Here is a 72,089-nt window from a genome sequence, read left to right as displayed (position 1 = left end):
TTACGAGTACATATATAGATTTCGATTGAACAAATTCTTCTGTCAACGATTTGCTGATGGATATAATTATGCCCATACAGAAGGAACCTCTAAACAATAATAGACAAGTACCATTATTATATCGAATATCGCCTTTATGTAAACTATTGCCCACATTCCGATTTTACGCTTTGGGTACAATGTTGGTATTAGTAAGTTACTACATAGTAGTAAATCTAAATCTGCTGCAATAATATATAATAATATACGAATAAAATATAATATTTTTGCAACACAATCAAACATAGGTGAGGTCTCGAATAGGATCGGTGTTTTCACTGAATGTGCAAACTGCAAGGTGTCTGTGATACCAATTTACTTTTTATGAATCTTGTGGCTAGATGACCAGGGTTGTCGGTGACCCAGTGCTCTGTAAACGGCTGGATCACTTGGCGTTGCGTAGAGATGTCACTTCATTGTGTGTCTTCTACCGCATTTATCACGGGGAGTGTTCCGGAGCTGTTTAACCTGATTCCTGCCGCCGAATTCCATCTTCGCACGACAAGCCACAAGTTAGGTTATCATCCCCACCATGTGGATGTGTTTTTTTTTTTTATGGAATAGGACAAACGAGCGTACGGGTCACCTGGTGTTAAGTGATCACTGCCGCCCACATTCTCTTGCAACACCAGAGGAATCACAAGAGCGTTGCCGGCCTTTAAGAGCGTTGGCGGTCCTCTACAGTGCGGTTTACAAGGAGTTTTCTTCCACGCACTACAAAGCTGTGGAATGAACTTCATTGTGCGATGTTTCCGGGACAATACGACATGGGTACAGGCAACGCTCGTTTGTTCTCCTATTCCATAAAAAAAAAACACATCCACATGTACGCTCGTCTACCCTATTCCTTAAAAAAAAGGCAAATCCGAGTATCTGAGTAAAGATAGCAGCGGTTTGAGTGAGACTGAATGATAAGCGTCCCAGAACTTTAAGTCTCATGATATTTTATCACTTTCCAAAACAATGCTTTTATACTTTTTGTTGTCTTTCAATGTTAACTGATTTCTTAACATCTGTGTGTTATAGTTAATTATTTTATATTATCTGTATTAGCGTTTTTGTCAATCTTACTTTGTTATCTCAAGCATTTTCTAAGGTTGTTGAGAATTTGTAGTTTTGTGTTACAGATTCTGTTTTCAAGCCATCCAGATACCATCTATTGGATAACGAAAATAAAACTTTGAGTCTTGAAGACGTAAAGGACGAACTAAGCGTTATACTAATAACAGGTTTTGAGACCAGTGCCAACATGATTTTATTCATTTTGATATTAGTGGGGAGCAATCCGCGTGTACAGAGAAAAATTTTCGCTGAGTATGTAGTCTTAATTTCTTTATTATTAATTAAAGTTTTTATTTCATCTGTCTTGATTTTTTTGTGGGTCTAATTTAGTAACTCAAATACCCAAAATTTACCAAACCCAACTATTTTCTAGCTTTTAATACAATTTCTTATTTTGTCATTTATTTTATTTAATTAAACTCTTGCAATATATTAGCTTTTATTTTGTTCATTCTACGTTGGTTTAAAAATAGCAGAAAAATTGTTCCATTTCGTATTATCAAGCTTCGCTAAGAAAAATTCACATCTGATTAACTAAACATTTGTTGTCACTATTGTTGTACCTTGACTAATGTTTTAGACTAGAAGAAGTTTTCGGAGATTCCGATAGAGACGTCACTAAAGCTGATTTACATTGATGCAGTATTAAAAGAAACATCTCGTTACTGGCCTGTTGTTCCGCTCATAGGCCGAGTTACTACGGAAGATATTCAACTCAGTGAGTATCATAATGATAAAAAGGTATAAAAGGCACTGATTTTCTCAAAATTGATTCCTTAAGAATTCTTTTTGATGTCATTAAATATAAAGATTTTGCACAAATACGTAAGTCCCACTAAAAGTTTTGAGTAACTTTAAAAAAACAACATGTTATAACAAAAACAATATGTTTATTGCTTTTCAAAATAATCTCCTTTACATTTTAAACATTTTTTCATGCGATCTAACCATTTTTTAAAACAGGAGGACCACAGATCTAAAGGCATGTTTTCTACGTGCTGATTGAACGCTATCACTGCCTCTTCAGAATTGGTAAAAGTGAAACCCCTTATCAAATCTTTGATTCTGGGGAATATACGGAAATCCCAGGGTGCTAGGTCGGGTCTATGTGAAGGATGTGTGACGAGTTGTACGAGCTGTACGAAGCTTAAAATGACTTAGTTTTAGATGTAGGAGAACGCGGCTTTTTGGTCGTCTTTCGCGAACTTTTTTTAACACCCTGGGTAAACAAATAGTAGAATACAACTCGGCATTAACACTCTTTTTATCTTCAAGTGGAATTGTGCAGATGGGACCCATAGCTGAGAAAAAAAATGCGATCATTTTTTACAAACGTTTCTCGCCTGCCTCACTTTTCTTGGCCTGTTCTCATTTTCAAACACCCATTCACAATATATCGACGTTTCGTCTGCTGTGACAATGGCACATTCTCGCGAAGAGAGACTACTTTTAAAATCATAAAAAAACATCGCTCTAAAATCTTTTCGACTTAATTAAATTTGCGTTGCGTACGTAGAACTTTGACGTGTGATAAAAACAATTGACAAATGATTACCCGCCAATTGTTTTTTTTTATTACTAAGAAGGTTGCAACGTTTAAAAAAAATTTATAACAATCGAAATTCAAATAGTCCGATGAGCTAGAAGTGCAACACTTTTAGTGTGCCCCATGTTAACAATTGCTATATTTGAAGTCTACCAAGATATTAATGGAAAAGTATATATCCATTGTAAAATTGTTTATTTTATCTTTAATTTCATCTTATTTACAGCCTTTGTTCTTGCAACTTAATTAATACATACAGATGTTGAATTTGCAGTAGTTGAATGAGAATTAATACATAGAAATGATTGCAAAATTAGCCCTATGATTGTAAGACTGAAGTGACAGTGTGAATATAGTTCCACGGACAGATGGCCGTTGGTTCAGTAAAGTCTTCGATTAGCGACCACGTACTGGAAGATGTAATGTTAGTAGGACTACACACAAGATGGACCGATGATCTGGTCAAGATTGCCAGACTACTAGTTATCTCATTTATTCTATAAAAATGTAATGGAACTAGCCAGCTACAAAACATACAGTAAAAGAGGTTTGTTTTTATTTCATACTCGAACAATATACACTTCATCCCCGAGATAATTTGATATGTTGCAGTGAAGGTTTTGATAAGATCTACAAAAGATAAAATAACTTTGTTCAGAAATTCATTAAAAAATATAAACTGAAAATCACAACACTTTTATCACGCTCATATAAATAACATATACTTACCAGTAAAAATGTAAAAATAAATAGCTAAGTATCCACAAAGTCGTTGTCTTGCAAGAGGATTAAAAAACTTATGTCAAAAAAATTTAAATCAAATCAAAATCACTTTATTCATGTAGGTCGAAGAAATGTTAAACTCTTTATTTTTTTACTTTTTTTTATGAATAGGAGGACAAACGAGCATACGGGTCACCTGGTGTTAAGTGATCACCGCCGCCCACATTCTCTTGCAACACCAGAGGAATCACAAGAGCGTTGCCGGCCTTTAAGGAAGGTGTACGCGCTTTTTTTGAAGGTACCCATGTCGTATCGTCCCGGAAACACCGCACAAGGAAGCTCATCACAGCGTTGTAGTACTAGGAAGAAAGCTCCTTGAAAACCGCACTGTGGAGGACCGCCACACATCCAGATGGTGGGGATGATATCCTAACTTGTGGCGTGTCGTCGAAGGTGGAATTCGGCGGCAGGAATCAGGTTAAACAGCTCTTCGGAACACTCCCCGTGATAAATGCGGTAGAAGACACACAATGAAGCGACGTCTCTACGCAACGCCAAGTAATCCAGCCGTTCGCAGAGCACTGGGTCCCCGACAATTCGAGCTGCTCTGTGTTGCACGCGGTCAAATGGATCAAGCTGATACTGGGGTGCGCCAGACCAGAGATGACAGCAATACTCCATGTGTGGCCGGACCTGCGCTTTGTAGAGCGTTAGAATGTGGGCCGGCTTGAAGTATTGCCGTGCTCTATTGATGACGCCCAGCTTCTTCGAAGCCGATTTGGCTTTGCCCTCCAGATGGCCACGAAATTGGCAATCGCTCGAGATTTCGAGACCCAGTATTCCGATACTAGGCGAGGCTTTGAGGGAAGTGTTACCACTATTTACCACCACTTCGGAAAATGTTGAGTTTTAATGAGAAGAAGTGGCAAGAAACTCATTGCCACTTTTATAAATCAACATTTACAGCTTCATCATTTTACAAATATTTTCAATTACAATATATTTAAACTGATGCAAAAAAACACCGGAAATAAATAAAGGAAATTTGCGAGCATTTTATTAGCAATTATAAAAAATAATTTTAATTTTTAAAACATGGAGTAGAGTTTCTGGTAACAGGATCATCCAGCCACCACATATAGGGCCCGTTATCACGAGCATGACACATGGGCCAGCCATTGCCACCCTCGACCATTTTCTAGGGAAGGGAAAGACCCGTCTCACATCAAATACCTCACACACAAAAAATCTGTGAGGTACATAAGACTTTAAATTTACCAAATATACCACAACCCTAAAATGTCATCTCAAAATTTAAAATAATTGGGTTCATTAGAAAAATGAGAAATTCAGACATTAAGACTAAAACAATATGGAAGATAATCAACACCGATACCCAAACAAATTAAAAAACAAGTTAAAAAAAGTATGTTTAAAAAAAATATTAACTGTACAACACTTTGTAGCACAGCTAAAATAAAAGCAGAAAGAGAAGGCGAAGTAATAAAAATTCAAAGAGGTGTTCGTGAAGGAGATCCGTTGTCACCAAAGTTGTTCACTGCGGTTCTGGAGAACGTTTTCCGTCAACAAAATTGGGAAAAAAGAGGATTGTCAATTAACGGAGACAACGTAACACATTTAAGATATTTTGCAGGTGACTTGATAATCTTTTCACCATCAAAAAACGATCTTCAAGTAATGCTAAGAGAACTAGACGAAGAAAGCCGGAAGGTAGGATTGGTTAAGAACATTGAGAAGACTAAAGCTATGACAAACGATATAAAACACCCAATTACTATTAAGAACAACACCATTGAATATGTTAATGAATACGTTTATCTAGGTCAAATAATCTCGCCATCAGACCTCACTTAAAAGAAAATAGAAAGACGAATAGGCTATGCTTGGAAAAGGTACTGGAGTCTAAAAGAAGTGATGAAAAACAGTGAAATAAGCATGACCATCAAAAGGAAACTTTTCAACACCTGCATCCTCCCTGTCCTTAGTTTCCTTATTAGGAAACTTAAATGGAAGTGGACGGGGCATACTATAAGAGGACGAGAGAAATGGTGTAAAACCATAATGAACTGGTATCCGAGAGACAGAAAAAGAAACCGAGGTACACCATTTAGGAGATAGGTAGACGAGATTAAAGCAGTTGGTGGTAGTACATGGACTAGAACAGCTGAAAACAGGAGTCAGTGGAGGCAGTTGGAGAAGGCCTATGTCTATAATAGACAAACAGACAAAACCCATAATTATTCAACTAATAAAAAAAAATGTATACATATAATTTATGAAGGAAAATACTGTCAGATTTAAATAATAATAATGCATGTAAAATAGTCTGAATAAAGGCTATTTTATTTATTTATTTATTTTATTATTTCCTCACATGGTTTTAGGACAGGACTGAACTTCAAACGATTCACCATTATGAATGGGTATCTAGGAATTATTGTAAGGGTTTCATGTGTTTTGGATTCAAAAATGGGAATAGAAATAAGGGGAATTTCTTTTACAAAAATTAACCTATCACCATTAAAATACGTGTTTAGTATAATTAGTAGTGTTGTGTTTAGTAGAATTATGTTCTAACTTCATAAAATTTTCTATACTAGCTGGATAAATTAATTTAAAATGCTTCTCTATTTTTATAAATATATCTTATAATTCTGTTGAATTAATGATTGAATGATGCAAGTTATGAAGTTTACTAAAAGCTGTAGCAGTTTCTACTTCTTGAATAATATCAAATATTGTTCGAAAGTTATTTAGAATACTTTAAAATTTTATACATTAATAGAATATTGTAACTAATTTTATTTGTCATATCCGATGCTAACCCGTTGCTTTGTGACTTAAGAAGTTCAACATTTCAATTGAGACCTTCTGAAACATTGACAAGTTTAGTAAAAGCTTTTTGCATTAATGAGACTCGTTGTTTCACAGAATGTTCTTCAATTTTTAATTTGCTTATTTCGAAATTTCCTAGTTCTAGTATTTTTCATAAAAATATTATCACCTATTTTAATCTCAGGGGCTTCTTCACCCTGTTTCTTATTTCTAACTTTAATTTTATCCTTTTCTAATTTTTCCGCGACATCCTCATATAATACCTCTAATATTTTCCTATGATCTTCTAAAAGTTTTTTATTAAATTCCATTCCCAGTCAATATCAAATACATTTCCTGAATTAGAATGTCGAAAAACTAATTCAAAGGGGGCAAAATCGGTTGCCGTATGAATACTACTATTATATGCCATGATGGCATATGTCATTACGGAACATGCATCTAAATCGGTTCTATCATATGTAGCTAATCTATAAATTTCATTAATTGTTGATTGAAAACGTTCTACAATTGCCATGGAACTTGGATTGTTGGGTGTCCTAATATACAATTCTATTTTATATAAATTTAGTAACTCTTTTATTAGCTCATTATTAAACTCTGTACCAGAGTCACTGTTTATCTTTTTTGGTATGCCATACATGCTAAAATATTTAATTAGTGCCCTAACTACTTCGGGTGTGCTATGATTTGGAATATTAATTGCCTGTCCTAATTTACTAAATGCATCTACTAGGGTTAAATAATATGCCTTCTTTAAACAAAAGATCGATGAATATTTCTTGAAAAGGTGAGTTCTGATTTTGCGTTAATTGAATAAGTGGCGAGACAGTACTTCACTAAAAGCCACCGCCTGCAACTTTATAAGGCGCAAATTCGGCCTCAAATGAAGTACTGGGCTTCTCACCTCTGGGCGGGTGGTCCCCAGTACCAGCTTCTTCCATTTGACCGCATACAACGAAGAGCGGCTCGAATCATCGACGATCAAGTCATCCCCGATCAGCTTGATTCTTTATCATTGCGTAGAGATGTGGGTTCTCTCTGAATCTTCTACCGCATTTATCACGGGGAGTGCTCAGAGGAGCTGTTCGGGTTGATTCCAGCGGCCGAATTCCACCAGAGGACATTACGTGCAAAGTACCATCCGCATCACGTAGACGTCTGGCATTCCACAACCGCGCGTCGTGTTCGAAATTTCTTGCCTCGCACAGCCACTTTGTGGAATCAACTAATGGTGGCGGTCTTCCCGAACAGATATGACTTAAGGACCTTCAAGAAAAAAGCATACTCCCACCTTAAGGGCCGGCAACGCATTTCCTGACACACCTGTTGTTGCGTCCATGGGCGGTTGCCTCACCTCTCCCCATCCCGTGAGCCTCTGGCCCGTTTGCCCTCATATAAAAAAGGAGACATTATTAATTATGTGAATGAGAAAACTCAAGAAAAGATTTCTTTAGTAAAAATTAATTTGAAAAGGCAACAAGATTACAACTCCTATAAACTTTTCGTGAATTAATGTATAATAGATACGTTCTTAGATAACAAGTCGGCATCAGGCGTAGCGTTTCGGCGTTTTGTTAATTTTCACAAGAGGAAAAATAGCAAAAAACAATGAGGTGCTGATAAATCATAAAAGGAATAATTGTATTAGATATTATATTAAAACACTGATATTAAAGAGTCATCAGAGAAGAGAGAGATCAGATCAGATCAAGAGAGAATCAGTTTTAACTGCAAGTCGCTTAAGAGATCAATACATGGTATAATATTACTAAGCGAAATAGCTGATGTGATTGCATTACAGGAAACGTGGTTATTGCCCTATGAATTGCCCCTACTAGGTACATTAAGTGACAATTTTGGATACACAGGCACTTCGGCAGTAGACACTTCAGCAGAAGACCAAAATTGGATATGTATTGACACAAACTTATGTACCAATAATACATATACATTTCATAGTGACGCTCATGGTTGCAACAGGTGGTTAGACCATTGTATCATCACTGAATCAGCGAGAACTACAGTTATGAATGTATATGTACAATATGACGTGTATTGGTGGGTTCATTATCCCTTAGTTGTGCAATGTAATTTGAACAATATTAAATCTAAAGTAGCTGATGTAACATCAAGCGTCGTTAGCAATAGAGTTAAATGGGGTCTTAGAAACAACGATCAAATAAATCAATATCATGCATTGTGTGATGCTGAATTTAAAACAATCGGAATACTCCCAGAACTGATTAGTTGTTGCGATAAGTACTGTAATACTAGAAGTCATCAAGCTATTCTTGATAATATGTATGCTGAAATAGTAAAAACATTATCATACAGATCATATAAGAATAGAATTTTCGAAAAATCTAACCACTTTATTGGGTGGAATAAGTATGTTAAGGGGCCTCACAAAGAGGTGCGATTAAAATATCAAACGTGGGTTCTTGAAGGACGTCCCCCAAACGGTAACATATATGATGAGATGACAGAAGCTAAAAAAATTATAATTCCGAATTAAAATGGTGTCAGGATACGCAGGATCAGTTTAAAATGAACTAACTTGCTTCTAATCAGGCTACCAAAGATTTAAAAAAAATTTGGAATACTACAAAGAGCCTCAATGTTAAACCGACCTTCCCTGTATATATTGGTGATGCAAATGAGCATAATGACATTGCTAATAATTTTAAAAACCATTTTTGTATACGATCACCCCTGCATTCCCATCTGTACAAGGTGAGCGATGCTGAGGTCTTGGATACGCATGAAAACATAAAAATACCGGCCAAGTGCATTTCGGATATAATTTCAAAAATGCAAAATCTCCTGGGTATGACAGTCTCAGCATCGAGCACTTTAAGTGTGCACTAGTTCATCTTCCGCGTGTTCTCTCTCTGTTTTACACTTTGTCTATAGGTCATTAATATTTACCGGAAGCATTAATGCGAACTATTGTCATCTCTGTTGTGAAGAATAAAACAGGTGACACTTCTGACATGAGCACCGTCCTATATCCCTTGCTACAACCGTGGCTAAGATACTTGACAGCTTGCTTAATAAGCAACTTGGTAATTCGTTTTAGAACCGGTACGTCAACGGAAAGTGCTATATTAACGTTACAGCATACTGTTGGGTACTATACCAATAGGAAAACCTCAGTGTTTGCCTGCTTTCCTAACTTGTCTAGGGCGTTTGACCTGGTGTCATATCCAGTACTGTGGGACAAGATGAGAAGTGCAGGAGTGCCAGAACAGTTCACTGCCCTAATCAAGTATTGGTATACCAATCAAAAAAATCAGCTTAGGTGGATGGATGCTCTATCAGAAGAATATCGATTAATATAAATAAGGCCTCACTTGGAGTAGTTTTGGAGCACCCCTGGGCGGGTGCTCCCCTGTATCAGCTTCTTCCATTTGACTGGATACAACGAAAAATTTTTAACAAAAAAACAACCAACTTCAAAAACAGTATTTCAAAATAATAAATATAATTTGCACTAAAAAGTATAAAAATAATTGCGTATTTTTATACAATCTAAATAATTAATCTAATTCTAGTTACGATTATTGTTATTTATGGAATCGGTGTCCTTCCGCCGCGACTCGCTCTCGCCTCTCGCCTCCTCACAACTCAAGCACATCCCACCTATAACTGTTTGTAGTTACAAACCTATCTTGGATGACACAGACTCCAAAAATTACAATAATCGTAACTAGAATTAGATTGTTTAAAAATACGCAATTATTTTATACTCTCACCAAACTATCTTTGAAGTATATCCTTTCCAATAAAAAAAGAATTTTCGAAATCGGTTGGCGCGATATTGCTATTCGTATTATTATTCGTAAATTTATCATCCACTTTACTATACGTATCTATAGCAAATTTAAGACTTTTATGGTTTTCTCATGGATGCTATTATCAGATTTGGACCAAATTACAATGGGGCCACACGAGAAGCACCAGCTTTCAAATAAAAAAAAGAATTATCATTTCGGTTCACCCAGTCGAAAGTTTTGAGGTAACAAACATAAAAAAAAGAATATACCGACGAAATGAGAACCCCCTCCTTTTTTGAAGTCGGTTAAAAAGCGGGTCGAATCATCGACGATAAAGCCATCTCCAATCGGCTTGATTCTTTGGCCTTGCGAAGAGATGTATCTCTCTGTATCTTCTATCGCATTTAACGCATGGGGTTCTCAGAAGAGCTGTTAGGGTTGATACCAGTGGCCGAATTCCATCACCGGTCATTACGTCGCAATAGTAAATACCACCCGTATCACGTTGCCGTCTGGCATTCCACAACCGCGCGTTTTGCAAGAATTTTTTTGATTTCATTTTGCCTTGCACACCCACTTTGTGGTATCAATTACTGACTGCTGTTTCCCCGCACCGATACGACCACAATACGAATACCTGAGGGCCTACAAGAAAACAGCATACTTAAAAGGCCGGCAACGCATCTCTTGATACCTGGTGTTGCGGGTGTCCATGGGCGGTTGCCACACCACTATCATCACGGGAGCCTCTTGGCCGTTTGCCCTCTCTTATATAAAAAATGTAGTATCATTTTCCATTTACACAAGTATGACACATTTAAATACAAAGAGAAACGTAGTCAGCCTTGACCTTAAATAGAAATTCATCGAAACGTCTCGATACTAAAGAATGTTTAATTGACGGAATAATTAATGTTAAAGGTATATAGACGCGTTGTCATTGTTATAATCTTCTTAGAATATAGTTTATAAATTTTAAAATGTATTTGGAATATAAAATTAATACTGGTAGAAATTGCAGCCAGAATATCTTATGCTGATCATACGGGCGCTTATCCTCATACCAACCGGACTTATGAATAAGAGACAGTCATTAAGATAAGGTAAATATTTTCAATTACCCTGAAGATAGTGGGTCTTCTTGTAAATCTTAATTGATAAGACGTCCCCGATATTCCTATGCAAGTGGCTTAGTATTGATTTGTTAAATATTAAGATCACACCGTTTCATCTGCATCCCGTGTATGTTCTTAGTCAGATAAAGGTTTGGAAGGCGGTGTGGCGCATAACTAACTTCGTTATACAAATTTTTTTAGTTAAATTCTTCCTGTTTTATAATGGTCGGGGTTAAAGGCCAAATATTTGATTTCTCTGTACCATTTCATCATAATAACATTAGATCTTAATTATATATCTGTCTTATTATTTCTTAAGAAGATGATGATCTGTCAAAATTTAATTGGAATATTGTGAGTATTCTTAATATTGTACTAACCAAGTAGGTATTAGGTACAGATCAAAGTCCAGACAAACCATTATATTAACGTAACATAATATAAACTTGTAATAAAACCTCTTTTCCTGCACTATTAATATCGGGCTTGTTTTGATGATATTAAAAGGTGTACACTTCATAAAAAATTACAAATTATTAAATTGTCGTTTACAGCTATTTTCATTTGCTATTTTTTCTGTCAAAATAAATGAACCTGATGAAGGAATTCCATACATTTAAAAAAAATTATTATAATAAAGGAAAAAACGTTTAGTATTGCAGTGTTAAGTAGAGAGTAGTAAGAGTAGCACAATCCGGGAATTATAGCGTCGAAGATGCACCTCGTTCTGGTCGCCCTATTACAGATAAATGGGCGAAGCTTTTGAAAAAGTGGAAGAAGATAAGCATATCAATAACCAAAGCCCTAGGAATTGACCACAAAACAGTTATGAGGAATTTGATAAAAGTTAGGTACGCAAATTGTGGTTTCGTGCCAATTAAAGCACCACCTCGATCTCCTCCCGTAGGTGTCGTAAGAGAGGACAAGGGATACAAAGTACGGAGGATGGGCAGCAGCATCTTTCCAAAAGCAAAACACAACCCCCATTTAATGGTTGTGGAGATCTTTGAGTGAGGCCTGTGTCCAGCAGTGGACGTCTTCCCGCTGATATGATGAAAATAATGAAACGCAAATGACTTCGATGTTGGGTGCCACTCTTCACCTTTTGAGTTTACTGAAAGAAAGTTGTTTAACTGTGGACTCGCGTGCGATTATTTATTTAGATGTAAAGAAAAATAAATGTTCTTGAAGAGTTATTAAGTGATGAAAAGTGAATCGCGCACGACATGAAAGGTTGTGGTCCAAGGTCGGTCAAGCTTCACAGACTGAGGCGAAACCCGGGCTACCTAGCAATAAACTGATGCTGTGTGGATTCAAATTCAAATATTTTTATTCTAAATAGGAATAAAAATCACTAATTGGTCGTCAAAAGACAAACACCCATCGGAAATACTATTTTCAGACCTTACTAACACCTGAGAACAACGGGCGCAAGATACTCGGCAGCATTTTTTTTCTAAAGTTAGTTACAATAATTATTATATGTAGTATCGCACAATAAAATTTATAATTAAATAGCATAAGAGCGTTTGCTTCATTCCCAGTCTGTGGTATCAAAGAAAATCATTTGTTATAGTTACCAACAAACGTTTTATAACAATTCTTTTGTACTTGGTATGATGGGATAGGAAGGGATTGTTCATTAGCAGCACTTACCGCCTTGCAGACCCATCAATTTGGATCTCTAATACCAATAGCATGAGTTTGAAGCAAGAAATTGTTTAAAATAAAGGATGGGGTCTTTTATCACAATAACGCTAGTAAGCCTTTTGCCCGGGGATGTTAATGCGTCCACTATATATCCCAGACCTTGTAGCTTCAGATTTCCACCAGTTTCGTTCTCCGAAAGTCACCCTGGTAAACTTAAATAGAGAACTACCAAACGATGAAGCTTGGTGTTGATACTTAGGCGTTATTTTGCAGAAATCCATAGTTATCCAAATGTTGTGAGCCTTCTTGAATGTAAATTCCGCTAAGATTCGAGTGAGGCATCCTCAGGAGATGTTGACTCCCGAAATTCCTGCACGAGACTGATGACTGACTGAGCGAATTTGCGATTATTAATAATACTGATTATCGTATTTTTTTGATAAGAAGTCCAAACCTTGTTAATTGCCAAGCTGGTCCGGTTGTCCCCTATTCAAATAGCATTGACTTAAGTTTACTTGAGTTATGTGCATAATATTATCAATACGTCTGAATAATTATGTAGCAATGTTTTATTTTGTAGAATGTATTAGCGCGGGTGATTTAGTTATTGTTGAAACTTTTTTGGCCCTACACTTAAAACTTGAAACAATTATTACATTTCAATAATTAATTATTAAGTGTATTACCGCACTACAGGCGTTGCGCAAGACAGCATAACGATGTTTTTTTGGTTACTGATACTGTTAGTTACGATTTTGTTTTACTGGTTTACAAGAATTTATATAAACCCGGGCAATTTTCCTAATTTTCCTGGTAAACTTCCAGTTATTGGCCATTTGCATAAATTACCAGGCAGCACCAAAGGTATGTACTTAATTTATTTAATTGAAAATCATTTAATTTTGAACTATTTGGACCAGCAGGTTATCTAAGAAGCGCATACATCTTTCTAAAGGCTGCCTATACTCCTGTGAATCCACTGCACGCGAATGTGCTCACCTAACATCAGGTGAATCGTTTCTCCAAATTTACCATGAAAACAATAGGAGAGATGATTTCCAATTTTAAAATCTTTTGAAAAATAATTTCGTTTTTCAATTACTATAAGAAGAACTTAAATTATTAACCGACTTCAATAAAAGGAGGAAATTGTGCTTCAAAATTATATTTGATCTTTGATACTTAATAATCTCTTTTTAAGTAACTGAGGAAACTTCTCTTTCTGTATATAAACATCGTTTTAGTTTTCCGTCAGAAAATCAAACATTTGTATTGTTTGTTAAAATGGAAGAGATTAGATAAACTGCGAATCGACCAAAGAAAAAAATCAAAATAATTGTGATTGATCTTGTGATGAAGCCTAGTAGGTAGGATGTGATCTGAACAATTTAATAAAATATGCATATTTTTGCTACGTGGTAATCCAAGATTTTAATGGAACAGTGTCTGTAACTTTGTTGAACGTAATATTCACTTTATTTTTTTAACATAAATAATTGTACATGTAAAAACCAACATACGTGTAATATGTATTTTTGCAAACAAATTTGAATGGAATTATCATCTTTCTGAGATAAGCATTCATAAACACACACACACAAATTAATTTATTATTTTCCAGAGCTTTGGGATCTTGTCAGACAAATTGCGGATGCAGGTCTTAAAACTGGGAATGTCATCTTGTTTTATTTCGGATTCTTCCCGGTATATGGTAATATTTAATTATCAATTTTATATAATTTTATGGATTTTTGTTCCCACATAACAACCGTTAACATTTCCCCCGTTGGTTATGTGGGAATCACGTCTACGTGCCTACCCACTAAACACCACCAGAGGTTGGCTTTGGGCAAGTGCCCTCTAAACCTTCATCAAAGGCAACCTTCTCTTGGGGAGAGAGAGGCGCAAGCGGCACTACCTATGGAGTATCCGTTGGGATAAAGATAAACATAAAATTAAAATCGTGTGCGACAGTTGCTTGCGTGATTTAGAATTGAGATGAAAATATACAACGCCATGAACCGAAATCTCGAGGAAGAGTTATTTATGTTTTTAAATCTTCTAAATGTTTGTAAACATTTTCCATCTGTGTAGGAGCAGTCAAAAGATCTAACAATTTCTAACATTTGTTAGCATATGCTAGTGTTTGTAAACGTTTTATGACAGCAGTGTGGGAGCACCATACATAGTCGGGCGTAAGCCTGTTAACGGAATTTAAAGGTCTATACATTCCCTATGAATTTTAAAAATCCTTCCTTAGTGGATGTCTTCGTCATAAGAGATTTGTCTCACGTGTGCGAAATTTTAAGTTTCTAGTCCAAAGCGTTTGGCCCGTGCGTTTATTGTAATTACCTAAACGTTTACAAAACACATACAAAAATATTTTCTATTCGGTACTTTAAAAGGCATTTATTTTCTCAAAATTGATTCCTTTAGAATTTTTTTTGATGTCTTTTTTTATACTACTACCGCTTCGGAAACAAATGGCGCTCTGAGAGAGAAGAAGCGGCGCAAAAAACTCTCCCAGCATTCTTTTTTTTGCGCTCTTTTCAATAAAAATATACAATATTGTACAGTCATTTCTATCGCTATAAAATAATCACAATTAGAGTGGTATTAGCAACGGTTTGCAGGTTCAATCCCCGAACGATGAGAAACGAATTCTTCCAATTGATTATATTAATGTTATTTTCCGGAGGCCTACACCCCCCCTCCCAAATACAAATGGCAGCACAGACTAAAAAGAGACTACTCCAGGACGGTACCAGGCTATGCAGCCCTGGAGAATCCGTCCCTGGGCGGCCACAATTAGGGCCTGTAACTAACAGTGGTTGCCCAGGCTGCCCCGCGTGTTCTGGAGGGGGCAAATCTGCGCTGACTCGGGGCAAACAGAGGAGGAGGCTCAAACCACCATCCTCCACACTCGCTGTGGACTTTTGTAACATCAGGGGGCTTCGATCAAATTTAAATGCCGTCCACTTTCATCTGGAGACGGCGAAGCCGGCCCTGCTCTTTTTAACCGAGACACAGATATTCTCCCTGGCTGATTCATCTTACCTTTCCTACCCGGGGTATAATTTAGAACACTCCTTTATACCACGGGCTGGCGTGTGCGTTTACGTCAGGGAGGATGTCTGTTCTAAACGCCTGAGTTTTCTTGAAGGACAGGACCTATCCATCATCTGGCTGCGTGTAGACTGCGATGACCATCTGCGAATCTATGCATGCCTGTATAGGTCCCATAGCGGACCGGCTCCTCGAACACATCCAAATGGCTACAGATTCCGTGTTGGAGCAGATCCCCACTGCAGAGATAGTGTTTCTTGGCGATTTTAACGCCCACCACGCCGAATGGCTAGGCTCACGTACCACCGATCATGCAGGGAGATCTGTTCACGACTTCGCCTTGGCATATGGTCTGACGCAATTGGTTATTGCACCAACGCGAATCCCAGATGTGCAAGATCATACACCTTCACTGTTGGACCTTCTGTTGACCTCACATCCGGACGGCTACCTAGTTTCCGTTGACCCTCCTCTGGGATCGTCGGACCACTGCCTGATCCGGAGCACCGTGCCGATCACGCGCCTAACACGGCCCCGCTTCTTAGGCTGTCGGCACTATAGGTCAGCAGAGTGGGACTAGATGCGGTGCTTTTTTGCATCCTACCCGTGGAGGCAGATCTGTTTTTCGCTGGGAGATCCAGATGCCGCTGCTGACGCTGTTGCTGATGTGGTACTGCAAGGTATGGAACTCTTCATTCCATCCTCCTCTGTGCCTATCGGTGGCAGGTCCGAACCATGGTTTGACCGCTTCTGCAAAATGGCCTCTCGCCGAAAGCAGGAGTGCTATCAGGCTTGGGTCAATGCGGTGGTATCTAAGGATGTGAATTCCAGCGAACTTAAAAAACACTTCAATCATGCCTCCAGGTCCTTCAAAAGAGTTATTGGCAGAATTGGTGAGAGACTTGCACGCCTTCCCTCGGGAACTCGTGCGTTCTGGTCGCTCGCCAAGGCTGTCCAAGGAAACTTCTGCCAGCCACCCATTCCGCCACTGCACAGGGATGATGACTCACTGGCCCATGACGCGAAAGAGAAAGCTGATCTCCTGGGCTCCCTCTTCGCGTCCAACTCGACTCTGGATGACCAAGGTGCACCACCACCGCATATTCCGCGGTGCGATTCATATAAGCCGGAGCTAAAAATCCGGCATGGTGCCGTGCTTAAGACGCTTCTCACCTTGGACATTCAGAAATCGAGCGGGCCCGATGGCATTCCCCCGATAGTGCTGAGGACATATGCTCCGTAACTGGCGCCGGTCCTTACCCGTCTTTTCCGGCTTTAGTGCACCCGATCCCTAAGAAAGGTGTACGCTCAGATCCGTCCAACTACCGACCTACAGAGGGGCACCAGCTGATCAGCGACTGAGTACGGTTTCCGTTAGGGTCGCTCAGCTGGTGATCTTCTGACATACCTCACCCATAAATGGGCGCAAGCGGTTGAGTCGAAGAGAGAGGCGTTGGCGGTGAGTTTGGACATAGCGAAGGCCTTCGATTGGGTGTGGCATAAAGCGCTTATAGCGAAACTGCCATCCTACTGGCTTCCCGAGAAGTTGTGCAAATGGGTCACTAGCTTTTTGGCTTATCGGAGCATCAAGGTTGTTATCAACGGTGCATGCTCCGACTTAAAAACCATAAACGCTGGTGTCCTGCAAGGCTGCGTGCTATCCCCTACGCTGTTTCTTCTGCATATCAATGATATGCTGCAAATCAGCAATATTCATTGCTATGCAGACGACAGCACATGGTATGCTTCCTACACTGGCCGTGCCAACATATCCCGGGTTAGCGTCGACGAGAACCGGAACAAACTTGTGTCTGAAATCGAGACTATGCTTTGCAAAGTCTCGGAATGTGGCCGACATAATTTAGTCCAATTCAACCCCAAGAAGACACAAGTTTGTGCGTTCACCACTAAAAAGTCTCCCTTTGTCGTATCACCTCGATTCGAGATCACTCCTTTAACTGCCACAGCCTGTATCAGCATACTTGGCGTCGTAATATCGAGCGACGTTCAGTTCCGTGGTCACTTGGAAGAGAAGGCCAAACTAGCCTCTATAAAGCTTGGTGTACTCAGTAAGGCGAGACAGTACTTCACTAAAAGCCACCGTCTGCAACTTTATATGGCGCAAATTCGGCCTCACATGGAGTACTGTTCTCACCTCTGGGCGGGTGCTCCCCAGTACCAGCTTCTTCCATTTGACCGCATACAACAAAGAGCGGCTCGAATCATCGACGATCAAGTCATCTCCGATCGGCTTGATTCTCTAGCATTGCGTAGAGATGTGGGTTCTCTCTGCATCTTCTACCGCATTTATCACTGCTCAGAGGAGCTGTTCGGGTTGATTCCAGCGGCCGAATTCCACCATCGGGCAACGGTACGTGCAAAGTACCATCCGCATCACGTAGACGTCTGGCATTCCACAACCGCGCGTTTTGTTCGAAATTTCTTTCCTCGCAGAGCCACTTTGTGGAATCAATTACCGGCAGCGGTCTTCCCGAACAGATACGACTTAGGGACCTTCAAGAAAAAAGCATACTCCTTACTCCCACCTTAAAGGCCGGCAACGCATTTCTTGACACACCTGTTGTTGCGGATGTCCATGGGTGGTTGCCTCACCTTTCCGCATCCCGTGAGCCTCTTGCCCGTTTGCCCCCTCTCATATAAAAAAAAATAAGTGCTTATTTTCAGTTTTGTTACTAAACTTATTTTTGTCAGTGAAACAATTGAAATGAAATAAAACATCAATAAACAATACATCAGTATAAATCTTAGTTAAATCAGTAAACCCGTTTGTCAGATTAGAGTGAACATAGAAACAGACAAACAGCCAATTTTTTTATTATATTTGATAGCAATTATTCTTTCTAAAACTATAACTCTACGCTTCGTAAGTGGCTACATCAATGACATTATGTCGTATAAAATAAATTTAGGAATAAATATTATTCTGAGCTGTTTTATTTAAAAAAAACGATTGGTAGATATTGCTTCCTTCAAAAACTTTTTGAAAATGATCGGAACTAGCATGCACTCTGAAAACTTATCGAAAACTAACTGTATAATATTAAATGCTAGCACGAAGAAAATTTGTTTTGCTATCTATACCCAAAAAAAACATTTCTGTACATCATTCAGTATTTCCATAATTATGATATGGTGACAAACTCTCTTTTGGTACTTGGGCACGTAGTGGAGTCGCTTCAACATAAAAACTTTGTTTCTATTTTGAGAACATAATATAAGGATGAGTAAGTTTATTGTGCCCATACATTAGTAAAGTGAACCCAATACGAAAGAGCGCTGTCCACATTTGAATGAATTATAAAAAAATAAGAGATTTTTTGGCAAAATTTTGTGGCTAGATACCTCAAGGGGCACTAGATGATCAGCGATTGTTTCGTCAAGATCAATCAGCTGGTAGTCTTCTTGTATGTCACACTCAAAGACGAGCGGAAGCAGTTATATTGAAGGGCCTCTCCCTTAAGGGTTAGAAGTTAGTCTAAGCATAGCGAAAGACTTTAATTGTGTAAAAGTGTATCATAAATTGCCGTTAGCGAAGCTGTGGGCATCACAAGCAGTTACGTAAATGGGACTCCTAGCTTTTGGTCCGATCGGAGCAACAATTTGTTGTCGACGGCGCATGTTCCAACTTAAAACCCATAAACGCTAATGACCAAAAATATAGCTGCTGCCTCAGCAACTCTTAAAAATAATGGGATGAATGAGGCCTTTACTGTATCCTTGAAAAAGGATGCAAAAAAGTTTCATGATGATCGTGTTGAGTAGATAAGGCGTGACAGGGTCACAAACAAACATTCGTATTTATTAAACAAATATTTGTAAGAATTATTCAAAAATGTCGTAAAGGTAAAAGTTTACCAACCAGTTAAGCCAACTAGTTATATTTTGTTCATAAGATGTTTATATATTATGTTAAAATAAAGTTTCCTTTACAGTAATAACTGATCCTGATGACTGCTATAAGGTAGCGATTGAAACTTTACATAAGCCAGGAATAATGAAGAGATATTCGAGGGACATGCTTGGGAATGGGTTGCTGGTGGGACCGGGTTAGTTGTTCACATTAGTACATATGAATCACGGACGAGTAATAAAATAAGGACTCCTCGCCGCGATAATAATAATAATAATAATCTTTATTTGCATATGAATAAGGTCAGTTTTACAATCGGTCTTATTTTATTTAGATTACGTTTCTTTTATTACAATAATAGATTTATATTAGTAAAATTTTGTTTAAGCTGTAATAGAGCTAATTCTATAGTGTCAAGTTTATTTAACAGACCCGCTATGTTTTGATGTAGTATGCTTAGTTTACTTTTACTATATTTTTTCGCGAAAAAATTATTTCTTGTCACTTGTTATCTTGAAATAGTACGGGATTGTTCCCTTTTTTGCCGTATTTCCTTATTGTATAACATGTTTTGTGGTGATGAAGCTATCCTGTCATTAATTAATTTTGAATCGATTTTGTCAAATTATTTTTTGAAAAAATATAGAATTATACCTTTTCCATTCTGCGTATATTTTTCAATAGTTTGGTTCTTTGATTTTTTTTAGCTTTTTCATATTTTGGCAGATAAATTGTTTTTCGTAGTCATCAGAGTCAATTTTTATGTTTAATTTTTTAGTCATCCCCTTGGATACTCTTGCGATGTCGCTGTCCTATTTATTTTTATATATTTAATGTTTTTAAAAGTTCTAATTAATGAGTATATTGTATCATTTATTTTATTTTCCTGAAGATAGTTGTTGTTTAAGGTTTGGAATATATATACACCGAATTTTTGTAACTTGTTTAGAGCTATCGACATGTTCTGTAATAATAAATAGGGGATTTTGTCGTCCAATCCTACAGATATAACTACCTTATTGCCTAAATTAAGCTCATTACATAAGATTTCGCTGTATGATAACACTTCCGAACTCATCGCGTTAGGCTTAACAATAGCACAGATATTGTAAATGTCATTCCATTTATTTTTCCTCGTATAAGTAAGGGCCGAGGGAAGTCCTTTCACCTGTTGATCTCCTAAGATAAACAATGAACGATTGTTGTTTATAGTGACGTCACCTGACACTTTTTTTTCATACCTTCGGTCGATGTCGCTACGTTTTTGTTCTCAGATTTGTGTCGGGCTTGACCTTGTTTTGTACATTCCTTCGTTTGATCTCTTAAAAAAGTCACAGTTGAGTTGTTTTTCGTACATACTTGGATAGGCGTGCTCGTCCGATTGAGTCGTGGAGAACTCTCCGAATTATTTTCTTGAGCCGGAGCTGATTGTCGATTGATTATATCACATTTATCTGTATTCAATGATTCAATTCCGGTCTTCATTAATACTTTTATTTTTTGTTCGTACTTAATAATTATTTTGATTTGTTCTTCTTTTTCTGACTCTAGTGTTTGGATCGTTTCGTAAGCGATGCTTAATTCGTTTTGCAATTTCTCTATTTTATGTTTTATGCTCAGGAACTTGTTGATTGTTAACACTACTTGCCTGGCTTATTAAACTTATGTTTGTGAGACTTGACTGTTCACTGTCTAAACATTCCATAAAGTCATTAGTTAAGTTTCGATTCTTTCTTTATTTTTTCTATAAGTTATATTATCGAAACTCATTTATAAATTCCAGTAGATTCGCAAAAAAAAAAGTCTAACTAAATTAAAATCTGTTGGGATTTGAACTCATGCCTAAAAAGTTACGCGCTTACTTCGATCGTTCGTCGCTACCCTATATTAACAAGTGAAGCACCTTTATGCTAGTGTGTGCAGTTACGGGGGATACCAGATAACACAAATTATGTCCCGTTATTAGTCATAGTATTATATAGCCACATTACTTTTAACTCTGATTTTTTAATTTTTGTTGGTCAGTTTGTTTCCTAATATAAAAATAAATATCGCAGGTATAGTATGAGTAAATAAATAAATCACATAAAAAAAGTAACAACTTGAAAGTAAGGATTGGGGAGTTGATTCCTGTGTCCATTTCTTGTTTGTAGTATCTTTGTTTTAACTGATATAAAATTGTCGTACATATTTTACGTAACATTTCTTATTTTAAGAATACCTACACAAAATTCATTCTTAAATTCGTTTGACAAATAAACGTGGTATCGATATTTTTATTATATCAACGGATCGATTATTGCGACATAAACTGATCCGTCACAGACGATGGCAGATGTTATAATGGCGGCTGATCGGCTTATATTAGTGTAAGTGTGTGCGTGGGACTATGTATTTAGACGTTTACTGGCTTGTTTTGATACTTCATTGTTATGTTAGGTGACACGGAGTCCTTATTTTTTACTCATACTAATTTATATATTAATTTATATATAATATAATTTATATATAATAAAAATATTGTTTGTATAATTATTAAATTCAAAACAAAACAGCCTTAGCCCCGTCTATATTATATAATATTATCTATCGTGTTCATTACCGCTTCAGAATTTTTATATCTGTATTTATATGATCTTTCTTTAATTTAATTAACAATATAAGCGTAAGCTATGTACTTTGCATACCAAATGACTCTACTACACTACCAACAAATTCCATCATTATTCAATTTATTATTGAATATATTGATAACGATCAAATTAAATATATACAAGATACAAAATAAGTTTATTTCTCCTAATATGTAGTAAGGGTAATTAAAATAGTTCACCAATAATTATGACAGGAGATAGGAACTCAATCTATCGTGGGTGCACATCAGATTGGTCCCAAGAAGTTTTTCTGTGTGTGAGGTGTGTGTAAATAATATGTTTGATGTTTGCGTGTAGGATGATTATATGATATGAACCTATAATATTCCTATATTTATTATATAACAAATGTTTAATTTCGTCATTTATTTTAATGTTATTATTTGTTTCTTGCAAGAATAATTACTTAGTCTAGCCATAAATATTGTTACAATTAAAAATAAAAAATATTTACATTTGAATTTGGAATCTGTAATTTTCATGTGGTTTTGTTTTCTCATTTTGGCGCCAATACATTGACAATATTTAATGATATTACAATGGGGTTGGGTGATAAATAGAACCGAATCGCTGTCATTGCATTACACAAAGGATGTATGGAGCTTAATGCAATTTTTAAAACTCTCCATACATTTGGTATTAGTAAAATGTTTGTGTACCGGGCTATTATTAGGTGCAAAGAGACCTCCTCTGTTTGTGACAGAAACAGATCTGACAATCTGGAAGTATTCGTACGAAAAAAGTGGTCATAGCAGAAAGGGAAAGAATTGGAAGGAAAAAAAAGAAATTGTAATTTTATCTCGGGAGATGAAGATAGCACCTAGAACCATGTTGCGTATTTTAAAAGATGACTTAGGACTTGCAGCCTATAAGATATGTACTGGTCATTTCTTAACTGACAATTTAAAAAAGAATAGGGTGGTAAAATCGAAACAACTACTGAAGCGGCACGCAAAGGGAGGTCACAGAAAAATTTTGTTCAAGGATGAGATTTTTTTACAATTCAGCAAGATTTTAACAAACAAAATCACTCGAGGAAGATTCCTAATTAGTCGACGGAGTCTAACGTGGGTACTATCCGACTTCAGTGATGGTTTGGTGGGGTATTAGCTATGAAGGAGTGACTGAGCCACACTTTTGTGAAAACATCGGCGCAAATGTATCAAGTTAAGGTTAAAAAGATTCTTGAGAAGGTACCTAGGTAACACTGAAAATGTTTAGAAAATGAAAAACGGCTTAATGTAGAAAGTTGCCAATAACTTGTTTTTTATTCGTTCCTCTCTACAGATCTTCGCATTCGATGGAACCACTGAGAAAAGCAGTGGGCCCATTCTCCTTAGGGGTCTCTTCTATGGTATTTTCGTACGCTTTCACCGCATCTTCAGGGCTCGTATACCTCGAATTTTGTCTATACTTCTTGGGAATAAATAAAAGTCGCAGGGCGCCAGGTCAGGACTGTATGGCGGATCACTCGTTATCTCGACAGCTGCTATAGTCAAACATTCAACATTCCGTTTTGCGGAGTGCGCTGAAGCATTGTCGTGGTGAAGGACGATCCTGCTTCGAGGGCGCTGCTGTCGAATTTTTTCCAAGACAACAGGCAAACAGCGATTGACACATTAGTCTGCAGTAACTGTCCTTCCATCTTTTAGCACAACTGTCGCGCAATGACCTTTCCGACCAAAGAACTAGGTAATCATATTTTTTCCTTGACTTCTTCCTTTCTTTATCTTAGTTGGCCGATCCTCGCTCCACCCACTGAGCTGATTGATTGTCTTTTGGTTTCGGGTTTGTTGCAATATATCCCCAGCTTTCATAACCTGTGACGATGTCAAATACAGCATTTGAGTTACCGCCGTTGAACTTATTTAACATTTAGCGACACCAGTCCATGCGAAGGTGTTTCTCGTCGTCGGCTCTTAACCGACGACCAGAAACACCTTCGCATTCCTCTTCGGATTCCCCATACTTTTATGGGGAATCCATCTGATACAAAGCTTCCTGACGCGTTCAAAATTTTTTGAACTTGACTCATACCAATGCCAAGGCTTGCCCATATGTGCTGATAGGTCACTTTCTTATCTTCCTCTCATCATGCGTCCGCGTCGCACAGCACTGATGTTATCTTCAGTAGTTCGCTGTTAAAGGATGTCCCTCACGCGGATCATCATTGAAATTGCTACGTCCACGCGTAAACTGGTTAAACCAATTGTAAATAGTGGCACGAAAAGGGGCTTCATTAAGAAATGCTAACTGCATCTAGCTATTATAGTTTTGTTGTTGAGTAAGCCCACAACGAAAGTCATAATAAATCATTGACCGAACACTTTCACACGTTAGGTTCTTTTTCACGTGTAACAAGAGTTTTTGATTTGCCGCCAATTCACAAAAACAAATGACAAATGAATGCAATATACTACATTAGGTTACCAAATAGTTCTAAAATTGAAATTCAATAAAAGTTTTCATTAGCAATGTTTCTAACTGGCCAGTTCTAAACATTTTCAGTGTTACCCACGTAGTGGAGCCCCTTAAAAACACCATGTCCAATAACCAAGAATGGTCCTTCCAGCAAGACTTGGCGCCGGGTCATAAAGCTCGATCTACGCAGTCTTGGTTGGAAACGAACGTTTCAGACATCATCAAAGCTGAAGACTGGCCGTCGTCTAGTCCCGATATCAGTTATTCATATTATCATGTAGGTCGCGTAAATGACACTTATGAATGTCAAAAAAATATTTTTCTTATTGAATCTACCGCTACTTCATAAAGGGTTGAGCTAATGAGAAGAAGTAGCAAGAAACTCATTGCCATAATAAACGCCATGATAATTTGGAATTCCTAAAACAATCCGTACAATTGGCAGTGAAGAATTTTCATATGGAAAGAGTGCATCCTTCTATTGATAACTGGCCTCAACGTTTAAAGGATTGTATTGCAGCCAATAGACTACTTCGAATAAGCTTTTTACATTTTAAATTGTTTTATATTAAATTTTTATGTATGAAACTAACACACAAAAAATAATAAATGTGATTTGCAAAAAAAAAAATTCTTTGTTTCAGAATTTATGGGAAGACTATGTATATGCTTTATTAATTAAATTTAATCTACCGATTTCTTTATTAAATAAAGTTGGATGCTTAATGCTTTGGCAGCAGTAGTAGTACTTTGTTACGTAGGCAGTCCCAAAACTAGGTTTTTAACATACTTTACAGTGCCGGTGGCGTCTTTGTTCGTTCCCTTTTTCTTTGTGATGTGTTAAAATTGATTTAAGAATAAACAATGTTATATTAAAAGATTTTATATTACGATTTGTAAGTAACTTATAAATATTTTAAATCTAAGTAATTTCTTGGCAGTATCTGTTTGGAAGAAACATAGAAAATTAATAAACCCTTCATTCAACCAACAAGTTTTAGATGGATTTATGAATCATTTTAATGATCAAAGTAGAATACTTGTTAAAGAATTAGAAAATGCAGTTGGAAATACACCAAAAGATCACAGATCAGCACTCGAGAGGAAAGCATTAAGAACTATTTGTGGTAATTGTTATACTTACATATTTAATTCTACCAATTGTTACTTAATTAAAAGTTCCATTCAATAAACACTTCTTGGTAATCAGAAACAATTTATTTTTATATTATATATTACAAAGTAGTTAACTTGTAAGATATACTTCTCTAAAGTGACAATTCAAAATATTATTTTAACCATAAAGTAAATAAAAAAAAGTATTAAGTTGTTGTTATGTTATTTCATTAGGAACTGCAATTGGAGTGCACATAACTGGAAATGAAATATATAGTAAACAGGTTCTAGAATCCTTTAAAGAAACTCTTTTATTAATTACAATAAGATTTACAAGATTTCACTACTACTTCAATTGGATTTACAAGAGAACGAAGTTATGGAAAGATACGGAGCAATTAATAAAATTTTCGCACGACTTTACTGAAAGGGTAAGTTTTTAGGGAGGTATTTAAAAACAATAACATGTGAAATTGTTTATATAATATATTTTATATGAAAAAATAAAAGATAATATAGTAAGATAATAGGTATGATAGGCCAGTACTTAAGTGAATTTTAATATTGGCTAATTGTTAAACATAGTAGTGTTTATGTAACTCATGGTTTTAACTCAACTTTATTAAATATGAAAATACGCGACGAGACGAGCAGGATGTTCAAATGATGGTAGTTGATACGCCCTACCCATTACAATGCAGTGCCGCTCCGGATTCTTGAAAAGCCCAAAAACTCTGAGGGGCACTACAATTGCGCTCGTCACCTTTTGTTGTCTCATTTGCCCAGTAATTTCACTAGTTATGGCGCCCTTCAGACCGAAACACAGTAATGTTAACACATTAGTGCTTCACGGCAGAAATAGACGCCGTTTTGGTACCCATCAACTAGCCGGCATCCTGCGCAAAGGAGCCTCCCACTGGTGAATGAACTTAAGCCGAAAGATCGACGGGTCCTGACTATATACCTCCATATATATAAAATGAATTGTCGACTGGTGTTAGCGGAGCCACTTCTCCATATTTAAAAGAAATTTTTCATCCCGAGTGCTGGAAGGTTAGTCGTGTAGTTCCGATACCCTAAAGTGGGGGTAGCAGTAGAGTGAATATGTATCTATACTTATATTAGCAAAGTCAGGAGTTAGTTTTGAGTCAGTACTTCAAATGTGCATCTTAGCACACGTACAATCTTACTTGACAGATGCTCAACATGGGTTTACAGCGCAACGAAACACTACAACCAAGCTACTAACCAACATGGTAGATAATATTCCGGTAGTTGGTGATGGCGGGCAGGTCGATGCAACCTACTTTGATTAAAAAAAAAATTGATCTAGTAAACAATGATGTGCTGAAAAATGTTAGCAGGATTTTGATTCACCCCTCAACTACATGGCTGATACACAGCAGTATGTAAATTATGCTGGATATGCATCAAAAGTTTATTTTACCAGATCCTCTGTAATTCAAGGCAGTAATCTGGGACCATTAGAGTTTCTTCTGATTATTATTGATCTTCCTAAGATAGTTCAGTATGCCAAACGCTTGCTCTTCGCCGATGATCTTAAACTATCATTACCATTAAAAGAAAATAATGACTGTGAGAAATTAAAAAGTGACATCGACAGGGTTGTAGCCTGGAGTTAAAACAATTTGATGCAGTTAGCACCTCAAAATGTTAAGTTATTACTTTCTCCGAAGCTCGTAACGCTACGTTGCTTCACTACGACGTAGACAGGGAGCAGATGGCCAGGGTATCTGAAGTAAATGGATCTTGGAGTGAGTCTCAATGCCAACTTGAAGGTTCTGGGGTTTATATTGCGTATGGTTTATAGTTTTTCGAATATTAAGGCTTTTATTAATGTATATAACGCTTCGGTCTTCTTCTTCTTCTTATGTTGAGGGTCACCTCAAATATGGGCATCCCAAAACCCGCAACCATGATAGCTCAATCGGTAGCCTCGTGCAGGCTGTCGGGCATGCAGGGCACCCAGTCATATGCGCAATGGTCTGTCTCGGATGGCCGCAGATTCACTCCGTATCATGTCCAGAGATGAAACACGAGCTCGCTAAGTTAGCCCTAGATTTCCCCACTCCTGCTCTGAGGCGGTTGAGCGACTTCCAGATAGGCCAGCTAAGGTTGTATCCTTCGGCTAGTCTTTCCTTCACGCTGAAGTTAGGGCTTGAGGTGCTTAACCGTGATCTCCACATAGTAATACATGTAGCTTCAGCGGACTGGCTGAGATGCTGCACTGAGTGTAAGAAGCTATTTCTGGAGCGTTGCCTAGGGTGGGCCGGTTTATGATTGAATAGAGGGGTCCCATCTGTCCTGTGTCTGTTTTGTTCTTTCTACCGAGCTGGAGACCGCTCTTCGCACTTAAGGGGGGGCTATTCTTGCCAGCTGGTACTGTTTTTCGGTAGGTGTTGGCTTCTTACAACCTGGTTTACGACAGGACTCATTCAGAGCTACGTCAATCAACTTTTTTGTTACCTTTCAATCTGGCAAAAGGTGTAATCAGTCGTGATTTCGTAAGGCTTTTTGATCATTGCGCTGATGTTTACGGTACATAAGCAGCCGATAGGTCCACGAAAGTTGCACCCGTAATTTTCCCCCTCTCGAAACCATACTCAATATGTTGAGTCAGGTTGAGAATTTGCGACGAGCAAGACTTGCCTGGGCGAAGGCTTGATTGTTCGGGTATAATAGTTTTTTCGATGTGTGTTCGCGCACCCTCTCGGGATATTCTTGCGGGACACATCTTTTACCATGTCTATGAAGATGTTATAATTCTGTGGGGTGGCATCTATTGTGGAGATTCTGTCTATTGTGGTTGAGAACTTCTCCCAATGCGCCTTATTGAAGTTGAAGCGCCGCCGGAAAGGGACTGTAATGCGTTGGACCACGACACTAACTTCACAGGAGATAAATCTATGCTGGGTGTGAGGAATCGGTTTTGCAACTCATTTTTGGCACTGAGAACTATTGTTTGCACTAACAAAGATTAAGTCTGGGTTGTATGCCCATTTCCATCTTCCACTATTGAAAGACGTGGGCAATTTTGGATCGTGAACCAGTGCAAGATTGCTGGCCTCGCTCCATTCTTCAACACCCTCTCCATTACTATCTGTTGCACTGTAGCCCCATGAGACGCTATGGCTGTTAAAGTCTTCAATAATTATGCTGGTACTTGTGTTGCTGAAGTTGATTGGGGCTGTGAAAAGGAAAGAGTGGCTGGGAGATATATCTGTCAGATAGGCAGACTTTACATGCTGGATTGTATGTAGATTGCGCTGCCGTACTTGTGTTATGGTCGCTTGATGATGTTTGGTATTTCTGGCCGCGGATCATCTGGGCCTCGATGCGTCTCTTGTACGCATACTTCGTCTTGTTTATTTACATTGCACAGCTCAGCAAGTAAAGTTGCTTTCTCTGACGAGAAGCCCTCGATGTTAATAGAGAGCACTGTCAAGGCAGGCTCTAATAAGGGTCGTTTACAGCAAGCTTGGTTCTCCGAGTTGGCCATTGTGGTGAAAAGATTAGTCAGCCTACTTATTTTGTTTGTGTAGTACTGCCTCCAGGGACGCCGGGTGCTTGTGATTGGTATAAAACTATGCACCACGCGGGAAGAATCTTTTCATGTCAACGCTTTCGTTAGAAGCCAGTTAGAATATAGCACTGTTATCTGGGCGCCTCATGAAGCCAAATATAGTCTAATATGAGAGAGTATACAAAATAAATTTACACAGTACCTGTACAAACAAGAGAAAACAACATAATAATAATATTATAAATAATTTTATTTCAGGCTACAAGTCCCATACCATAAATACCTTATAATCTAACATACATATTTATAAAACTTAATTCTTCGTCACCTTTTCGCGGCGAGGGGAGGCGCAGGTCCGGTAGCACCCGGCGGTCGTCGTCGTCCGCGATACTTCCGAGGCACGACCCCCTTTGGCTACAGCTTCACGTCTATTTCACGTCACGTTCTATCGGGACGCAGACCACAAAAGATTTAAAAATCTTTTGTGGTTTCTCTACGCGTGACTGACGCGTGACCAACTTTCCGACCTGGGGGTCCGGTTGGGACCGGAACCTTGTCTTCTCCACCAAGTACTTTGATCAATGTTGGAGGCCTTGGTGGTGTAGTGAAAGCGAGAGTCGTAAATAAACGTCGTTGGGGGACGCAGGAGCTGTTTCTTTCCAACTAGAGCAAGAGCCCGTGGACACCATACCTGCGTTATTTTATAAAAGCTGAAAGTTTGTCAGCGCATGCTCCCAACAAAGGTAAGAGCGATGGATCATTATGGAGTTTGGGTTACAGTGGCATTAGCAGGTAAACGGTACTTAAAGTGTGTAAAATACCGATCTAAATACATCAAATAATAAAGTGTGATTTTTTGGTATTACCTTCAGAATATTATTAAAAATCACGTTCTTCATTGCCAGACACTTAATATCGTGGCAACCCGTTGCCAGACACCCTTAATTTTCTTGAAATTAAAATCGACAAATCAAAATTTACTATTAGATCTATTTACATCGGTATTTTACATATCTTTAGTACCGTTTACCTGCCAAAGCCACTGTAACCCAAACTCCATAATGGTCCATCGTTCTTACCTGTGTTGGGAGCATGCGCTGACAAACTTTCAGCTTTTATAAAATAACGTAGGTCTGGGGTCCACGGGCTCTTAGACCATACCGTTGCTCTGCCACATTGATTACGACAAGGAGGCCTCCTCTTTTTCTGCTCCACCTCAATGAAGCGAAGCCATCCTTGTCAGTTGCCCCTTAGACACAGTTCTATAAGTGGGTTCGTTGCGAGCGTGCCCGCTTCCACCGTTCGCAGTCCGTCCTCAGCACTATCCGCGTTCTGGGATGCTGGCTGGTAAACACAAAGAATAGCTGTGTTTGTTGGATGCATACGCTTTACCCGACTAGACCTCAGAAAATAATTATCTGCTTAAAATAGATAACTGATGGCAGATAAGCGCATAAAAAAAGATTTAGATCAAATAAATTAGACTTATGAATTTCAAAGCTGTACATTTTATCAACAATTAAAGCTTCATCGTTTTTTTTAATCACATTCTATGTAATGTGATGCAACAACTATTATTAATAAGAAAATAACTTTACGTTACTTCTTCATGCAGATGCTGCAGACGAAGAAGAATGAAATTGCAAACACCCCTCGAGATAAAGATAAATACTTAGGTATGTCTGTCTATCGTTGACCGCGGCTTGGTTAATTGTTGTATAATGTTCGAAGTGGCAATACTTTTTATCAAGGCAAATATAAAAATAATAAAGATATTTAAGAATAGTTTCCGATTAACAATTAAGCACTATATTAAAAAAAAATCTATAACAACGTTTAGAATTTTGTACATGATATTATGTCTCGGCCTTTTTTCTGTTCTTTAAATAGATATTTTAATACACATATAACAGGTATTTAAACTGCTTATTCAAAAGAATTTTTTCTGCTTCGTCATATGTATATTTCTAATATTTTTAAATCTCAAAAATTAACGAAGACTTATTTGCTCAATTTTGTGTTACAGATTCCCTTTATAAACCATTCATATACCATCTGTTGGAAAACGAAAACAAAAAATTGAGCCTTGAAGACATAAGAGATGAAATTAAAGTTATGATAATGACAGGTTATGAAACTAGTAACACTGTGATCTTATTTGTTTTGCTATTAGTTGGGACCTACCCGCATGTACAGCAAAAAATATTTGAAGAGTATGTAGTCCTGTTGATTCTTATTGCCTTCTATTAAAATCCCTTAATTTAATTTAAAATGGATTTGTGTAAGTATAATAAGAAAATAATAAGAAAAATATTAAGTACTGAGTACATTAATTAATATACAGCTGCTTTGCCGCTCACCTAAAAATTATTAAAAGTCAAAGTCAAATAAACTTTCGTCATAATTAATATTTAAAATACTGAATCTACCAAATTATGAAAAAAATGGAGCTCGTGAGAACAACATAGAAGAAACTCTACTCTTTCAAATCAAATACATATAATAAAATAGTAACTGGTGGCTGTCTGTACATGGAAGATAAATAAGAAATACTATTACAGGGGCACAACATAAACGCAATATAACCCAATATAATTATTTTTTGAATTTTTGTCTGTTTGTGCACGCTAACATCAGTAACGGCTTAGCCGATTCGAATGCAGTTTTCACTATTGGATTGCAGTTTGCTCCATAGGACTTACTATATGTTTAATTTCAATCGGTTCATAAATTAACAAGTAATACGTCAAGTTAGTTGAATTGTCTGAAAGTGTGATATGAAGGTATGACGCAATCATTATTAAAGTATTTAATACAATGAGAAGTGAGTGACAAGCTCGTTTGCTGAAAGGTCGTAGCGCTAACGGAATTTAAGCAACTCCGGTCGTGGTTCCAACTAATACTCTTTTCAATTCCGTCATCCTCGAGGGCAAAACGTCGGCTCATCAAACTTAGCCCCACAAAAAAAAATTTTTTCTATTTTTGAATTTTCAATATCGCATATCGTTAGTTCGTAGTTTGTTCTTAATTGTTCGCTATAAATAATTGTTTGTTCTTTTGTTGTTTATTTAAAAACAATTAATTGAAAACCCTTTAGTTAGCCCCCGCCCCCTGTTAATGGGGGGAAACGCCTACTATTTGGTAATGGCACTCGTTGTTTTAACTGTTCTAACATAACCTAACCTAACCAATTTTAATGAATTGCATTTTTTTTAAATAAATCAATCGAGAACAAACAAATGTTTATAGAGAACAATCAAGAACAAATTGCGAACTAACGCTGTAATAAAAAAAAAATAAAAAAAAAAAAAACTGGGAGGCTAACTTTCGTGAGCTCAAAACGTCACAAGCATGGTATTAACGTGGTCGCTAACTATGGGCCTAATGAGGAAGTTCATTATCGCTCTGCGGGCAATGGAGGGGGCTATGCTCGGAGTTACCGACATAGCTTAGGTGGTTGTGAAACTGAAGTGCGCAGGGCATATACCTGGATGGACAGATGGCCGTTGGGGCAGTTAAGTCTTCAAATGGCGACCACGTACCGGAATACGTAGTGTTGGTAAGTCCCCCATGGGACGGACTATCTGGTCAAGATCGCCGGAATAGGTTGGATGAGGGCAGCACAGCACCGAGCGTTATGGCAATCTTTGGGAGGCCTTTGTCCAGCAGTGGACGTCTTCCGGCTGAAATGATTTATTTATTTATTTAATGGATCACCAACATAAGAAACAGTAGTTACAGTTTTAGTAATTACATTGCATTAACTTATAAAATTTAACTTTTCCTACAATTAAAGGTAATCAGCATGCTTTGTGTTACAAAAATTATTAGTAAGGATAAATCTAGAAAAATATTGATTAAATTTAGTAAATTACGAGCTTTTTATATTAATTACAAATCTGTGAATGCAATATTTCAACCAATTTATTATATAAGTCTACGTAAGTATTCCATTCTGAGGCTGTAGATAGATTACACTTAATGAGCTTTAATTTAAAGTTGTTAAGACTATCAAAATTAATGTCATATTTGAACTATAGATGTCGTGGTATTCTGGCAGAAAATTTAAATATAGGTTACAGAGCTGGACAATCAATGCCGCCGTTTATTAACCTATGGAGAAATAACATGTCGAGATGAGATCGCTGTGATTTACAGATCGTATTATGTCATTGATGAAGAGATTGAGAAATAGAGGCCCCAGAATGGAGCCCTGGGGTATACCAGAAGACGCAACAAATGGTTGAGATTCTTTTCCATCCATTACTAGTCGCGCCCATCGATTAAAAAGGTAGGGAGCACACCATTCAAGGAGGTTATCAGTTATTCCGAATCTATGTAATTTCCCAATGAGAATGTCGGTCTATACTGACTTTTGTCGGTCTATACTGACTTTTCAAACACCTTTGAAAAGTCAGTATAGACCGCGTCTATATGTATGTTTTGATCTTCGGCTAATTTCAATTCGGAAATAAAAGAAGTAACATTTGTATTAGTCGATCTCTTAGCCATAAACCCTTGTTGTTTAGTGGTATTATATTTTTTTTGAATAAATAACGTTATGCACCAGTGATTCAAATACTTTGGATATTGAAGATAGGATAGAGATTGGGCGGTAATTAGTTATTTGGTCTTTCTGTCCGTTTTTGTTTATAGGGACTACTCTTGCTTCCTTTCAGACATCTGGGAATGTTCCAGACAGCAGGGATTCATTAAACAAATATGCGAGGGGAAAGCCTAGCATATTAGCACAGTATATTATCTGGACCTTAAGCTTCTTTGCGACTTATTCAGGTGTGAATTCGAAATATCCTATGACGTCCAGTGGTTCATTCCATGATTCTGGAATTTTATGTGGTTATTGTTATCGCAAAAATCTTTTTCATATACTGAAGAGAAATGCATTCCAAACATGTCTGGTATATCGTTTAGATTTGATGATACTTTGTAGTTTAGGGTCATAGTGTCTGGATACCTCGAACTAATCTTTCTCATGTTTTTAATGTGTGTCCAAAATTTTAGCGGATTCTTCATAACTTCATTTTCGAGTCCTTTGGTGTATTTGACACAACAGTCCTTTATCAGCCTTTTGCAATCCTCTCTTAGGTATTCATATTCTATTTTGTCCAGAGATTTTTTATTTCATAGTTTTGTTAAATAAGCTTCAATAATAAAATCCATGATGCGCAATTCTCTTTAGAACCGGTACGTCAACGGAAAGTGCTATATTAACGTTAAAGCTTACTGTTGGGTACTATACCAATACGAAAACCTCAGTTTTTGCCTGCTTTCTTGACTTGTCTAGGGAGTTTGACCTGGTGTCATATCCAGTACTGTGGGACAAGATCAGAAGTGCAGGAGTGCCAGAACAGTTCACTGCCCTTTTTTTTTTTTTTTTTATGGAATAGGAGGACAAACGAGCGTACGGGTCACCTGGTGTTAAGTGATCACCGCCGCCCACATTCTCTTGCAACACCAGAGGAATCACAAGAGCGTTGCCGGCCTTTAAGGAAGGTGTACGCGCTTTTTTTGAAGGTACCCATGTCGTATCGTCCCCGAAACACCGCACAAGGAAGCTCATTCCATAGCTTTGTAGTACGAGGGAGAAAGCTTCTTGAAAACCGCACTGTGGAGGACCGCCACACATCCAGATGGTGGGGATGATATCCTAACTTGTGGCGTGTCGTGCGATGGTGAAATTCGGCGGCAGGAATCAGGTTAAACAGCTCTTCGGAACACTCCCCGTGATAAATGCGGTAGAAGACACACAATGAAGCGACGTCTCTACGCAATGCCAAGTGATCCAGCCGTTCACAGAGCACTGAGTCCCGGACAATTCGAGCTGCTCTACGTTGCACGCGGTCAAATGGATCGAGCAGATACTGGGGTGCACCAGACCAGAGATGACAGCAATACTCCATGTGTGGCCGGACCTGCGCCTTGTAGAGCGCTAGAATGTGGGCCGGCTTGAAGTATTGCCGTGCTCTATTGATGACGCCCAGCTTCTTCGAAGCCAATTTGGTTTTGCCCTCCAGATGGCCACGGAATTGGCAATCGCTCGAGATTTCGAGACCCAGTATTCCGATACTAGGCGCGGCTTTAAGAGAAGTGTTCTCGAAGAGCGGTGATACGACAAATGGGGTTTTTTTAGTGGTAAACGCGCAAACTTGAGTCTTCTGGGGGTTAAATTGGACAAGGTTCAATTTACCCCATTCCGCGACCTTCTCGAGAGAGGACTCGATAGAAGACACAAGTTTCTCCCGGCACTGGTCGACGATTTCCCGAGAGAGACCTGCATGGCCCGTGTATACGGCATCACCAGTGCTGTCATCTGCATAGCAATGCATGTTGGAGGTGTCCAACATATCATTGATATGCAGAAGAAACAGCGTAGGAGATAGCACACAGCCTTGGGGCACTCCAGCATTCACGGGCTAATCAAGTGCCCTAATCAAGTATTGGTATACCAATCAAAAAAATCAGCTTAGGTGAATGGATGCTCTGTCAGAAGAATATCGATTAGAATGTGGTGTTAGACAGGGAGGTTAAACGTCTCCTTTACTCTTCAATCTTTATATAAATCACTTGATTGAGGTACTGAGCTGCACACACGTTGGATGCCACATAGATGAAACCTGTTGTAATAATCTTAGTTTCGCAGATGATATGGTACTGCTTACTCCCTCAATCGGAGGACTTAGGAAGCTTATTTCCATTTGCGAGATATATGCAGCGGCTCACGGCTTAAAATATAACTCAAAGAGTGAAGTTATGGTATTTCGAACTCCAAAACACAATTCACGAAATTATTCTTGCTCATTTCTCGCAAATAAAAAGCTAAAGTGTGTTGATAAGTTAAAATACTTAGGTCACATCATTTCGAATGACCTAAGAGATGACTATGACATAGAATGGGAGCGTAGAGCGCTATCAGTGAGGAGTAATATGCTCGCCCGCAGGTTTGCACGAAGCACAAATAATATTAAAGCGTTTTTTTCCAAAGCATTCTGCCAGTCTTTTTACTCGAGCAGCTTGTGGGTGTCATATTCGCGCGGGGCTTATAGCGTTCTACGTGTCACATATAATAATGCATTTAGGAGGCTGTTGGGGCTACCATGACGTTGTAGAGCTTCTCGAATGATTGCTGAGGCATCTGTGGATGGTTTCCATTCCATAATGCGCAAAAAATCAGTTTCCATGTTGCAGCGTCTACGTGTTAGCAGTAACAGCATCCTAAAAATGATTGCTGCCAGAGCTAACTGTTCCTTCCAGAAACACTGGGTACAGTTAGCTCTAGGTTTATAAATATATTTCACTAATAATACAAACGTGGCGGAATTAACACTCAGGAAAACTTAAATCAATTGTATAATTATGGATTTCCGCAATATTAACGTAATAAGCTAATACATTTACTAATATATATGGAGATCTCTCTGAATTATAAATAAATTAATAAAAAAAATATTTTTTTGCTTTAGCAGATATATTAAGTGCTGAGAAAACCAGACAGGCTAAGAACAATTTCAAGATTTAAAAACGACTTAAATTCATCACTCCATTGTACAGATTCTAAGTATTTATTAATTGCTTTATATTCGGCTTTATATAAATTATGTCGACGGGTGAGTGGTATGGTATTTCTTTTCGTTTTAACTTTTAATAAGATGTCAAGATGAGGATGACTTATCAACATTTCTGACAGGGTGCAGACATTCAGAAACTTGTAGACGTTACTAGATAGTACCAATTCAAGAATTTTATGTTATGTCATCGAGCATAAAAAAGTCTACAAATTTGCTAAGTAGTTGACGTACCTCAGCTGCATTAGAATTCAATAATCTTACATTCTGATAGTAATTTTTAATGTTATCAGTTGACAAACAAATTGGTAAGGGTAATTAGTGTATGTATGTAATAATAAATATGTAATTAATTAAGACAAAGATTAACTAAAATTTAAACAATTAGCTATACGTAATTATTATTATTAGTAAGAATTACTATTTAGGTTATTAAATTGAGATAATGATTAGGTTCTAGGTTAGTTTGGTTAGATCTTCAGCACTTTTTCTGATGTTTCGGTTTTACGCATGAAAATCCTTCCTGTCTTTACCCAGACAAACTTTTAACCAAGCTCCTTTGCTTTATTACGGGACACTGCGTGGAGGACTTTTTGTGATGGTTAGAGGTGTTCAACAACGAATACGGGTTTTTTTGTACTACTGATACCAAGGTGAGATGTGTTAAGCTTTTCAATTGCGTTGCTTGCTTTTTTATTAAATCTGAGTGTCGCTGCAAGAAAATCGTCTCTAATTCTAGGAAAACTGAATTTTACAATTACGGATCTAAGAGGGGGCTCCCACTGTTTATTTTAGCAACTTTTGTGCATAGATGGATGTCCGCCTCGTTTAACTTATAATTCGTAACAGAAGCAAGTTGCTTAGCAATAGTAATTAGGTTCTCAGATTTGCGCTCGGGAATGTTCTGAATTTCTAGATTACTGGCTCGAGAGTGCTGTTCCATGGGAGTGATCCTTGAGTTAAGGTCTGTTTTCAATTGTATTCAAGGAATCTGATACTCGTTTAAAACTGTCTAGTTCTTTGGTTTGTACTTTAAATTGTTTTAATATGTTCGTTTTAAAATTGTCTGATATAGTTTGGAGTTCTTCGCGGATAATTCGTCAAACACTCTCTATTGATATTTCGGACGTATTTTTTTGTACTATTTGTCCTTCTCTCTATATTATTAAATGATGGTGATTGGATATTTACGGCTGATCGAAGTGGTGTGTTGGTATTATCCGATTTTGGCTGCTTACTATGACAACCTGGGCATATCCACTTTGACTTAAATTCCTCCGATAAGTCCTTTAATCCTTAATTGTTAATATTGACACAGTTTAAATGAAATTTGAATCTGCAGGACACACAGTTTAAAATGTTTGATGATGTAGTCTGGCGATCACAACATCCAAATTTTGTTTTATTTTGCGACATAATATATTTTATCCGATCAGTTTATAAACATACTAGCATGATATTAAACGAAGCTCGGCGGCTGGCAAGTTGACTCGCTCGTTTGAACGCAGCACTGCGCGTTGAAGATGATTCACGCACGATGACTGACACGAGCGACGGCACAAACAAGTACGCTTATGAATAGTTTTGATTGTACCGTCACTGATTACGTTTTATTAAATTCTTATATTAGAGAACTGATTTCACCAAAAGTTAGATCGTTTTACTGGCTATTAAAAAATATGTAATTTTACACTATTTGACTATTATTGACTATTATTTTGGAATTAATTATATACAACAAACAGTAACACATGTGAATCGAACGGACCGCGCGAGCAATATGATGATGAATATATAGTCAGTTTCGCAGGTTTTGACTCATTCAACGTACATTGTTTACGGTAGTAAGATCGCGTCGGATAGTTGACTGCGGATCTATACAACTATACGAACGGGAAATGATTTTCTTACCAAGGTGATTTTGGTAAAGATACGAAGCTAAAGTAAATTTACACTTGTTGTCGCTTATTCAGGCATCACAGTCACTTTGTTGTCAGGAGGAAAAACTGGCCGTACTATGTCTTAAATTCCGATCGACTTAGATCGTACAGAGCACCCCTATTGTAATATTTATAGAAACAGTAATAAAGCTAAGGTTTTACGTTATTGTAGTCTTATTATATGGGATGAATGGCCTACCGTAAAACAGTTGAGGCAATAGACAAAACATTAAGGTGATATTAAGCAAGCAGGAACAATCCGAGACCTCATATCATCTGAATATGTAAATACAACGCAAATATCCAGTAACGCAAACTACTGGTTATGCAAAATAGCTATTTTAACGTCGTATAGACGTCCACTGCTCTACAAAGTCCTCCCAAGTGTGGCTGCAATATATGCTTAAATTTTGAGTCATGTTTCGGGGGAAAGTGTAGAATATGTCTCCTTTAACAGGGTAATGGAAGACGCAGAATGTACAAATTATCCGCTAGAATTTTTAAAATCCCATTATGCCCCTGGATTGCCAGCTCACAAGCTATATTTAAAAGTGAGGTACCTATAATGCTGCTCAGAAATTTGATTTCCCCAAATCTCTGCAATAGTACCAGATAAAAGTAATTAATTTGCAGAAAATTTATTGAAGTAGGCGTTACTTTGCGGAAATCTCATAACTAACCAAAGAAATAGAAAACTCAAAACATTTGGATAATTAATTTGCACACAATTTGGTTATCGCATGGAAAGCTTTATATGGTTTTGTCGTGTGTGAGCGTTCTCAGAAACCTATATGCTTTGATCCTCGACGGCAATACATATAATATCGTATACAGAGAAGAATTGTTGTAATATTTATCCATTATTATTAACTTCTGCATTCACACCCACAATAATTAAGCGGACGAAGTCGCACGCATAGCTAGTATATATAATATGTGCTCATTGATATACATAAAAGACATATTCTGATGACAAGATAACTTACATAAAAAAATAATTTTATAAAGTTTCCATATGCAAATTGTGTCCAAAGTTACAAGGCGTTTTAAATATGAAATATTTCATAAAAACGTAATAAAAAAATATACTGTATAATGTAAATAATGTATTATGTAATTTTTTGAGTTTTCATTGCTCCTGTAAGGATACTTCATGAACATGATGGCCGTCATTTCTGTCATAATTAGAAACCGCATCACGAAAATATAATGATTTAATCACTATAAAAGATCGACCATGCACCACAAGCAGTACTCGTTTACGAATTGGTGAATGGACCAGCCATCGTTCCCAAGAAGACAAGCAGGGCCATATTAGTAGCATGACGAACCATATTGTAGCATACGCAAAGTAACTACAATATCTTAAAAAGCTCACATAGCTAGCCCACAAAATGATTATCTCAAACAATAGTGATATACATATATGAGATATGAATGTGTCAAAGAATTACTATGAAAGCATGTATATTTTGGTTTTATTTTAGAAAAAACATATAAAGTTGATTATAAAACCATAATCACTGATAAAATAAAACAAATTGTTTTCATTGAAAATACTCTAAATATTTATTCTAAAATACCTTTACGGTTTTCAATTTTATTAATTTGTGCCTGTCGTGTGTGTAATAATATAAAAGATATGATTTATTTATATATTGTCTTATAGCTTGTTTTGATAGCTTTTAGATACATCCACTGAAATTATCCTAACTATAGGCAGTCTTTTGCTACACGTAAAATAATACGCATAGATACATTTTCGCGTAATTTAGGCGTTAAAATCTTATTATATTAAATTTATGATGTAGTTGCAGATTTAAAATATTATATTGAAGCAAACTCGAAGTTGAATTTGGATATTATGTTTTAGACTAGAAGAAGTTTTTGAAGATTCAGATAGAGATGTTACTAAAGCTGATTTATCAAAACTGGTTTACATTGATGCAGTTTTGAAAGAAACATCTCGATATTGTCCAGCTGTTCCGGTCATCGGCCGCGTACTTCATGAGGATGTTCAGCTCAGTGAGTATTTAAGTGGTATTGTGGTGTAACTGACATATCCATTTATGTTATGGTTATCCCAAAAAAAAGTATACGGCCTAGCATTTGGCTTGCATTGTTTTTATCTGTGTTTGGCAAATGAAGATGTTTGAAGATTGTACTGAAGATGTCGTATACTTATATATAGCTTATATATTATAGCTTAGCATGGAAAAATTTATATAAAGATATTTCTTGAGAATATCTCCGAAAAAATATTTGTACGTAAATCTCTAAAAAATTCTAATTTTTTCTCGTATCGCTGAGTTTCAAAAGTAATCTCAGTGATGCCCCATCAAGTAGAAGAATACCTAACTTATTTATAATACTTATTATAAACAATACAAGCGTACCAGACATAACCATCAATATTGTGATACTGTACTCGTTCCATCGGCCGGACACAGTTTATTACTTCCAAATCTCTATACATTCATGAAAAATTATCCCTCTCATACCTCTTCGGTTCAATATTTATTTTGTTACACATGAAAGAACGTTCCATAATACTGCAAAGTAGTTATCTTTAAGCCATACATTTATGGTGAGGATAGTATTTCACTTTGCGGGAATTCTATATGTTTGCAAAGGAATATTTTAGTCGCTCCCCTGAAAAAAATGTGATAGAAGACAGTTTAAGTTCGGTTAAAGTTGTAGAAAAACTAACTCTGTTATATTAATAAAAAAAAGAATGTTGCTATCGCTGAAAATTCAGATATGTTTGACCTCAAAGTTTATTTTTGGGAAGCATCTTGCAAATTATTTATTGGATATTTAAACTTATATATAAATATTCTATTCGGTTAAAATTATCTGTAAGTCCTTCTTTATGCACTGTATTTTTTGCGTTCAAATATTTTCATTGTGTTATGTTGTAATCGACTCTTAAAGGAACCAATTTTTGTGAATATTGAGGTATGACCGCGCCTTAATACATATTATTAATTAAAATTAGGAACATGGTTAAATCTAAAGGCCATCTCTGCAACTTCCCGCTAATTCAATAACTTCAGGCATTCAAATTGTACTTATGACGATTTTGGGCTCTTCGAGCTCAAATCTATAAAAATATAAAAGTTTCTATATAAACGTTGCTTAACTAAGTATACTTACTTTGTAGCTGTAAAGTCCGTCTTGCGAAAGAAGTCACAGTTGCAGTTGACATGACCTGCTGTTGCGTTGTGCGGACGCTATCAAGAGTTTAAGTAATTATTACCTATTACCAAATTTAAGGTATTGCTTATAATTATTAAAGTTGTAAGACTGCTGGTTTTAACTTAACTCGGAACAGCAAAATAATGGTGTTCTGATATTATTAAATAACGTTCGCTCGAAAGTTGTCGCCATGACAGCTTCATATTTGGGGTTGCTCTGCAAAATTTTGCAGAAATTGTTACTCTGACACACATACACCAAACTAAAACACACAATCAAATAAGATATTGAAAAAATTTTATACTGACTTCAAAAAGGCATTATACAAAGCTGACAAAATTAAATTATAAACATAAATTACAAGGCACTGGTTTAAAGATGTCCTTGTAGGTTTTAAAATTAAAAAATTAATCAAATATTTTTTTTTATAAAACATCCTGGGCTACATCAGGCCTGTCTCACTCCCCGTGGTATCGATATTGTAAGTACCTACGTGCGGCGGCGCCACTCGCCAGCTTAGGCCCTCTTTCATCACATCAAGTAAACTATCAAGTAAGCTTATCACTGAGTAAAGTCAATAGTAACATAGCATGCGAATTTCACGACCTTAAAGTAACACTAATCTTAAGATTAACTGTCCCGTAACTAACTTGCCACATCTTCTGCCAATTAGCACGGTTACTTGACAGTTACATGATATTATGTGCCTACTATTATTATCATTTGTTGTTTTGTGCATCTTTTCACATCATCAATTGATCGAGTTAGATTATTCTACCATGGAACAAATACCAAGTATGCGTATATTTAAATTCCAAGATATCACCATATTTCTATTTAATAATAACAAAATATCCCTCTCGTGTAAAGTATGCACTTCTCTCTCTTTTAATTTTATCAACACACACAAGTAACCACTAAATGACAAAAATTGTATTATACTATTTCCAGATGCTTACTAGTTTCAAAAGCAAACAAACATCTGGCGCTAAATAGTGAAATGAACGCTCAACATTCAACAAAATCATAAATGACAATCTGCAATGACGTTTGAAAAGTGATATTTGACGTAAAATTGAACGAATATGACGTGTTATAGATTCATTACTCACTTAACCAATCAGTAGTTGCTCAAGACATAATTTTCGCTTGTGAAATTGGCAAAAGATACTCATAACATGTAGCTTCCAATTAACGTTAATTGAGAAGTTACTAATCACAGCTTTACTTGGACATGGTGAACGAGGCCCGTTCATAATATGGGGAGAACTCGCCAGTAAGGACTCACGAGCGAGCAGTGACGCACACGCGAGCATTGTTTGTCACCTATTTCACCGATCCGAAAGGTCTTTCAGAAATGGAGAAACATAAAAAGCAACGTATATTAAAGGTCATTGCGACTCAAATTTAATATTTTTAAGTTTCTTAAAGACGCTGAAACAATCTTATTTAAATTGATTATTATTATGAAATTACCATTCATTTGCAGGTACTGTAACATACTTATTTGATACCTATACTCAGTAGGTTCAATGGTTATGTTGTGTTTTTCGTACTTACACTAAGAGCCAACAGCTAAAAAGTTGTTGGCAACGAAAGAACATTGATTAAAAAAATCGATGACATTGGTATTTATAGAAAAAACCGAGCTATTTTTATAAGATGACCTTATACTAGGTAGGTACAGTTTTAAGTAAAGAAGACAACCATAACTTCGTTAGAAGTCTTACCTCTTCTAGAGTTGCCTGTCTTTCCAGGTGAATAAAAATATTGGTTAATTTTGCGATTTGAATTGCAACTTATTTTATAGATGCAAGAGTCCCCATTTCTTTAATTGATTTTGCGGAGTAAGTCTTTTGTACTTGTACTATTACATATTTACTTGTACTATTACTTATAATAAACAGTACGATGAGTTTGATGTATTCCACTTATCATAAAATTAAGTAAAAACGGAAATAATAAAACTTCATCGTAAAAATACTCACACACTCCAACTTTCTCTCTCTCTCACACACACACACACACACACACACACACACACACACGCACGCACTCGCGCGCGCGCACACTTGTAATCTTTTATTTGTTAGTATATTATAGTATTTTTAAGTCTATTCTGATAATATATCATGATTTCTTTTTATAATTTATACTTTATTTAATCTTTTGTGGCTTTATGTAAAACCCAGATTAAGATTGTAAAAATAATTGTGTACGCTGTTGATTATTTCAATAAATAAATATTCTTTGGCTACATTCACAAGACATATTTTATTTCATATTTCAAACACAAGGACACATACGTTAATGTGCGCCACTACACACAATGTTCCCTCTTCAAAACTAAAAAAAATATATTCAAAATAAAACTTATATATAAACTTTCATGATAATTTTAAAGTATATTAATTTCGTCTTTCTCAGAGGTAATTACACTGTTGCAAAATAAATTGACCATTGTCAATGTAAATTGATGTTATTTGTTTGTTTTCAAATTGAGTGATAACTTAATTTTAATTTACTACTTAAGGACGGATGTATCTGGAGTGCAAGTTTGTAAATTTTTAGATTTCAGTTTATCACACTCTTCCATACTATATACACCTTAACTACCAAACCTTACACGTGTATGTGCGTATTGCACACCGAACAGTTTTTTACCTATTCAGTGGTATCGCATGCATCATTTAAAAATAGATTTGAATTTCCGCATTGTTATCGCAGTATACATTATAAGTATCTTTAATCTTTTCAGAAAATTCTGTATTAAAGAAGGGAAACGTGGGTATTATAATGTTATACGCTGCAATGCGTCATCCTATGTGGGGACCTGATGCTGATCAATGGATTCCAGAACGATGGCTAGACCCTCAGCGTCTACCTGCAAATCCACACGCATTCGCAGCGTTCAGTTATGGTAAAAGAAATTGTATAGGTGAGTTATAGGAATAAGTGAAGTAAACTAATCACCATTTTCCATGCTCATTAAAATATAAGAAATCTTATTAGATATCTATATAGAATCTAATTGGCCGCTTTTTAAGCAAAAAAGGTGAGAACATTTAAAAAAACAATAAAGTAACAAAACATCTAGCTTAAGTTAAGCTGCGACGCAAATATTAACACCAATCGGACAAATACGAAGAACATTCTATGAACAGGTAGAGTTGAGTGTCTGAATTAGGGATAAACCAGACAACTCAAAAAAGTAATAGATCACTGAAGAATATTGAAGGGAAATAAAGATGAAGGAACTATTTAAAGGCATTTTATATAAATTTTATTATAAAAAGAAAAATTGTTAAACGACCTTTTACAGATATACCAGTGGGAGGCTCCTTTGCACAGGATTCCGGCTAGATTATGGGTACCACAACGTCGCCTATTACTGCCGTGAAGCATTATTGTGTTTTCGGTCTGAAAGGCGCCGTAGCTAGTAAAATTACTGGTCAAATGCGACTTAATATCTCGTGCCTCAAGGTGACGAGCGCAATTGTAGTGCCACTCAGAATTTTTGGGTTTTTCAAGAATCCTGAACGGCACTGCATTGTAATGGGCAGGGCGTATCAAATACCACCAGCTGAACGCCATACTCGTCTCTTCCCTTTATAATCATATAAAATAAAAACATACAAATATATTTAAGTGAAGATTTGTTAATTGTAATTATTTTATTAATTCTATAATTTCTTACCTACAGGTCAAACATACGCGGTCATGTCGATGAAGACAACGTTGGTGCATTTATTTCGTCGATACAAAGTTTCCAGTAACTTTGCAAACGTAAAATTGAAATTGGATGCAGTATTAAGACCACATTCTGGATACGAATTTAGCATTCAATATAGAAATAAATAAAATACAACGTAATTGTTGTTGAAAAAGTACGTTTTAAAAAAGCTTTATTTCGTATTTGGGTATAGTATATTGTTGTAATAATAATTGGAAACACTTTAGTGACGGTCTTCATTCTTTCAAATTTAAATTACTCAATTGTCTCTCCAACTTTTTTAATATTCATATTAAAATCAATCGTTTCTTAAGAGTGTTTTATTGTTATACTCGTAGTAATATTAATTACATACTGTGTTGGCTACTTAATTTTTTATTACTATTACTACAAACCATAGCACTGCAAAAACGATCCTTACAGCAATCTATGATCAATAAGAAATAATAATATTGCTAAAACCCATATTCTTACCACACACCAATTAATTTATATATTAATCTATACTAATATTATAAAGCTGCAGTGTTTGTTTGTTTGTTTGTTTGAACGCGCTAATCTCTGGTACTACTGGTCCGATTTGAATGATTCTTTCAGTGTTGGGTAGTCCATTTATCGAGGAAGGCTATAGGCTATGTTTTTTTTTTTCAAAATTAGGGATCCGTAATAAAATTGCTATTTTGTAACACAAGGTGTAAAATCGAAAACCTATTTTTGCGTGCGCTGCAAAAACTATTGACAATAGAACAAAATGATGTACAGGCTATTATAAAGGCAATATTTTATTACTTATAAAACTATCGCGTGAATTATACTTTATATGGCAAAACAACGTTTGCCGGGTCAGCTATTTAATTATATATATGACCCAGCAAACGTTGTATTGCCATATAAAGTAATAAAATAAACTCTATAATTAAAAATATTGAGGTATAAAAAAACAGATGACGACCGATAGGCAGACCCACCAAATGATATATTATAATTTATCATACTTAGATACATATAAAATATAAACATAAAATTTAACATACTTTAATAATCATTAAATTAGATTGCCATCTTGCAACTCTAGTGCGTATCTGTGGATGTAATAGAATAATATTAAAATAGAGATAGAAAAATAAGTGTTGATCGTAGAGGGTTGAAAATTTAGTGTTATATGTATTTTTTTAATGTTGTTAATGTTAAAAAAAATCTAAAAATTAAAAAAAAATGCACTACCTTTATCATTTAGGAGGGTGAAAAATGATGTTGTTCGATTCTCAGACCTACCCAATATGCACACAAAATAATATATGAGAATCGGTCAAGCCGTTTCGGAGGAGCTTAACTACAAACACCACGACACGAGAATTTTATGTAATAGATAATTAATAAAGATAGAAAAAGCAATCACAGATTTTACAATCACTGTCACTTTTCACTGAAACATTTTATTGAAACAATATTATTATAACGATATTAATTAAGAACGAAGAAACAAAACCATACAAATTTGAAAGTGGACTATAAAAAACTGACAAACTATCTAAATACAAAAATATCAACATCAAAACATCTTTTGGGCAATCTCCTTAACTCTCCCCCATGATTGTGTCATTAGTTTTATGAAGTCTGAAAGTTGGGATAGCAAGTCTTTTTCTACTTCTAGTGTATTTATTTTGAAAATCACTGTTCTTCAAAATCTAATAAGCAAAAATAGCCAGCTAAATATTCCTGATAAGGTAAAAATATGAGAATTTCATTTCAGACGTATATCTAAAGAAATTTATATCTCTACAATTTCTTCACAATATGTTATGTTTTTAAAGTGATAACCCTCACTTCTAGGATTAAAACACAAATAAAATTTTAAAAACAAAATTTTATGAATGATGCGGGACTCGAACCCACGACCTCCGACGTTCCGTGCCGGTGCTCTAACCAACTGAGCTAACCGTTCGAGTAGCGCCTCGCCACAAAATTCTGTTTGCGTTATTCAACTCTCAGGTTGTGGCTTCATCTACAGGATCTACTTTACAGTTGATAACCTGCTCAACCCCAATATTTGCGTATTAGCAAATTGACTTGACATGTCGCTCTTGTGAATCTAAACCAAATGTTGTGTTTTTAAAGTGATAACCCTCACTTCTAGGATTAATACACAAATAAAATTTGAAAAAGAAAATTTTACTAACGATGTGGGACTTGAATGCAAGACCTCCGGCGTTCCGTGCCGGTGCTCTAACCAACTGAGCTAACCGGTCGAGTACCACCTCGCTACAAAAGATTATTATTAGATTTTAATAACAAGTTTATTATTAGTAAACCAAAACATTGGAAAGGGCATTATTCACTTCGTCGACGTTTTCAGCTGGTCTGTTTACCTCAAAAATTAAGAAATTGTTCATCTGCAAATAATTCCGTTTCACTTAATTCGTTAACATAGAGAGGCAGCTTATTTATATGAATAAGAAAAAGCAATGGACTTAATATTTAACCCTGTGGCACGCCCATAACAATAGGGGCTCCTGAAGCTTCATTAATAACTGTTTGTAATCCGTCACTCAAGTATGATTTAATTATTTTTATAGAGTTTATTGACACGCCGTAATGTTGCAATTTGCACAATAAGGTATTATTTTCTACGCAGTTGTAGGCTTTAGACAAGTCACAGACTTTAAATATATTATGCTACATTAACGCAACATCTGTAAGTATTTCTACCCTTAGTAAAACTGAATTTTCCCTCACGAAACAGTTTATTCAGTGTAAAATAAGAAAGCATTTCATTGTAAATAACTTTCTCAAATATGTAAACTACTTAATATGGGTAAAATGGATGAAGGAAGAAAATGAGATCACATTTATGCGCAGACGTGAGCAAAGGTATAATTTTACCACCTTTCATTAAATCTGGAAAAACCTCATCTTCAACACATTTGTTAAATATAGCCGTTATGTTTATTACAAAAACTTCTTATTAAGTTTAACGTTCAAATATTGCGTTGTTTATAAGAAGTAAAATTAAAAAAGTCTCATTGGATCTTTGACTGTCAAGAAAATTTGATTTTGTCGTATTTCGGTGTGGCTTAATATCAAAACCATATTATATCATATCTCTCTGCAGACTACATTTCAAAATACAGAATAAAAACCTGTTTTAAAATAATGTTCTGAAAACATAATTCTCATTGTTTTATTTAACTTTATTACCTAATATTATTCGTTCAGAAAAAAATTATTTTGTTTTTCGTAAGATCACGGGAATGCCATTAACCGAAAGCAGAATGTATATAGCCTCGGGCGAATCGTTACTTGACAAAGCGCATGATATCTTAATTTTCTATTACAAAGTCTCAATCTAATACACCACCCACGATAGAGCCGATTACGTAAATATAAACGTGACTGATTTGATATTTGTGCTGCAGATGAGGGCTATTCGCGCTATTTACAACCTAGGTCATAAAGAATAATTGACAGCCAAATTCAAAGAAATTAACATCTTGACTTAATGAGCTATTTTATTGTTATTTTCTATTTATATTGTAGTATTTTTGGTGTTAAGTGACTGTATATTAATTAGGAGCTAATTAAGCTCAGATCCACACTACGGCACAAGGCGCTCCTCTCAAAACTTCCATCATTTGGGCTTCCCGAGAACTTATGCAAGTGGACCTCCAGCTTCCTCACTGGGCGCAGAATACAAGTCGTTGTCGACGGTTTTTGCTCGAATCCCAAGCCCGTGAACGCTGCAGTGCCCCAAGGCTGTGTGTTATCTCCCACACTGTTTCTTCTGCATATCAATGATATGTTGGACATCGCCAACATACATTGCTATGCAGATGACAGCACTGGTGATGCCGTATACACGGGCTATGCAGGTCTCTCTCGGGAAAACGTCGGCCAGTGCCGGAAGAAACTTGTGTCTTCTATCGAGTCCCCTCTCGAGAAGGTCGTGGAATGGGGTGAATTGAACCTTGTCCAATTTAACCCCCAGAAGTCTCAAGTTTGCGCGTTTATCAGTAAAAAAATAAAACCCCATTTGTCGTATCACCGCTCTTCGGCAACACTTCCCTTAAAGCCTCGCCTAGTATCGGAATACTGCGTCTCAAAATCTCGAGCGATTGCCAAGTCCGTGGCCATCTGGAGGGCAAAGCCAAATTGGCTTCGAAGAAGCTGGGCGTCATCAATAGAGCACGACAATACTTCAAGCCGGCCCACATTCTAGCGCTCTACAAAGCGCAGGTCCGGCCACACATGGAGTACCGCTGTCATCTCTGGTCTGGCGCACCCCAGTATCATCGATCCATTTGACCGCATGCAACACAGAGCAGCTCGAATTGTCGGGGACCCAGTACTCTGCGAACGGCTGGATCACTTGGCGTTGCGTAGAGACGTCGCTTCATTGTGTGTCTTCTACCGCATTTATCACGGGGAGTGTTCCGAAGAGCTGTTTAACATGATTCCTGCCGCCGAATGCCACCTTCGCACGACACGCCACAAGTTAGGATATCATCCCCTCCATCTGGATGTGTGGCGGCCCTCCACAGTCCGGTTTTCAAGGAGCTTTCTGCTACAGCACGTGGAAGAAAGCTGTGGAATGAGCTTCCTTGTGCGGTGTTTCCGGAACGATACGACGTGGGTACCTTCAAAAAAAGCGCGCACATTTTCCTTAAAGGCCGGCAACGCTCTTGTGATTCCTCTGGTGTTGCAAGAGAATGTGGGCGGCGGTGATCACTTAACACCAGGTGACCCATACGCTCGGTTTTCCTCCTATTCCATAAAAAAAATACGGTATTAGCTTCTAATCTCAAAAAACCCTTTTAATTTCATACAAAAATTATACACATTGGAATATAGCTGTCCGCGCACTGCCAGGAGAATGGGATTATATAAATCAGGAAAATTGAGAGATTGACATCACGTTTCTTCTTGAGGTATTTATGGTACACGATGAAGCCCAATTGTCCAGAGTAGACCACGCCAGTGCACTGATTTTCTCACGTTTCACAAAAACACTTTACACAGCAGCCTGCTAAATTTCACTGTATCTCATACAATTTATAATGTTTTTAGTAGAATCGCACTATATTTTAAGCTTATACACAAGGTTTAACGGGATGAATTAGGATAAATTATAGGTATCGCGTCACACGAGGGCGGCCATTGAGGTTTTTACAGACACCAAATACAGGTGTTTCTTAATTAGCAGCGGTAGGCGTACCGATTGTCCATACTAAGGGATAATGACACCAGGAAATGAACAAGAGATCCACAGACAGCTTTTCAATTTCAATTCATTATATTGAATTTTGAATGAAACTCGACATCCCCAACGCCTTGAAGGAACCCCTTCAAAAGAAATAGAGCATAGTTCCTATAAACAAGTAAACATAAAACTGCTAAATGAAAAAGTAAATAAAATTAAAACTACAAATAAAATACCAAATAAACTACGACTAAACTTATGTATGCTGATTATACTATTGGGTAAGTAACGGACATAGTTTTATTACAGGTCGTTTGAGCATACCGCTCTTAGTTTGAACGTCGGCAACGCGCACGACTCCGTCACACCCTGTCACAACGCCAAGAGGCCATTGTAAAGGGGGCGCATTTTCACAAATGATTATAAATCGGTATTCGATTACTTTCACAACTATAGATTGTGGAGATACGAGTATTCCGACTTAAATTGGACGAGTGAGATAGAGATAGAAACAAGGGCCGCGGCGAGATATGAAGGTCTTAAAAGCATCCAGAAAGGAAGCGGAAGTAAGATCAGAAGCGAGCTCAAGATGAACAGCTTTCGTTACTAAGCAGACAAATAAGCAAAGGTATGCCTTTTGACTGCGTACTCCGCATTCACGTGTCCTAGTTATAAAAAATGGCCCCGTGTAGTCTACCCCGGTGTGTGTAAAAGCTTTAATTTTCTCTACACGACACTCAGGAAGATCTACCATATTTGGAAACGTAGATTTTGGATTAAGCCTGAAACAACGGTTGCAGCGATGAGAACGCATACGGACAATATGCCTAGCAGATAGAATCCAAAACTTCTGTCTTAAAATTGATAATAAAAGCTGTGGACCAATATGACAGGTGATAACTATTATTATTAGTTCTACAATATGTCCATGACGCAGTAAGCAGGATGCTTTTGTGTTAATTGAAGGGACGATTTAGAGAAACGTCCTCAGACACGTAAAACGCCACTATGTAAGAACTGTGAGAGCTTACGTAACATAGAAGAACAAATTTTATTATGTTTCAGTTTTTCTAACTCTTCACGAAAATATAATTGTTGAGCAGCGTTTAACACTTCCAACTCTTATTTAAGTCGGACGCGGTAATAAAATTGTTACGAGGTAGCATTTTAATAAATTTTAAAAAATATACAACAGAAATTAAGTATTTATCCCATTTTGATAATTTTAAACTTAAAGTTATAAGCGGGTGTTCCGATTCCGGGGAGCTATTAGTGACGAAAGAAATTGTCTTCTACTCAGGGAGCGCTGAAGGAGAAGGCGCAAAATCAGAGACGACAGAACCAGAAGCGACATCCACGGCGGTCCCCTAAACCAGAGCTCATGAATAAGCAGTTGAGATGGCAAAAGCCCTCGCGACACGCAGTCGGCAGAGTTTTGACTTCCCGGAACGAAACTGTAATTTTCTTTATCAAAAATGATTGAATTTGTGTAATACGATTCGCGACAAATGTATTAAATCTATGTGGTGACAAATGCACCCAACACAATGCCACTTCCGAGTAGGAAAATGCGTATACGTTTGATATAGGAAATCGATTAAAAATAACGTCGCAAACCACGCGAAATGCTTTGACATCAAAACTATCGAGCATAGCTCTAGACGAGCGATAGTGACAGTCTTGATAAGGTCCGCTTTTGATTTCGAACACAATAAGCGCACAGTGTGCTGCTTATCGTTAACTACATAGGCGTATATTACGCAACCATAGAATAATAACGCTTAGAACACGAGTAGGCCCAAGCGAAATGAAGCAGTTTCAATGTGGTCGTTTATGACCACATACGTTTCCCGCCGCGTCAGTGTCATTCTGTCAACTTCCAGGACAATCAGTGCGTGAAATTTAATTGAAAAATGACTTACTGTGCAGTGAAAGGGTGTCACAAAATGTCTTATAATTAAAATTATGATAGGAAAATAACATTTCACTCCTAAATACTATTTCAAAACTTTTAGTTTAAGCTAATACATTCGTCAAAACAGCAAAATATTTTGTAAACAAAATAGACGCCATTAAAAAAATATGTTGCCAGCTGTAAATGTACTATATACCCCGAGTTCCTCCGCTGGCATAGTTTTTTGTGTTTATTGGTAAATATTGATAGGAGGCTATAATGTATAATATGATGTTATAAGTATTCAAAGTCAAAGTCAAATAATCTTAATTCAATTAGGCTTAAACTAAGCGCTTTTGAATAGTCACTATAAAAAATTATTTTAAATTACTGAATTTACCATAAGTTCGGAAAAAGTTGAGTTCGTGAGAACATTAACGGATACTCTTTTTTACCGACTTTAAAAAAAGGAGGAGGTTCTCAATACGTTGGTATGTTTTTGATTTGAAACTTCTTTATCGTATGAGAGAAATTTTACAGCAAATCGTCAAGATTTTCGGTTACGCGCCATTTTCTTTTTTTAAATTCAAGATGGCCGCGCGCAAAATTATGATTTCAACAATTTGGATATCGAATCCGAGGTTCTCGACGCTGCAGAGAAAGAATTTGGGATCATTTTTGAAATCCAAGATGGCCGCCATGCAATATTTTGATACCAACAATATGGATATCGTATCCGAGGTTCTCGAGGGTGCAGAGAACGAATTTGGGATAATTTTTTAAATCTAAGATGGCTGCCGCGCGTATTTATGATTTCAACAATATTGATATTAAATTCGAGGTTATCGAGGGTGCAGAGAATGAATTTGGCATCATTTTTGAAATCCAAGATAACCGCCGCGCAAATTTATGATTTCAACGATTTTAGTTCCATGTGGCACAACAATTTCCAAAAAATACCTATAAGTTGTTTACCATTAGGGTTATCATTATGACCACCACGCATACGTATAACCCCAAAAAAATTTTTCACCGCAGCCATCTTCGATTTAAAAAATGTGAATCTAGTGAACCTCGGATTCGATATCAATCAATCTAAATGCTTGTTGGTCGTCAAATTCTGTCAACATTACAGGGATCTTAGCAAGGCTTCTGTGTGGATAAAACACAATATGTTGGTCATGTTTCTGCTAAAAAATTGTCGGTCCAAATTTAAAATTGCGAGACGAAATATCGTGATTTGTTATAGCAGCATTAAAAACCAAATCGACACAGATTGCTTTTGTGCCTGGGAAGACATGTTAGATGTTGTTTAAATCCAGTTACAATAGATAGAGCTAGCTGGCATTAAAATATTGCAGCTGTCAGACATAAATATATGTATGTATATGGTATACCAAGATGGTTCAGATTATTAAAACGTATTTTTAAGCTATTGCATAGCTTCTATCGCAGGCCTTGAGCGTGGAGACCAAATGAACATGGATAAGACGAAGATCATGTCAAATGTCCATGTCGCACCTACTCCCATAACAATTGGAAACTGTACTCTCGAAATTGTTGATGACTACGTCTACCTCGGAGAAACAATCCAGTTAGGCAGGTCCAATTTCGAGAAAGAGGTCACTCGTCGAATCCAACTCGGATGGGCAGTGCTTGGGAAGCTCCGTAAAATCTTCTCGTCTCAAATACAGTGTCTGAAGACAAAGGTTTTCAACCAGTGTGTATTGCCAGTGATGACTTACGGTACGGAGACGTGGTCGCTAACTATGCGCCTTATGATAAGGCCCATGGTTGCTCAGAGGGCAATGACGAGGGCTATGCTCGAAGTTTCCCTGCGAGATCGAATCAGAAATGAAGAGATCCGTAGGAGAACCAAAGTAATGGCATAGTCCAAACGAGCGAAACCGAAGTGGCAGTGGGCAGGGCACATAGTTCGACGGAGAGATGGCCGTTGTGCAGTAAAGTCCTCGAATGGCGACCACGTACCGGAAGACGCAGTGTTGGGAACCCCACAAGATGGACCGACGATCTGGTCAAGATCGCCGGAATACGTTAGATGAGGGCAGCGCAGGACCGATCGTCGTGGAAATCTTTGGGGGAGGCCTTTGTCCAGCAGTGGACGTCTTCCGGCTGATGATGAATTTTTTAAATGAAAATAAAGGACGAGACGACCAGGACGCTCAGCTCATGGTTATTGACCCATTACAATGCAGTGCCGCTCAGGATTCTTGAAAAACACAAAAATTGTAAGCGACACTACAATTGCGCTCGTCGCCTTGACACATTAGATGTTAAGTCTCATTTGCCCCGTAATTTCACTAGCTACGGCGCCTTTCAGACCCAAAACGCAGTATTGTTTACACATTAGGGCTGAACATCTTAACTTATAATGAGATGACATGAGACTTAACATCTCATGTCTCAAGGTGACGAGTGCAGTTTTAATTCCGGTCAGGTTTTTTGGGTCTTTCAATTATCCTGAGCAGCACAGCATTGTAATGGGCAGGGTGTATCAATTACCATTCTCGTCCTTTATTGTCATAAAAAAACTCAAATAAAATTTCCTCCTACACTTGGAAATGTATTTGATTGGTAAAATAAAACTAATGTTTAAAAGTATAATTATAATAATTATAGTCAAATGATACTCATATACCAAATAATGAAATTACTTATGATAAAACTTATTGACAGTTCTTTCAAGTTTCTTCTTCAGGAGTCTCTTCTGAATGCTGAGTGCTATGCGGATAGCATTTTCCTGATGTCGAGCATCAGCTTGCACAGAATTTTCTTCAGATCTGACTTCTGCTTGACATGCTGCTTGCTCACGTCTATGATGTTCAGCATGAACATTCGATTCTTGTTGTCTAGCAATTGTCATAGCTCTAGCTCTTTGAGAGATCTGTGAAAGATTGGATTCGTGTTTGCAAGTCATAATAGCTCCAAAATTATTAAAACTTATCTAGGTATCTAAATAGCTATAGACTAAAGAGCTTACAACAAAAATTACACTATGTACTTTATAATATTATTAGGATTGTGCAGACGGGCACCTTCCAACTAGCTTTTAAAATATCACTAGAAATTTTAAAGATGGAGTTATAATTCTGTTGTAGAGTAGTACTAAAAAAATTATATTTTGAACAACAACCATATATTTTATGTGTTGACTATAATTTATAGGACATCTTACATTGACCTAGTACTATGAAATTGGCATGGCAATTAATACCGTCTTATACTAAAATTATATTGAAAAATTTGTTAGCTATACACTTAATTAAATCATAAAAAAAATATTACGGAACCCTCGGATTACGGCTGACACTTGCCCGGTGTTCTCTTGGATATTAGCATGGCTACCATTATGAGGATGACGTAAAACCATCCTTCAAAGCCTAGCATTGTTGGACGGTGTCCGTTTCAAATAATTTAAATTTCAGTCTACATCATCATTTATGCCGAAAAAGGATCACGTAGAACACATTCCCGCGATCTTGACCAGATTGTCGGTCTATACTGTGGGAGGCCTACCAACACTACGTCTTCCGGTACGTGGTCGCCATTCGAGGACTTTACTAAACCAACGGCGATTTGTCCGCCATGCCTACTACTACTTCAGTTAATACTTTAATCAATCATCCAATATAAACAATCCGAATGTATAAAAATAACAAGAGATGTAGCCAGTAAGACTACTTCTTTGGGGACTCAGTTGAAGATTATTACTGATCACCGGGTTTCTCTTGCATCCAAGGAGAGCACCAAAAACATCCACGGCTTAGTGGTCAAATAACTCGAATATAATAGCTTTATCTCCGACTATCTGACTCAACAAAATTATCAATTATCGATTTTAACATAACACAAACATAAGTAAATATTTATTACTAATACATAATTTAAAAAAAAAAAGAGAAAGTTACCTTTGTTCTTAATTAATGTACTCAAATATAATTCACTGATTTAAAAAATATTTTTTCATTAAAGTTACCGTTGAATTAAGCGTATTTTATTAAGAAAGAAGAGATGAATAACAATGACATATGAATATAACTAGATAAAAAAAAAAATAAAACAAAATAGACATTTCGAACGTTTTGTCTTTCTTAATATTATATTGTTATGTTTGGAGATGACGTCATTTATAATTTTTTTGAAATAAATATTGAAATAAAAACAAGACGACCTTCGTTCGTTCATAAATATAATATTTTAAATATTCTTTGTTTCAATTTTTCAAACATAGCAATGGAACAGGAATTCGCCTCGTTGTAAAGTTTGAGTGAAATATCACTCGTTGCCCGTGCGGTGTCCGTACCTAAGGAATACCATCCGAATAAGGTCGTTATTAATATTTCGATTGGGTCTAGACTCTAGGTCTAGCTGCCGAAATTTTTTTTATTTAGTTCAAAAAACCTGACTACAATTGTATTGGCAATTAATGTATTTTTTATTATATTATATAAAGAAAACAAATTATTTACATATAGGATACATACACATCCACATCACATCTATCTACGTTAAACATTTTCTAATTTTATACAAAACAACAATAATAATAGTACAAAATAAGTCTAGTAAAAATAGTAATTCGCAAATGTTTTATCTGTTTTAAGCATTCCTCGTCACTTTTGAATCAATTGATGGGACAGCTAGCCGCTTCTCGTGTCAGGCCTGGTATACCCCTCCTTTGTAATGGAGTGGATTACACTGGCTCAGTCACTTTAAAGATATACTTCAAACATAATAATAAATCAATCTAGAAAATGATTTATGATGATTTATGTTGATACATGAATTGAAATCATATAAGTTATTTTGGCAATGTATAAGAGAACTAAGAGCCACTAATACTCAAATCAACGCCTGCAAAAGAAAGAGTTTGTCCTAATGCTTACTGGTTACTGCTAACATAAGTTCAGAGAATAATAATTAAATAAATTAAAGGTCTAACAACACTATGTACGGTACTGGAAACAGTTAAAATCTGTTGCTTTTACCTTTAACTAATGCTCTCTTATATTGTAGGCTTTCAATAGTAGACTTAATAATAAACAAAATGTTTTTAACTTTTAATCGAAAATAGTGGTTGTAGTTATAAAATATTACAAATTTCACGATGAAAAAATATCAATGTATTTGCAACTTACAATAAAATAATAAAAAGTTAAAATGAATCAATTGCCCGAACAGCTCTTTTCTGTATATCAATACTAAAGTCAATAACAACAGCATAATTCCCCATAATACTATGGCATGTGACATAATCCTGTCAAAGTAAACAAAATAACCAATCTTGAAGTTTCAATGTCTGTTATTGAACATTTCTTTTTTTCTGCACCCATATTATACGTGGGTAACACTGAAAATGTTTAGAACTGGCCAGTTAGAAGCATTGCTGATGAAAACTTTTTTTGAATTTCAATTTTAGAACTCTTTGGTAACCTTATGTAGTATATTGCATTCATTTGTCGTTTTTGTTTTTGTGAATTGGCAGCAAATCTAAAACTCTTATATCACGTGAAAATGAACCTAACGCGAGAAAACTTCAGTCAATAATTTATTATGACTTTCGTTGTGGGCTTACCCAACAACAAAGCTGTGATAGGCTGCGATTAGCATTTCTTAGTGAAGCTCCATCTCGTGGCACTATTTACAATTGTTTTCATGAGTTTAAGCGTGGACGTAGCAATATCAATGATGATCCGCTTGAAGGATGTCCTTTAACAGCGACTACTGAAGATAACATCAGTGTTGTGCGACGCATGATAGAAGATAAGAAAGTGACCTATCAGCACATACGGGCAAGCCTTGGCGTTCAACGGCGTAAACAACTAGTAAACAAGCAACCAATTGTCAAAATTAATAGTACATCACAATACGACAATCACGACAAACATAACTTGTTAACCAGCGTTCAGAGAATCACAATAATATGATATCAATATTAGAGTTACTTTAAAACAATTCTATTTCAAGTTCTTTTCCTTTTTTACATCTGATATTTTGGTGAACCAGGTTGATAAGGTGGTGGTGATATATTATAAGACTGGAAGAAAGACACGAAAATTTCACAAATCATATTTTGTTTATACCATCTTTGTGCTGCAGCAGAGGGCTATTCACGGTATCTATAACCTAGGTCCCAAAGAATCGTTGAGAGAAAAAATTAAAGAAATAAACATTTTGACTGTTGCATCTCAATATATTCTTGTTATTGTTCTTTATGTTCATAAGCAGATTAAAGAATTTGCTAGAAACTGCGACAACTGTAATGTTAGCATGAGGAACAAACATTAACTTATTTTGCCTACTAGTTGGTTAAGTCGAGTGAGTAAGTCTTTTATTGGGCGATGTATAAGCTATTTCAACATGACAACAAGAAAAATGTAGAAAACGAATGTGTTACTAAATTTAAAAGAATTGTTAAATAACGTTAGTGTGGGAAAGGCTATTATAATATAAATGATTTTCTGAATGATACTACAAACTGGGAAAGGAGCGAATACCCTCAGGTTTTTTTAATTATTAATGGTTATTGTACGATATTACATTAAGCCCGCTGAGTTTCTTGCGCCCGTTCTTCTCAGTACTGAGGAGGTCTATTTTGATTTGTGGTTTTGACACTAACAGTTTTTGACACTTAGTAATTTTAAATCCTATTTTGAATAAAAATATTCGAATTTAGTGTCGGAGAGTCGTTAAACGTTTATTTGTCACATCATTTAACGAAACAATATTATGTTAGTTTCATTAAACACATCAACAGAGGCTACAAGCTTTCACGTGGTATACACATTAATGTTCTTAACAAAATTTGAGAATCAGCTTATATTATTCACGTTTCTGACATTCGATTTAGCCATAAAGAAACAAAATATTAAAAAATGTAAACTTCGTGTGCAAACGCCTTCGATGTGTTTTTATCATCGACTATTAGTTTAATATAAATAATTGTGCTCATTAATTAGTTGTATCCGAGTTGATTGTTGAACTGCGGTATATTTGCATTTTCTGTTATTTTCTAACAAATGATTCTAAATAATTATGTAACGATTTTTTATTTTATGTGCGAAGAATATGATAAATATATTCAGAGTCAGTGCGGGTAATGCAGCCAATGTTCAAGTTTCTTTAGACAACTACCTATACTTACAACCTAAAGCAAATATTTAAAAAAAATACTTATAAAGTGAATTATTGTAGTGTGAAAGAGGGGATCATAATGTTCTTTTTGTTAGTATTTCTTTTAGTTACAATATTGTTTTACTGGTTATCATGTATTTATTTCAATCCGGGCGATTTTCCGACTTATCCTGGTGAACTTCCACTTATTGGCCATTTGCATCTTCTACCAAGCAACAGTATAGGTATGTACTAAAAATAATCAATATGTAATATAATATTTAAATCGAGTATAAATAGTATTTAAATTGAGGAATATTTGGCGCCGTTAGGTACATAAATAAGCAATTGTTAGTAAACAGATATACTATCAAAAAAATACTATTACTACAAATAATTAATATTATATAAGTTATATCTGACCTCAATAAAAGTAGGAGGTCACAAATGGTGGGTATTTTTTTTTTGTTACTTTAGAACTCGTCGTATTTGGGCTGTATCTTTCCAACAAACGGAGAAGATCTTTTAAAGAATTGAATATTACAATTAACTGGAGGAATGTCTCAAATTCCATAAGCACTATACAATATAAATAGTTCTTATGGCTAATGCATCAGAAGACCGAGCATTTGTATCTGTAGGAAACGTTGAATGATAATCATGTCGCGAGTGGTGATAACATAGTTAAGCGAATATAACCGATGGTTAAGAGGTTCCAATGAACTGATCTGCTGGTGAAGACAATAGGAAGTCATCCGGACAATTTATTAAAACCAGATGTGCAGCTTTGTTAAATTGAATATGAATAACAATTAAATGTGTTTTTATTTTGTGCACTAAATAATACTTCATTTCCATGAGTTTATTATCATTATATTATCTATAAGTGAAAATACCAACATTAGTTTTTTTGGTTTGTTAACCAATATAAATGAATATCTTAATACATGGATCATAATGAAGGTGTCTGGACGTGTCAATTATAATAATATTACATACATACAATAACGGTATTTGAAAAAGGTACACTCAACTGGAAATCTCGGCTTTTTCTAAGATAGTTATGAACGCACACGAACCAGATACTAGACAAAAGTACCTAATTTTAAAATTTGTTTATTTTTTAGAGCTTTGGAATCTTATCAAACAAATTGCGGATGCTGGACTTAAAATTGGAAATGTTATTTTGGTACGTTTTGGATTCTTCCCAGTATACGGTAATTGTACTTGTTTTTTTAATATATTTTTAAGAGTAGGGCACTCACTACATATACAATATATTATGTCGTAGCAACCTACAAACTTCAACCTCGAATCGAAAGAAGCTCATTTTACAGTTCACTTGTATCTAACAAACTGCGACCATTCCACGAAAATAAAAACTCGATCCGAAACATCACAAATGGTTCAAATGGTATTAAATATTGATAAGACACTGTTTTGCAAAAAAACGGCTAAGTAAATAACCTGTTTCATTGTCATCTTCAGATTATTTCATAATTCTAAGTAGCTTGTATAATCATAATACTTTAAATAAATAAGCCAAATATAGTTTCTGTAAAGTTTTTTTTAATGTCTTGAGTGCTAACTTTATAACAGCGTACTAAACAGTGGTCTCATGCCGTTCTTAATTGTTCTCCTGGAATACTTCCCCATTGCCAGAACGGTGAGCGCGGCCGTCATAAGTTTCACCAACAACCGTTAATGCGGGTTACGAATGAAATGATAACTAACGAATGATACTATGAAGACTAACTCCATACGGATAAGCACATAAATCGCTGCCCAAAACATAACTGAGCTTCCAACATAAGTGGTTAGTTCTTCAAAGCAACTTATGCGAAACGTTCTCCTTGCCTTCGAAGTACTCGCCGACTTTGATTCTCACCATAAGTGATATTCTGGGTTCATTCGAGAATAATACTCTACCCCAGTCCTCTTGAGTCCACGTCGAACAAATTTCATGCAAAGCAACGCCATCTACCAACACTGAACTCGCGGAGTAATTTAGGTCCACGGGCTGGATAGCGGGCGATAACATATATTGGCAGCGAGGAACCTCCTCCTAACTGCACATTAGCTGGTTTGCACACCTCTCACTTCCTCCAGTGTCTTTTTGAGGTCGACATAAGATTTGCGATTTCTCAACGCCTGGTTAGCCAGGAAGCAGTCATCTCGAACTTCTCTGATGAGATGACGTTCTCGCAGAAGGTCGCGACCGCGGTAAAATGCCTTTCGCTGTCGGCCATGGAGCCTACGACGGCTGGAAGCGAGAGATCCTCTCCAGTGACCGCAGTGAGGGCCCGGCACTGCACCACCCAGGATGGAGATGCTGAGCCGAGTCCTCACTGGAGTCGCAGGCAGCAATACCTGCACGTGGAGCCTAAGGAGGACAAACGAGCCTACGGGTCACCTAGTGTTAAGTGATTATGTATATTATAATCATGAAACTAATTTAATTTATGCGAAGACGCCCTACAGATATAAATTTATCAAGTAGTTCTAAGATATAATTAAATATGTTAATAAATGGTTTTACTCTACAGTAATAACTGATCCTGATGACTGCTACAAGTTAGCAACTGGAACTTTTCATAAACCCGAAATAGTGAAGAAATATTCAAAGGACATAATGGGGAATGGATTGCTGTTTGGGCCTGGTTAGTTATCCAAATAAGTAAAGATAAATTTAAAAACTATTTGTTAATATAATTGTTTTAATTCAAATCATCTTAATTATATATGCTCGACCTATTTCTTTATATTATTATTATGTTATACTATATTTCGTTATAATAACCTCGTTACGAATTTTGATATCCGTAAAATAAATAGTAAACAATAACGCAGCCTGTATAATAAAAAATCAGTTGTTTAAATATTAGTCATGGTTTGCACCTTACGATACAAATGATGATTTTTCTATGCAAAAAATTGGTGTTATAAAGATACTTTAGTATACTTTCCACCGTCAAATTTTTAGGAGATTCCCCAACCCAACAGATAAAAGTTTTGAATATATAATTGATATAGATTTTTTATTTTATTAATTTATTTATTGAAGATTACAAAAACTACAACATATATTCCACTATAATTACAATGTACTTAAAAAAAAGATAATTGCGATTCTACTTACAGGCATCAGACATGCACGAAAAATAATTTTATGACGACTGTCGGCTATAAAGTAATAACGAATTATATAAATTTAAAAAATTTTTACAACTACTTCGACACAAATAAGAAGAAAAATATATAAGAACAAATTTAAAATAAATTAGTAATTTAAAGAAAAACTTTTTGGGGTGATTGTCGGCTAAATACTAATAACGTATTATATAAATCTAAAACATATTCTGCAGCTATTTCTACACAAATAAAAAGAAAAGTATACTTAAAGAACAAATTTAAAAAATACACAGCCTACGCTTAAATTCGTTTTCAGAATTATGGCTAATGTCTAAACCCTCAATCCTTGAATATAGATAATTGTATGACCACGAAAGCCTTACTATAGTTGAATTGGCTTCAAGCCTCGTTCTGCGGAGTGGGATTTACCTTTCGAGGAGGTCGATGGGGAACATCAATGACAAACAAACTCAATGGAGCAGGACACTTAATTTTACTGTTGATTATTTTGTACAGAAAAATCATATCTAAGTATAAACGGCAGGATTATAGGGTTTGAAAATGACGCAGACGATCGTTATACGAGATACGGTAGGTGAGGTAGCAGATTATTGTCTTTTGAAGCCTTTCAATCCTGCCACTGTGGATATTATAGTCAGGGCACCATACTTGGGAACAGTATTCCAACTTAGATCTCACAAAGCTATTAAAAAGGACTCTTATTGTGGGTATTTTTCTTAAGTTTTTGGCGTTTCTGATTACAAATCCTAGAGACTTAGGGGCTGATGCAAGGATGTTGTCAACATGATCAATAAAATTAAGTTTAGAATAAATTGTTACTCCCAAATCGCATATGCTATGGACTTTAGTGATTCTTTTATTTAGGATACTGTATTGACTACTTATTGGATTGATCTTGGACGTGAATGATATATGAAAGCATTCGGTTGCATTGCTTGTTGTTTTTAATAGCTGTTGTTGATTCTGCACCACTGAATTAAACGATCGTATTCACTTTGATGAGTAGCTACAGGGTTTCTACTCTTTCTCTGTTTTTCACTCGTAATAGATTGAGATCATCGGCAAATAAATATACTTTTGTATATTGAAATATTTTAGTTATGCTGTAATAAAGATAATGATAATGAAAAATAACGGCCCGAGCACTGATCAGGTAAGGTTTTGAACTAAATCCATTAATAACAACAGTGTTGGTCGCTTACAAAGATAAGTTTCACACCAGTTTAACAGTGTATCTGTTATCCCAAAATTCTTTAACTGTGTTAGTAGCAAGTTGTGGTTAACTTTACTCCTTTGAAAAGTCTGCGTATATTGCATCTGCCTGTTGATTGTTATCTAGTGCATTAATTACTTCATCGATAAAGCTAAATAAATTAGTATTCGTTGATTTCACCTTTGAGAAAACCATGTTGAAGAGGACTAAAGTTGTTTTTAATAGCTGTAGTGATATGCCCATCTACTAGGCTTTCGAAAACCTTTCACGCTATGCTTAAAATTGAAATTGGTCGATAATTGGTCATGGAGTTATTGGACCCCTTTTTTAATATGGGCACAACTTTTGTGTTCAACTTCTTTCCATTTATCTGGAAAAGTACCGGTGCTCAAGGAGTATTTATAAATGATTGCTAACGGAACCGAGAGAACTTCAGAACACCTATTGAAGAAGAGTGGAGGGACATTATCCAGACCGCTTTTTTGATTTTTGGTTATTTGGAACAATCAAGTCTTTTTAGTTTTTAGAGACGTCACCAGCAGTAAGATAGATATTTCCAACATATGTCTTATGTTCACTGTTAGCTAGGGTTATTATATTATTTAAAGTTGGGTTATTGTTGTAGACGGAAGAAAAATGAGATGCAAAAAAATCAATGATATTTTGAGTGTTAGATGCTGTAATTGTACCTACATTTAATAGATCATAACTTTTATTATTAAATATAAAGTAGAGAAATTTTATTCTCTTAGTTATGAAATATTCAATGAAAAAAAATTTTTACAAAAATAAACAACCGACTTCAAAAACACTATTCCAAAACTATAGATATAATGTGCACTAAAAAGTACAAAAATAATTGCGTATTTTAATAACACCGACTCCAAAAATTACAATAATTGTAATTAGAACTGTCACCAAACTATCTTTAAAGTTTATCCTTTCCAATAAAAAAAAGAATCGTCGAAATCGGTTGGCGCGATATAGAGTTATTCGTAAATTTATCATCCACTTTGCTATACATATGTATTGCAAATTTAAGACTTTATGGTTTTCTTATCGATGCCATTGTCAGATTTGGACCAAAATACAATTGGACCACACGGGAAGCACTAGCTTTCAAATAAAAAAGGATTATCAAAATCGGTTCACCCAGTCGAAAGTTTTGAGGTAACAAACATAAAAAAAGAACATACTGACGAATTGAGAACCTCCTCCTTTTTTGAAGTCAGCTAGTAAAAACATTTTGATACAAATTAATATCTATCTTGAGAAACTAAATTACAAAATACATTTTATATTTCAACTTACTTAGTCATTTTTTGCAGTATCTGTTTGGAAGAGTCACAGAAAATTGTTAAACCCTTCGTTTAACCAAAAAGTTTTAGATGGATTTATGAATGAATTTAATGAACAAAGTAAAGTTCTTGTAAAAGAATTAGAAAACGCAGTTGGGAATACACCTAAAGATCATAGATCATCATTTGAGAGAAGTGCATTAAGAACTATTTGTGGTAAGCGCTTTAATAATGTATTTGGCGGTAGCATTTTATACTTTTTTATATAAGAGGGGGCAAACAGGCAAGAGGCTCACAGAATGGGAAGTGGTCAGTGGTGAGGCAACCGTCCATGCACATCCGCGTTGCTGGGATTTAAGGGAATGTGCACTTTCCTTAGAGTTCATTATAACTTAACTTTAAATTCGATTTAAAATACACTTTCTAGAAATCATCAGCAAGAAAATTTAATACTTACATAATTATAATAGACAATTGTAGTCAATTATGTAAGATGAATAATCAAAATATTATTTTAATAAAACTAACATATCAAAAAGTATTATGTTGTTATTATATTTTTTCATCTACAGCTACAACAGTAGGAGTGCACATAAATGGTAATGAAATATATAGTGACAAGTTTCTGGAATCGTTTAAAGATATCCTTACCTTACTAACGAAAAGATTTACAAGCATTCACTACTTCTGCAATTGGATTTACGAGAGAACGAAGTTAAAGAAAGAGATGGATCAATTACTAAAATTTACTCACGACTTCACTGAAAAGGTGAGTTTTACAAGTTGCAAATTATAAACATATGTTCTTGTGATATTGTTTATAGCATACAGATTTCAATGAAATAATTATTCAAGGTAACAGGAGTGTACTTAAGTGAGAAAAAAATAGTAATATTTAATCCAACAGTTTGAAGGGTTCATGAGGTGTTTTGTAAAAGTGAAATATAGAAGCGCGAAAAATACACTCAATAAATGATCAAAATAAAAGAATGTAATTAAATGATAGATGACACATCCAGAAATCGTACATACACCAAATTACTTATAATACTTTTGCCATGTCTAATTATATTTTATTGCATGCCTTTGCTTTAAAATCAAACCTCCCACGTTTTGTCGCCTAAAATCGTATATAATAATTAGATTGATATAAAAAGCACATCGTAAGAAAAATAAAGATTGTTAAACTTATTAAAAAAATACCAATCGATTAATTGCTACTTTTATATAAAAAATAGTTTTAGTGGCTTGTGTGGATTTATAGAGTCCGTAAGGCGTGGTAAATACGATTACTTCTGATAATAATATATTTTTTTTAACTCAATCTATTTTTATATTGATACTCGTGATAGTCAAAGAATATTGTTAAAATATGAATGTTACTTATTAATGCAGATGCTGCAGGTTAAGAGAAATGAAATTGCAAATGCTCCTCGAGAAGAAATAAAATTCTTAGGTATGTGTGAGTATAATTGCTTACCATGATTATGATCATCTATGTTCGAAGTTTTAATACTCTGTTTAATTTTAAATGCCAGAAACGATCATTTATAAAAGCCATTTCTAATTAACATTTTAAATATTATGCAATAAAACTAACTAAATTTCACTTTATTTTAATTTCACAACATTTAAATTTTTCTACATATTTTTTCTTTAAGGCAGTCAGGTTTTCGAGCTACCCAATTAATATTTGAGCTGTGAGCCTTAAAATATATTTTTTGCTTCCTCATATTATCTTTTCTTCTTTTTCTTTGCTCTTTCCCACATTGGTTGGAGTCAGCTTTTCTAATTCATTCTATCTAGTATTGTCGGGTTAGGGAGATTACCTTCAGATATGATGCTGGTCAATGCTAGGGCACCATGTGTATGGAGTGCATCCTCTGCCCCTTTATCTTTTCTTTGGCGAGCTTAAGTCAGTCTTCACAATATAGTCATCATCACATCTCATTATGTGCCCTTACCACCTCCGACAGCTCTTTTGAGCATTTCAGCTATAGGGTGACTTCAAAACTGCCCCGGATATGCTGGTCCGTACTTTGTCAAGCTTTGTAACCTTGTAATAACCATCTTAACGTTTTCATTTCCGCCGTATGAAGCTTGAGCAAGTGGGTTGATTTTACTTGCTAATACTCTGCTTCGTATAGGATCAACGGTTTCAACACCAAAGAAAAATAATAATTTATAATTCCATTTAACATTACAGATTCTCATTACAAGCCAATTATATACCATCTCTTGGAAAACGAAAACAAAACCTTAAGTCTTGAAGAAATAAAAGATGAAATTAACGTTATAATATTAACAGGTTTTGAAACTAGTACCAATCTGATTATATTTGTTTTATTATTAGTTGGTACCTACCCGCATGTACAGCAAAAAATTTTTGAAGAGTATGTAGTCCTTTTGATTTTTGTTTCCTTCTATAAGAATTTCTTATTATGTTTTTGTAAGTCTAAGCACAAGCAAAAATCAAATACATTTCGTATTATATATAAAGCTGCTTCGCTATTAGCCTGTTATTTATATCCATTAATTGTTCAATTCAAACTTAATAATTACAATTAAATAATAACACATCTTGATTATTACGCAGTTTCTATTATAAATGTTATATTGCAACACACTTTATGTCAAATTTTGTATTTATTTTAGACTAGAAGAAGTTTTTGGAGATTCAGATAGAGATGTCACTAAAGCTGATTTATCAAAACTGGTTTACATTGATGCAGTTTTAAAAGAAACATCTCGTTATGTTCCAGTTGTTCCGCTCATTGGCCGCGTGTCTACAGAAGATGTACAGCTCAGTGAGTATTAAAGTGGTATTTTTTCTGGTATAACTGTCATATCAATAGATAATGGTCATTAAAATTAATGAAAAAATTGTCTCATATGTGGTTAATTACGGTGCTTATTCTTTACATGGGCCACATATACGGCATCTCCGCTAGCAGCGGGGCTAGTAAGAATTTCGAATTTCTTTGTCCCGAATTCGTTTACGCGTAACTACAAGAAATCGTAAGATTACCACATTAGTTGTGAGTAACTAACCGTATATTATGAGTAATATAACCGATAAAATAAACTACACTAAGTATTGTAAAACATTTGTAATGGCGCCCATAAGTGAAAAGTGATCAAAGCAAATTCGTTACCCCGAGAACCTTAGAATTTCATAAATAATCCCAACTTCATGTTCTGCAATAGCGAGTCTTGAAAACGATATCAACATTGCGTGGCGAAAATTTTGAATTTCAAAAATGATCTCAAATTCGTTCTCTGCTCCCCGAGAAACAATGAACGATAACAATATTATTGAAATTATATTGCACGCAGCAGCCATCGGTATGTAGTATTTATTTCCAAATAAATATGCTGTTATAGCTTTTATATCTTTTCAGAAAACTGCGTATTAAAAAAGGGATACGTTTGCATTTTAATGTTATACGCAATACTACATCATCCTATGTGGGGACCTGATGCTGATCAATGGATTCCAGAACGATGGCTTGACCCTCAGCGTCTCCCAGCAAATCCACACGCCTACGTACCGTTTAGTTTTGGTAAAAGAAATTGTATAGGTGAGTTATTTCAATTAATCTAAGGATCATATAAATTTGAGGTCTAAGTTAACCTTAATAAACACCATTTTCCATGCTCAATCACACCATCCTGTCACCCTGATACATTCACTGAGGGTTTCTCTAATAACAATACCAACATAAATGAACTCTTGCCGTGTGATTAAAATATTAATAACTGTTGCTGGTACATATGACGGTCAAGTTACACCAAACTTATTATCGAATAACAAATTTTCCATTACGAATTATGACATCAAGACTAACTAACTCCTACTAACTCAATAAGTAGTCTGTAGGTTTTCCTTTAACTACAATATACATTTATTATAAGTATATATATATGTTTTATGCTAGTATCTCAACAGACAGAGAAAATTTAATATCGCAGCAACAGACACCTCTCAACTTGCTGCTTACATAATAGAAACTAATAAAATTTTATTTATAAAAAACGACCATCCACAATTAAATTACAAGACAGAATGGATAATAGAGCCTCAGACACAATAAAACTTATTAAATAATACAATTCATTACATAAAAACTAATAATCATGTCTAAAGTGTAGTCTACTACTTACAGGTAAAACATATGCTTTCATGTCATTGAAAGTAACGTTGGCGCACTTCTTTCGTCGATACAAGGTTTTCAGTAACTTTGCAAACGTAAAATTGAAAATGGATTCAGTAGTATTAAGGCCATATTCTGGATACGAATTTTGCATTCAATATAGAAATAAATAAAATACAACATAATATAATTTTTCAGTTTTACATTTAATGTTGTTTTAATGATCATTTCCAATTACGTTCGTTAAAATATAAATAAATTGATTGTCTCTCCAAGTGTTTTCGAGTTGTAATATTTGTATATTAAATTCGATCATTTTAAATTATGTGTTTTATTTTAATTCTAACAGTAATATTAATCAAATGTTGTATACGGTTGGCTGTATTTAATAAACATTACACAAACTGTAAATATTTATTTTCTTTCATTTACATTGTTTATTTTAATTTACTGATAGATGCAGTATATATTAAATTATTTGAAAGTGTATTGGAGGAGGTTTTATTAAAATTTTCTGAGTCTAAAAAGTATATCATGTTATGTGGTGATTTTAATGTTAATTCCTTAAAAAAATCCACCACCAGTATTAGATTCAGATCTTTGTTCAAATCATAATATGGACTTAACCAATATTGTCTTAGCCTACTAGAGTAAACGGCACCACCAAAAGCTGTATTGTTAACATATTTACCAATAATAAACCCATTTCTCAGGTAATAATAAACTCACTGAGTTCTGACCACTTTGGTCAGTTAGCCTCTTTTAATATTGAGGTCAATAAATGTACTAAAATCAAAAAGTTTACGTTTGTTCCTGTGAATAATAGGCAAATGGAGAAATATAGGGGTAATGTGTCAGTTTGTCAAATTTGGATTTATTCTAATATAATAATATTAATCCCAATGATATGTATGATATGTTATTTAAAATAATTAAAACAGAGTTTGCTTTTATATTTACTTCTAAGACAGACAAATCAGATGGTCTCTTGTCATTTAATGATTGGGCATGGCATTCATAGGAGCAGACAAAGGTTATATGAACTATATAGTGAGCGATCATTATATAATCATGATGCATTTTTACTCGAGTATGTTAAAAAATACTCAATATTATTTAAAATTGTTTGTTCTATTGCAAAGTCAATGCTTGTCAGACAAATAATTAAAAATGCACCGAATAAAACAAAGATTACTTGGAATGTGAATAACTGGGAATCGGGAAAAGTGAAAGACCGCAACATTGAATACAATCTATCAATAAAAAATACAATAATTCAATCTCAGCAGGAAGTGGCTTCTGCTTTTGAGAATGTTTTTCTGAGATTCCAGTTTCTATCACAAGCACACCCATCAGTGTTGCAGAGTCACTTCTTCTGTAAATTTCTAATTTTAGTTTTGTTAGCCCTGGAGAAATAATTGAAACTTTTAATTCTCTAGATATGAAAAAGACTGCTGATATATGAGACATTTCTGTTAAAATAATAAGTTTACTAATTGATGCCATAGCACCATATCTTGCAATAGTCTTTAATAATTGTATTAATCGTGGCGTGTTTCCTGACCTTCTGAAACATAGTAAATTTACACCAATATTTAAGTCGGGATGCTCTTCTGACCTGAATAACTATCGTCCTGTGTCGGTTTTGCCGACCCTTAGTAAAATTTTTGAAAAAATAATTTTAAGCCAAATGCTTACTTACCTTAACTCTCATAAGTAACTTCATTTGAAACAATTTGGCTTTGCTAGGGGACGTTCAACAACAGATGCAGGTGTTGAGCTAATCAAGAATATTTTAGATGCCTGTGAGGATTCACAGAATGCACTTGGCATCTTCTGTGATTTATCTAAGGCTTATGATTGTGTTCAACATTCAACGCTGGTCAGGAAGCTATGTCACTATGGCATAAAAAGAACTGCGCTCGATCTTCTGACTTCATATTTAAGCAATAGAATTCAGAAGGCCGACGTAAATGGCAGGAGATCTCCCGGGAATCCTTTCAGTATGGGGGTACCACAAGGGTCTATTCTTGGACTGTTCTTCTTCCTTATCTATATACATGATTTTCCTAATCTTATAGAGAAAAAACTTAAGGTAATATTGGTTGCGGACAACACTTCACTGATTTTCAAATTGAAAAGTAACCAAG

The 72,089-nt window shown here is 35.8% G+C and overlaps 2 protein-coding genes and 1 long non-coding RNA gene across 7 annotated transcripts in view; all 3 read left to right on the top strand.

Moving 5' to 3' along the window:
* LOC126968517 (uncharacterized) overlaps positions 1–2,705 on the top strand; it is a 10,068-nt gene extending 7,363 nt beyond the window's left edge. The window contains exons 3-4 of the long non-coding RNA XR_007730223.1: positions 1,167–1,353; positions 1,682–2,705. This is a non-coding gene — a long non-coding RNA (uncharacterized LOC126968517). The remainder of the gene's footprint in view (positions 1–1,166; positions 1,354–1,681) is intronic.
* Positions 2,706–13,382: 10,677 nt separating this feature from the next.
* LOC126968468 (cytochrome P450 4C1-like) lies at positions 13,383–46,209 on the top strand. Of its 4 annotated transcripts, XM_050813529.1 has the most exons (11): positions 13,401–13,512; positions 13,596–13,634; positions 14,392–14,481; positions 19,790–19,903; positions 25,724–25,909; positions 26,133–26,329; positions 31,058–31,118; positions 31,469–31,655; positions 40,839–40,990; positions 44,922–45,101; positions 45,867–46,209. In XM_050813529.1, exons 4-11 carry the CDS (start codon positions 19,852–19,854, stop codon positions 46,022–46,024), a joined length of 1,173 nt encoding a protein of 390 aa, XP_050669486.1. In that variant the 5' UTR covers positions 13,401–13,512; positions 13,596–13,634; positions 14,392–14,481; positions 19,790–19,851; the 3' UTR covers positions 46,025–46,209. The 4 variants fall into 4 exon arrangements, 2 of the variants coding, with proteins under 2 accessions (XP_050669485.1, XP_050669486.1); XM_050813528.1 differs by having other exon boundaries at positions 13,383–13,634; XR_007730212.1 differs by lacking the exons at positions 44,922–45,101; positions 45,867–46,209 and adding an exon at positions 33,601–33,733 and having other exon boundaries at positions 13,383–13,634; positions 40,839–40,978.
* Positions 46,210–60,130: 13,921 nt separating this feature from the next.
* Positions 60,131–70,202, top strand: LOC126968467 (cytochrome P450 4C1-like). Of its 2 annotated transcripts, none has more exons than XM_050813527.1 (10): positions 60,131–60,366; positions 61,249–61,310; positions 62,668–62,781; positions 65,816–66,001; positions 66,358–66,554; positions 67,181–67,241; positions 67,992–68,178; positions 68,441–68,592; positions 69,187–69,366; positions 69,952–70,202. In XM_050813527.1, the coding sequence occupies exons 3-10, from the start codon at positions 62,754–62,756 to the stop codon at positions 70,110–70,112; spliced, it is 1,152 nt and encodes a 383-aa protein (XP_050669484.1). In that variant the 5' UTR covers positions 60,131–60,366; positions 61,249–61,310; positions 62,668–62,753; the 3' UTR covers positions 70,113–70,202. The 2 variants fall into 2 exon arrangements, with proteins under 2 accessions (XP_050669484.1, XP_050669483.1); XM_050813526.1 differs by having other exon boundaries at positions 61,249–61,338.
* Positions 70,203–72,089: the final 1,887 nt, after the last annotated feature.

Source organism: Leptidea sinapis, chromosome 15, assembly GCF_905404315.1.
Source record: "Leptidea sinapis chromosome 15, ilLepSina1.1, whole genome shotgun sequence".
Taxonomy (NCBI): domain Eukaryota; kingdom Metazoa; phylum Arthropoda; class Insecta; order Lepidoptera; family Pieridae; genus Leptidea; species Leptidea sinapis.
Note: the sequence above shows the minus strand (reverse complement) of the source record. Positions and strands in the feature narration are given on the sequence as shown.

What these genes read in the sequence shown, in the direction of transcription:
- LOC126968468 (XM_050813528.1), top strand. Translation starts at nt 13,490, where the DNA reads ATGTTTTTTTGGTTACTGATACTGTTAGTTACGATTTTGTTTTACTGG. An exon ending in CAGCAAAAAATATTTGAAGA is followed by an intron (nt 31,656 to 40,838) that starts GTATGTAGTCCT and finishes ATTATGTTTTAG; the next exon opens with ACTAGAAGAAGTTTTTGAAG. An exon ending in TCATGAGGATGTTCAGCTCA is followed by an intron (nt 40,991 to 44,921) that starts GTGAGTATTTAA and finishes TAATCTTTTCAG; the next exon opens with AAAATTCTGTATTAAAGAAG.
- LOC126968467 (XM_050813526.1), top strand. Translation starts at nt 60,222, where the DNA reads ATGTTCTTTTTGTTAGTATTTCTTTTAGTTACAATATTGTTTTACTGG. An exon ending in TCTACCAAGCAACAGTATAG is followed by an intron (nt 60,367 to 61,248) that starts GTATGTACTAAA and finishes TTTATTTTTTAG; the next exon opens with AGCTTTGGAATCTTATCAAA. An exon ending in CTCACGACTTCACTGAAAAG is followed by an intron (nt 66,555 to 67,180) that starts GTGAGTTTTACA and finishes TTATTAATGCAG; the next exon opens with ATGCTGCAGGTTAAGAGAAA.